Genomic DNA, 61647 nt, shown 5'->3' with positions numbered 1-61647 from the left:
GCCCCCATGCAGCGGCGCGGGCCCCGGGCAGCCCCCGGCCCTGGCCCCGGCGCCCAGCTCAGGCCGCTCCCGCCGCCGCCGCCGCCGCTTCCATTCATGGAGCCCCCCCAACCCCCCTCCTTTCGGAGACCAGCTGGTACCTCCGTACTCGCTTCCGCTTCCGCTGTCGCGAAGCTCCACGGAACTCGTAGTCCATAGGAAACAGAAAAATCAGTCACTTCCGTGGCTCAGTAGCTCGACCAGGAAGTAATTGTGACGGGGTCGTATGAAAACCAATCAGCAGTCGGATTTCCGGTACTTCCCCCACACCCCACCAAGACTTTTTAAGTCTGGCGCCCTTACCTCGAGCCCAACTGCCCAAGTTCCCCTTGGCCAAAGAAGGTGGGTAGCAAGACTCCTACTGTCCCTCCCCATTCCCGAGCGCGGGGGTGGCTCTCCTCCCTTCTCTGCGAGTCCCACGTTCTGATCCGGTCCGCAGCAGAACCCGATACCCTCGTGCCCGGATCTCCGCACGGCCCACCGTTTCTTTCCTCGAGCCTTCGGAGCCTGGTCCTATGGCCCCTACCCCCGCCCTCCGTAGGCCTCGTAGTGACCCACCCACAGATCGCTTGAGCCTTCAGCTCCTTATACTCCTGGGCAGGCCCACATACCTGCAGACGGAGGAAGGACAGGACCCTTAGAGCCAGGCTGCTGCACACTGGCCATGTGTTGGGGTTTTGGGACTCTTTATGAAATTAATGCCAATGGTGCATTTAACTCCCCAACCCAGCCAACTCCACCCTTTCCCAGTGTAATGTCCTTTTCCTTTGTGCCTCCACGCATTTGAACACCCATCAACCGTGCCAGCAACGCTTCCCCCAACATCAGCCTCAAAGTCTTCTCCAAAGTAGAGCTCTGGTAGTCCTGGCACCACTAGAACGCTCTCCTCATTGCTCCTACCTCCAGTGACCCCTCCCTCCCTCCCTCCAGCTCTTCACCAGGATTACCACTGGGGACGCACCTTGTCTGTAAGGGAGGTGGACAATCAATTTTGGCCGAATTGGGCTGTAGAGAAGTGTACTTGGAAGTGGTTACAGTAAAGAAGGACACCACAGGGCACAGTTGGGTTTTGGCCTTTAGTCTGAAAAAGTGTTGATTGAAAGTGTACAACAGAGTGGGTGGAAGCGGCTAGGGACCAGGGAGCCGCCGATAAAAAAAAGTTCTTAAATAAAGTGTTCACAGAGTAAAAACCAGAACCACCAGTCCTTCCCTCCAACACATCAGCACAGGCACATTAATGGTGACTTGCACAGGGTCAAGGCCTCCAGCTGGTGCCGTGCTCCACCTCTCCCACTGCCCGGTGAGGGGACCAGTTGGGGGAGAAAGAAGGGGCTCCCGCAGTGTGTTGTGTGGAGGGAGAGCCCTCTTTGGAATGGGCTAAGCAAAGCCACCCCGGATCCCCCTGCACACCACATTTCCACTGCTAAGGCTAAAGGAAAAAGACAAAACTCAGTCTTAAGTCCGGTGGGCTCAGAAAACAGTCTGGGTGGGCAGGAGAGGATATAGTTGCTATTCCTGTTTGGCTTTCTTGCTGTTGTCACTGCTGCCATTCTCCCCAGCGGTTTCAGGGGTCATAACCTCCTCTAGTCTCCTCTTGCCACTCTCAGGTTGGGGTGTTGCTGTGCTTCGGGGTTTGAAGCAGATGATTATGCAGGTCATGTTGTCACACCCAGTGCCATCCCCAGAAGTGTCAGGTGCCAGGCACTGATCCAACAGCTGCAGGGAGAACAGGTTACCTGAGTCACAGGGTGGGGACAGAGGCTGAACCTAATAGTTTATAATAGAGCTGGCCCTGCTCAGTAAGTTTGAAAGGAGTGGAGGAAGAGTGCCCCAAACATCAGGAAAAGGCTGTCACCTGCTGGTCAACTAATAACTACCAGCAGTAAAGAAAAACTTCCATTGGGCTGGTTTTAAGTTTTGCATTACTGATTTGCATTACATGATTTAGACTGTAATAGAGGTCCAATTTGTATTACATTTAGAGGACCCTCCCACTTCTTCCCAGGGTGCTCAGCTCACCTCTTCCACAATGGAGGAGAGCAGTCGAAGCTCCCCATTTTCATCCCTTTGGCTGATCTTGGCCTGGATAAAGTCCACCACTTCCTGGCTGCTCATCACATTCCTGTGGTCAAACACAATGGTCAGAGCACTAGCCAGGCCCCTCCAAGCAGAGTAAAGGTTATTAATAGTATGTAGGAGGTCCAGTTATGTTAACGCCCAAGCCAGTGAAAAAACCCTCAGCCGTTGACCTTACACTTGGAGTTTTGACTCACAAAGGCCTAAGTCTTCTAAAGCAGCTAAGGGAATACAAAACTGCTTAATGCAGGTATTAAATGAAAATGGCACAGAAGCATTAAGCACCAAGTAGAGAGTTAGAGGAAGGTCTACAGCAAAAGGAGTTCCCACCCCTTACTTACTAGATGCCTGTGACAAAAGGAATTCCCATCCCTTACTTACCAGATGCCATCACAAGCGATGACCATGAAGTCATGGTCTTCATTGAGGGTTAGCACCTTAATGTCAGGCAGTGCAGAGATCATTTGCTCCTCGGGTGGCAGATTCTTATTTCTTTTGTAGAAGTGGTCACCTGGTATGAAAATGGATTGCCATAAGTATTGCTATCTGGACAGGGAATTGTATTTGAGGCACTTGTACCTGCTACTCTCAGGTTTTGGGGAAGTCATATAGAACAGCAGGAAGAGACCAGGAGTGAAGTGGGTAAAGAACCAGGAGACCAAGGCCTAGTTCTAGCTGCCATTTAATTTTAATTTGACCTTTCATTCCATTTAGTCATCTAAAAAATTAGAGTAATAACTTATCCTTTAGTCATAATGAGAGAAAATGATATGCATATTTTTACATACAAAGTGTTTTCAAATATTAAAAGCACTATACAGATGTTACCATAGATTGTCTTGGAAGGGTGGAGGTCCTGGCATCCCCTCCCAAGAGTCTCTTACCAATGGCTCTAGAAAGGTTGAGGCCTCCGTTGACTCGACCATCCATGGTAACCTTGCCACCAGCGTTTTTGATTCGTGCTAGCTCCAGTTCATCTTCAGGTTTATGGTCATAGGACATATCTAGGGCTTTGCCAGCTTCAGACACCACACATCGAGAGTCCCCTGCATTTGCCACAATCAGCTGCTTCCCCCGAATCAGAGCCACCACTGCTGTTGTGCCACTATCTGAGCCAGGCTTTATGGGAGGAAAAAATGGAAAATATCATGAGGACCACCATCATGTCCCTGGGTTCACCGATTCACCCAAACAGTTCCTCCCCAGGCCTGATCCTCTTATCCCCAGCCAAGGGGAATAGTGGAGGCTCCTAGTTTAGGAACTGTATCCACACTTTTTTTTTTGTTTGTTTTTTTAAACCCTTAACTTCTGTGTATTGTCTCATAGGTGGAAGAGTGGTAAGGGTAGGCAATGGGGGTCAAGTGACTTGTCCAGGGTCACACAGCTGGGAAGTGTCTGAGGCCGGATTTGAACCTAGGACCTCCTGTCTCTAGGCCTGACTCTCACTCCACTGAGCTACCCAGCTGCCCCCTGTATCCACACTTTTAATAAATGAAGGCTAGGTGAAAAAATCTTTCCAGGGAAAAAAACCTACAACTTTGCTCTATTAAGGTAAAAGATTCTTCAGATCCCCCCATTTGGCAAACAATAGAGATCTTGTAGCCAAGGCTTTCATGCTAAGACACAGATGTAATCCTTATTCCCAAAATCAAAACTATACACATGCCTCTGCTTTCACACATACCTCCTCTTTGCCCTCCATCCCAGGCAACATCATCTCCTCCTCCTCCTCTTCTTCCTCTTCCTCCTCTTCTGCTTCCTCTGTGTCATCTTCATCGTCCTCATTTGCTTCCTCACTGCTGTAGCCATCTTCATCTTCACTGCACTCCTGCCACAGAGATGATGCCACACTGCTGAAATGAGGCTGAACCTTCCCTACCCTGAAGCCCACCCATCTACCACCATCAAATCCTACCTAGTCACACTCTCTCCAACCCCTAAACACTGCAACTTAGAAGATGGGGGTGGGAAAATTTCAGGGTGGGATGGGCATCAGATACCTGAACCTGGGTTTGGCTGTCATTATCGAGGAAATCCCAGGGAAGACCAGAGATGTCAGCAAAAGGTCCTATAGTCACCCCCCCAAAACACAGTTAAAACCCTCTCCAAGGAGAAGGAAATGCCCTGATACCCCAATTATCATCTACCTTCTCGTTTCTTCTTTGGGAGATGGTTGGGCTTCTGAGGGCCAAGACTGGGTCTATCTCTTACTGCCTCCACCCAGGAAGAGAGTTGAAGTTAATTCTGATGGTGGCGATATTAGGCTCAAGGAAGCTAAATCTTTAGGGGAGTGGGGAGGATGGGAGGGAAAGTTTGAAAAAAATGGGGTGGGGACAAGACAGTCCCTCTGTGCAAGTAGAGCACCTGTTGGCCCTCACAGGCCCTTACCTCACTGTCTTCCTCTTCCTCCTCTGCCTCATCTGACTCATCCTCACTGTCCTCAAAGAACTTGGACTTAGCAGCTCGAGGTGGCTTGGCGGGGGTGGAAGAGCAGGAGGGGCCAGCCTCTCCAGTGGGGGTGATAGGCTCATCGCCCTGGACTGCCTCAGTCCCACGTTCCAAGGTGGAGGAAAGGTCTGTGTGGGCCTCAGCTATGGGGCCATTCTCCTCCACAGAGGATTCCCCTGATGGCTCCTCAGGCCCTGCCTCCCCATTGAGGCCCTGGGACCCTGGTTCCTCACCCAACCCAGCCCCAGCCTTGATGTGGGGAGGGCCCTTGTGACAGTTCTGCCCGTAGCGTGTTAGAAGTTCCTCAATGGTCATGGTGGCCTCTTCATGAAGCAGGGCTGCTTCCTCATTGTCCACTGTAGGAAACAGACTAAATCAGAGCCTTGTTATGCCTTTTTCCCTATGAAATCATTCCCTACTTTCATTCAACATTCCTACAGCTTAAGATTCAATTTCTATCTCAACAGGGTGCTTAAGGCCCCTCTCATTATTCAGGAACAAAGAGATCCTCTTTTCCTATATACTACTTGAGAAAGGCTTTTTACACTCTTATCTGTCAATCTATTGTACCCTCAATCTTCCTTTCAATTTTATTACAAAACCTAATCTGACAGAAAAATCATGGAGAGCTCAGAAAACTAAGATACTGCTTCATCCTTGGAAAACATTCTTAACATGCTGGGCTGACTTGATTCTTAACTATTACAGCTTAGTAAGAAACTCCTATCATGAGCCCAGAAGAGTTCAAGGGCCACAAAAGAGTGCTATCCTAGCCCATCATAAGCATAACCCACAGATGGCACACCATAGTGAATAGTAAAGACTCTCAGTCCTAAGGAAGCCAACCTCTCAATGATCTTTTACTAGTGCACCAAACCAGCCCGTTTGATGCTGCCGTTTGAAATAAATGGCACCATCAAATTGTACTCACCATCATCCTCATCAGCCACCTTTTCCTTTTCATCCTCATCCTCAGGAGGCCTGCCTGCAATCTGGGCCAGCTCTTTAATGACCTCTTCTGTGGTCAGTTTGGCATCAATAGCCAAGAAGGCATCTTCCAAAGCCTGAATTTAAGCAGAATAATATGAAAAAGACAGGAGGATTAAATAGGTTCTCAAACTTTTTGGTCTCAGGATGTCTTTACACTTTTAACAACTGAGGATTCGAAAAAACTTTTTTAAAATGTGGGTTATAGGGGGCAGCTGGGTAGCTCAGTGGATTGAGAGCCAGGCCTAGAGACGGGAGGTCCTAGGTTTAAATCCGGCCTCAGTCACTTCCCAGCTGTGTGACCCTGGGCAAGTCACTTGACCCCCATTGCCTACCCTTACCACTCTTCCACCTATAAGTCAATACACAGAAGTTATGAGTTTAAAAAAAAAAATGTGGGTTATATCATCTATCAATATCACTTACATTCAAATTAAAATTGATATTAAAAAATAAACCCATTATATGTTACTATATGTAATATTTTTATGGAAATTTTCCCCCCCAAAAAAATCAGTAAGAAAAATGTCATTGTTTTACATATTTTGGTAGATCTCTTTAATGTCTGGCTTAGTAAAAGATAGCTGGATTCTCATATCTACTTCTGTTTTCAATTGTTGCAATATGTTGTTTTGATTGAAATATATGAAGAAAATCTAACCTCACATAGGTAGTTGGAAAAGGAAGGAAATGTTTTAATAAGCAAGTAGCACCTTAATGTTATTATGAAAAAAGTTTTTTTTTACCCTGTGGACCCAGTGAAAGGGTATTAGGAACACCTAGGGGTTCTGAGATCACAATTTTAGAACTGCTGACCTAAAGGAGATGTCTGCCTACTATGCTATATATATAGTACAAATAGAAGTATGACACTATATTCTCTAGTACCTGGATTAAGGCCCTACAATTAAATTTAGAACTTTGCAAAAGATCTTAAACAAAGGGGAAATAAAGAGGCTAGCTAGATTCTAAAAATCTGGAAGAGAAAATAAAAAGAACTAGTCATAAGGAATGAAGAGAAAGGAACAACCTTTATTAAGGACTTATTCTGTGCAAGGTATTGTGCTAATTTATAATATCTTTATAAATATCTCATCTGATCCTCACAACAATTGAGGGAGATGTAAGTATTATCATCTCCATTTTTACTGATGAATAAACTGAGGGAGATAAAGGTTAAGTGACTTGCACAGAGTCCAAACCCCAGTTTCTTACCTAGCTCAATATTCCTGGATATAAAGGCAAAAATAAAAATGATATTTAGTATTGATTTAGTGCCTATTAGGAGCCTCAATTTGATCCTCACAAAAATCCTTGGAGGTAGGTACTATTTATAGCATTTATCAAAGGTACTATTTTATACAGATGAGGAAACTGAAGCAAACAAAGGTTAAATGTCCAGGGTCAAATAGCTAGGAAATGTTTGAGGCTGAGTTGGAACTCAGGTCTTCCTGACTCCAGGTCCAATATTCTATCTACTTTGCCACTTAAAGATACAACTGGGGCTCTTACCTTCTGTAGTTTTCCTTCTTTGTATGCTTTCTGATCTTTGATGATATCAGGGAGATATTTGGCACAGTACAGTGCAACTTCTTCCCCTAGAAGAAAGATAAAATCATTCAAAGAGCCTGTTTCATCATCTCTCTTGGAGGTATATCCACATACAGATAGTTCTTGCTTTGTGTAAGTGGACCATTCCACAGAGATTATATAAAGTAATTTTTACATAATATGAATTTGCCTGCAGATGTGGAGAAAGGTGGGAGGAAGGAGACTGGCACATGGTTTAAAGGCACATTGGGACCAGGTATAACAATAAAGAAGCCTGGCCAGAACTGAGAGGAAGAGGCAAGTGGGGAAAAACATACATGGCAGCCAGGTACAGACAAACAGGAGAAGATGGGCAATGTGCAAGGGCCAGGGACAGACACGTGGTACCCGAGTGGACAGACAGAAGACAAACATGCAGGGGCTTGGACACATGTAGGCAAACTGAGACAAAGGTCTCTTCTGGCATTGTTCTTTTTAACTTGCAGGGTTTTTCTTTAAGGGTTATTTCTGGAGTGGGGGAGGCACTGGCTACTGAAGAACAAGGGCAGGAGCAGAATACTGTAAAATAATGTTAACGGTTTTTAGAATGCAGATTTCTTTCAGAATTCTTTATAGAAAGTCCAATTTGCATAATGAGAATTGATATAAAATAAGAACTGTCTTTTCTTCTTGTGGTATACCCAAGTCTCAGCCCACAGAATGAAGAAAACTAGGGAAGAGGCCCCTTGAATAAAAAAAAGTCCAGTCAATTTATGGCATACATACTGAATCATTAAAGCATTGTTAGGAAGAGGAAAGCAACAACTACAGCCTAAGTTCCACATGAAAGAAAAGTACATTTAAAAACAGCTGAAGAGACCATTAAACTTAGGCAGTCCATGGGAGGCATGCATACAAACACACCTGCTGCCAAAGCAAATAGGTCTGGATGTTTAAGTGGATGGAAGCTTTTGGCAAAGAGTTTGGGGCTCTAGTACCACAAAAGCAAATAGATCTAGTCTGGTGATGGCAAACCTATGATATGCGTGACATGCATAGCCATTTTTGCTGACACGCAGAGAAAAGTATGGGGCCGCATGCCGAGGATGAAATGTTTGCTGTAGTGTAGTGTAGACACTGTGTACTATAGATGAAAATTCTACCTTTATTAATTTACCTATTTTGGTTTATTAAATACAGTTATATATTACAATTATACATTTTTTTATTTAAACTATAAATATCGCGAAATTGTGTTGTTGTTTTTTCTCGGAAGTGACACACCACCTGAGTTATGCTCAGTTTTTTGGTGAATTTTGACACACCAAGCTCAAAAGGTTGCCCATCACTAATCTAGTCAATTTGAAGGTTCAGAAGCTTAAGAGTCCCATGGGCTATTCTTAACATAAAAAGATGTCCCAGAACCCTAAATGTGACAATCTGTCCAACTGTACTTACCTCCATGTCCATCGTAGACTGAAAACATGGCTGTCTCACTGTCCAATTCAGGAATACAGTTGTGAGCATCCTGGGAGAAGAACGAAATCAGAGTAGTGCTCCCAGGCAAAAGTTACTTTCCCTCAACTTCTCTATGTCACTTCAAGTCTTGAAGATTTCACTCAGGACAATCTCATGAACCATTCCTTCCCTGCCTAGTACAGGAAGACTAAGTAGGGTAAGTTGGTTTTTTGGGTTTTTAATGGTGGAAAAGAATAAAGTTTAGAAAATTAGGTGGCTCCCCAACCATGTTGGCAGTCTGAGCCTAGTTACTTTACTCTTGGGCATTCCAGTCTTGTACACAGTTAGAACCACCTCTTGTTGCTAGGCTTCTAAACTAATCCTTCTGAATTTGGATTCAAAGAAAAAAGTTCTATCAAGAAGTGACAACTCCCGTGAGATCCCCTTAGCCCTACAGTAGCTTTCCTAAGCCAAAAAAGGGACTTGAGAGACTATTCAATCCAAAACCTCACTTTACAAATAAGGAAACTAAGGATCAGGAAAGCTAAACAATTTGTTTAACATCTTGCAAGGGGAAGTAAGTCCAGAGTTATATTATATTTCTCTCTTTCAACTCTTACCTTCCATCTTAGAATCAATACTGTATATTGGTTCCAAGGCAGAAGAGTGGTGAATAGGCAATGGGGGTTATGTGACTTGCCCAGGGTCACAGAGCTAGGAATGTCTGAGGCCAGATTTGAACCTAGGACCTCCCAGCTCTAGGCCTGGCTCTCAATCCACTGAGCCACCTAGTTGCCCCTGTTCTATTATGTTTCTTAGCTTTACTTATAGCAATGTCCCTAAAAGTCTGATTTCCCACAAGGTTTCCTATTCCCATTGTCTTTCTTGACTCTTTGCGTAAGCAAGAGACTAGACTTTATATGAACAGGAATTCGGACAAGGACCAGAAAGTTTAACATGAAATTGACCGAAGCTCTCCTCTTGAATTGATTCAATTTTCAGATTTCTAAAAACTATATTCTTCTTAGAAGTATACTGCTGAGGTTCTGGCCATCCCTGTTTTCTCAAGAGATGGATCCAAATATGCTCACTGATAATTTAACCCTGCTTATCAAGATGTAATCTTCTCTTTCTTTTTCATGCCAAACTTATTCAAAGAAGTTTCTACATTTGTTATGTTTCTCCATTTGTTTCATTCCCTGCAACTGCAACTGTATAATTTGGCTCCTTCTCCCACCATTCTCCTGAAAGCCTTTCCAAAGTCTTTCCAAGAAGTGGGGGGATACTCATCAATTGGGGAATGGCTGAGTAAGTTATAGTATATGATTGTAATGAAATAATATTGTGCTGTAAGAAATGATGAGGAAAAGGAGCTCAGAAAACCCTGGAAAGACTTACATGAATTGAAGCAGAGTGAAATAAGCAGAACAACACTATACAGTGGCAGTAATACTTTAAAATGAAAATTTAAAATGAAAAACTAAATAACAGGTATTCTCAGCAACACAATGACCCAAAACTATCCTAGAGGACTCATAATAAAAAATGCCATCTATGTCCAGAGAAAAAGAACTGAGTCTAATCTGGACTTTTTTTCACTTTCTTATTCTTTTTCTCTATTTGAGTTTCCTTCTACAAAAGGATTACTATGGAAAAATGTCTTACATGATTGCACATGTAAAATCTATATGAGATTGGGGTGGTAGGGTAGGGGAGTGAGGAAGGAAAAGAATTTGACACTCAATATTCTTTGAAAAATGTTGGAAACTGTTCTTTATATGTAATTGGGAGGAGGAAATTTAATCTTAAAATATTAAGTCTTTTCAAGGTTACCAAGTGATCTCTTATTTAAAAATCCTGCCCTTTGGGCTATTGATCTAATTAGCTTCCCCCAACACCAACTCCTTTTAAGGACTAAGTCAGGGAACTTTTATATGAGATAGCTTAAGTGATGAGATGAAAAACTAAGTCAAGATCCTCAATCAAATTGTTATTGAAAGTGGCAATCCCATTACTGGAGAACTCCAATGAGGGATAGGAGAATGACCCTGGAAACTACATGGATAAGCCTAATCCTCTTGACCAATATAGATTTTGGCAGAGAAAGGACAGTGCAGGGTAACAAAATGTACTTAATACTAATAGTTAATTGGTGTTAGGAGCTCCATAACTGTACTTCAAGGAATATAGGGGGTATTAGGTCAAACAGTCTCAACTCAAGGATGCTTGTAGCAAGAAAATTATTAGAAAGAGATTAGGGGGGCAGCTGGGTAGCTCAGTGGAGTGAGAGTCAGGCCTAGAGACAGGAGGTCCTAGGTTCAAACCCGGCCTCAGCCACTTCCCAGCTGTGTGACCCTGGGCAAGTCACTTGACCCCCATTGCCCACCCTTACCACTCTTCCACCTATGAGACAATACACCGAAGTACAAGGGTTAAAAAAAAATAAAGAAACTTAAAAAAAAAAAAAAAAAAGAAAGAAAAAGATTAGGGAGCAGCTAAGTGGTTCAGTAGATAAAAAGCCAAGTCCAGAGATGGGAGGTCCTGGGTTCAAATCTGTCTTCAGACACTTCCTAGCTGTGTGACCCTGGGCAAGTCATTTAACCCCAGCTGCCTTTGCCCTTAGTGCCTTGGAACTGATATCAATTCTAAGATGGAAGGTAAGAGTTAACAGAAAGAGATTAGGTCCAATTCAGATCTAAGAATAAAAGAGAATGGAGAAACTTAAAGTTTCAGAACTGGAAATCCTAGAACAGTGAGAAGAAAAGAGAATTTAGAATGGAAAGTGTCTTGGATAGTGTTAAAGAAGAAAAAGGGAAGCCAAAGAAGGGAATCTTTTTCAAAGACATTTTTAGGGAGACTTCCCAGTATTAAATATTATTCCCTTAGAAAGAAGCCAAGAGCCCCAAGGGGGAAAATGGATAGGTTCCAAGCCAAGAAATAGGAAAGAGAGCCTGGGTGTTCCCTTGATGTAGCATACTCAACACAGGCAGCTGAAAGTTGAGAGGGAGCTGAGCCAAAAATCTTGGACTAGGAAACTGTTAAGATCAAAATTTTCTTGAGCTTCTGTTTATAGAGCCAGTCTATAAAGAGCTTTTTGATCAGGGTAGGCTTCTCTACTAAAGCAACTTTCAAGGAAAATGACTCCCAAAAGGAACACCCAAGGACAACATTATAGTACTTGCACTACAGTCTGAAATAACATCTCTGATGATTTATATGATGTTCTGCTAAATGGCTAGGAGATCAGCTAAAGGAGAGAATCTGGGTGTGACAAGTGGTGGCTACAACTATTAGCAAACTAAAAGCAAAATTGAATGCTTTAGACCCAGAGCATTTACAACTTATTTCTCTCTTTCTACAAGACAAGATAAATGAACTACTGTGATCACAACCACAGCAAGCCCTGCTCTATAGCTAGAATACAATAACTTCTATATTAGGGGCCAGAAGGATATGAAGAATACTGCAAGTGCAGAAGAGACACTTAGAAGAAAAAGGAAGAAAAAAAAATACAACACAGACTTTGAGTTCTGGGATAGGAGAATTTGAGTTAATTTCTCTTTAGACTTACTCTCTAGAGCAGGGGTCGGCAAGGTATGGCTCTTTCTGCAGGAGCCATAAAGTCCTTTTTTTTTTTTTTCAGGCTCTGTTACAGGAGCGTTACAAAAAAGCTCATACTTTGGTGGTGAGAGTAGTGACAAATGATTGTTTTCTCCACAGGATTTTCACTCTTAAAAGCTGAGAGTTAATGTGACAGTAGAAAAGTCTAGATTTCTGGAGAGGTTAGGAGGTCCAAGAGACAGTCACACCCTGCTTTATAAGACCAAGAAGAAATTCTATTAAGCTCTCAAATGAACCCTAATCCTTCAGTCAAGGAGACTAATTTTGAAACAGTAGCAGACCTTTCCCATCATTAGGGATATTATGGCAGGCAGGAAAAGTGTAGGGGTACCCCTAGAACAAGCAGATATGGCAATTATCCCAAATTTGAATAGGAATATGAAGGTAACCCTGCCCATTCTAAAGATGAAATGAAGATATCTCAATCTTTCTCTGAAAATTCCCACCAAATAGAAGGGACAAATAGAGTTCTATTATGACGGGCCTTCTTCCAGGTAAGGATATAACATCCATGTCCAGAGATGGTATTAATTAAACCTAGCCCCCAAAAGAACATGATCCAGTCACAGGGTGAAAATATTTTTCTTATACCTCACACCAACTGTTCACTTAAGGGGAAGTAAGAACTGAGAAGGTTTTCTCTAGCATCCTAGCAGGACCCAAAATTAAAACAGGCCACTTCTAGGAATAGGATTTGTTCAATATGAGGAAGCTGACTCAGATTTAGCCATGTACTTAACGAATTATACATGAACTCCCAAAGGGAGTTAGGCCAAGACAAGGAGCTCATGTAATCCTTTGTTAGGATGTCTCTCTATGTGTACAGGAACAGAAAGGGACTGACTTGTGAACAACAGATAATAGAGAACAGGAAGAAAGATAAGACTGCCACACACTATCAACATAATTAAAGAGTCATCTGTTCCCCTAAAACTCTTAAGAATATTAACTCTATCAATCAATGAGTATTTATTAGACATCTGTCCCCAAGGAATTTACATTCTACTTGAAAGACAACATGCATCTATATGAAAATAAAAGGAATATACACAACACCTCAGTACAAGGTAATTCAGGAAGGAAGGTCACAGGAAAAGAATTCTTGGAGAATGTGGCACTTGAGTTCTGAGGGAAATTAGAAATTCAAAGAGGTGGGGGCAAAGAAGAATATTCTGGGCATTGAGAACAATTAGCACAAAGACACAGAGATGAAAGACTTAAGTATTGTGTGAGAAAACAGCAATTAAGCCAGGTTAGTTGGACAGTGAAGTATACATGGTGAGCAATGTTAAAGAAGTCTGGAAAGCCAGGAATAGGTTGTAAAGGGCATTAAATGCCATACAAAGTAGTTAATAGTTTATCCTAGAGGTCATGGGAAGCCATTGGAGTTTAATGAGAAGGAAGGGTGACCTGGCTAGAAAGGCACTTTTAAGAAAATCACTTTGGCAGCTGTAAAGAGTATTCATCAGTGGAAGAGACTGAAGTAGGGAAAACAAATGGGAGGCTATTGAGTCCAGATGAGAGCAAAGTTCAATGTATCTACAGTTGTAAAATTAAGCTATTCTTGTCTGGAAGTTTGTTTGTTTTTTAATAAAATAAAATGTCCTTTCTAATATGCAAAGGGACATTCCTAGAATTATTCTAACAATCTCTGCCCTGATCAGGATCAAATGTGGCAGAGCAATAGGAAGAACCAAGTTCAATGCTGCCTTTAACACTTATTAGTGATGTGGCTTTAGACAAGCCAAAAGCTCCTTAAATTTCAGTTTTCTTATCTATAAAATTGGGGGAGAGGTGAAATTAGATGATCTCTGAGGGTCCTTCCAGCAAGTCATTAATTTCCCTGCCCATACTTTACATCAGAGAGGGAAAATGCTTGAAAAACTTCCTGCTAACTTTTAGAATGGGGGGAAAATGGGAGAAGAGACACCTGGAGAAAGAGCTTCAACTTATAAAGTAACAGTAGCCAAAAGGATGATCAGTTAGTCAATAAGTGTTTATTAAGTGTATACTATATATGCCAGGCAATGTGCTATGCACTGGGGATATAAAGAAAAGCAAAAGACAATCCCTGCCCTCAAAGTGTTTCCAGTATAATGGAGGAGATGAGCAAATAACTATGTACAAAGAAGCTGCTATGTACAAGATAAACAGAAGACAGTTAAAACAGAGGGAAGGTACTAGAACTAAGAAAGACTGGGAAAGAAAGGCTTCCTGGTAAAAGGTGGGATTTCAGCTGAAACTTGAAGGAAGCCAGGCTAGTCAGGAGGCAAAAAAAAAAAAAAAAAAAAAAAAAAGACAAGACAGCCAGAGAAAATGCCTGGAGCCCAAGAACGGAGTGTCTTGTTCCTGGAGTAGCCAGGAAGCCAATGTCACTCTTTAGAAGGCTACATGGCAATGTAGAAGGTTGAAGAAGCATGAAAGGAAGGTAGGAATATTATGAAGGACTTTGAATGCCAAAATGAGAATTTTATAGTTGATCCTGAAGGTGAAAGAGAGCCATATGAGTTTACTGAGTAGGCAGGTGACTTGGTTGGACCAGGGCTTTAAGAAATTATTTTGGTGATTGAAAAGGTGGATTACAGCAGGAAGAGACTTGAGGCAGGCTGAGCTACCAACAGTAATAAAGTATGAGGTGATGAGTGTCTACACAAAAGCAGTGGCAGTGTCATAGAAAGAAAAGGGGATATCAGAAAACAATTGTCAACACTGTTTCTACATGTAATTAAAAAAAAATTCAATTCAATTAAAAGGGGGGCTCATTCAAGAGATGTTGTAAAGCTGAATTCAATAGACCATGGCAACATACTGGATATAGGGTGTGAGAGTTAGTGAGTAATCAAGGATGATTCCTAGGTTGCAAGCCTGGGGGACAAGGAGGGTGGTGGTACCCTCAAAAGTAAAAGGTTAAGTTTGTAAGACAGCAAAGATGTAGGGGGAATTTTGGACATGATGAATTCAAGATATCTGAAAGGTACTTGGAGATGTAATATTAAAGGTCAGCAGAAAAGTTAGGGCTAAATACTGTAGAGGGGATTATTATTTAGATACTAGATGAATTCTGATATCCTTTCTATCTCTGATCTGTGAATTCTACGGTATAGGTGGGGGAGGAGGGAAACCCATTATATTTAAAAGCAATCCTTTCAGGGTTCCCAAACTATTGTAAAAATCCACCAACAACATCAATATTTTCTTGGTGATACAATGTGGCTTTGAAATCACAAATACCATGACTTTAAAAGAATAAAAATTGTAGGTGACTCAAAAGGTCAATTGAAAAACACACACCAGATCTAAGTGGGTTTTGCAGCACATGAATAATGGCTTGCACATGAAGTTTTAGGATTAAAAAACCTCAAAGACATGATTAGAAAAAAATAAGAGGTCATTTAGTGAAAGTGAAAGAAAACACAACTCCCAGAGTACTACACTGGTATCCATGAAACATTAAAAGAATCAGAGGAAGCATTTCTCAAGTACACTTTTAAGGGATTACATGGAAGGACAAAGATAAGCCTAAAAAATTATGAATATGAAGAATACAAATAACTATATGAAATGATGTGGAACCACAAAGCAAGACCACAAGAACAACATATTTACTGACTTCAACCCTGTAACTGGAAAATGACATAAAGGAGCAGCAAAACCAAAAGACAATGGATAGCAATCCTTTTTAAAATAACATTTTTATTGATAACTTTTGTTTTTATATCGCCTAATTTCTCTCTGTATCCCTTCCCATTCTCCTCCTGAAGAGCCATCCCATATAACAAAAGAGAAAAGAGAAAAAACCTAGCACAACCAATCAATACAATTTTAAAAAAAAAGTATATATAATTTTCACATCCACAGAACCCTTTTGTTAAGGTTAGAGTACATCAGGCCTCATTTCTTTTTTTTCATCTAGTCCATAACTGAAGGGTATGGCTTACAAACTGGATGACTGAACTGGGATTCAAAAAATATCTATACAGGGTAGAACATTGGACCAAATCTAGTTAGCTGAAATTTAACAGGGATAAATGTACAGTCTTGAACTTGATTTAAAAAAAAAAAAAATCACAAGTACAAAATGGAGGACATATGGCTAGATAGTTCATTTGAAAAATATCTGGGGGGCAGCTAAGAGGCTTGAGAGTCAGGCCCAGAGACAGAAAGTCCTGGGTTCAAATCCAACCTCAGACCCATCTTAATTGTGTAACCCTGGGCAAGTCACTTATCCCCTTACCACTGATGGAAGAAAGAAAGGAGTAAAGAAGGAGGAGAGCAAAGGGGGGGATGAAAAGGAAGGACGGAAGGAAGGGAGGGAGGGAAGAAAAAGAAGAAAGAAAAAGAATTATCTGGTGGTATCAATAAACTATAAGCTAAAATAAGTCAGGTGCAATATGATGTCCTAGAAGAATAATGCAGGTTACATTAAAAAAGCATATTGTTTAGGATTAGGTTACATTTAAAAGACATGATGCCTCAGACTAGAGAGGCAAAGTCCCACTGTATTCTGAACCATAATAACATATTTAGAATATTGTGCTATTGTGTCTCCAATTTGCTACCATATTTTAGGAATGACAATTGATAAAAGCATCCTCTAGATAGGATTTCATTAGGACAGTGACACCTGCAATTCATGCAGTATGGAGTTTGGGTGAAAGAAATGGGGATGTTTTGGTGAATAACATCAAGTATTTTGAAGGACTATCAGGTGGAAAAGGAATTATACATATCTCTTCACAGAGATTTCTTCAGAGTGATTTTCCTACTCTACTCCTCTCCTTACTATCTAAAATTCCAATTCCTGTTCTTGGCTAAACTAACACTAAAACCCCCTTTGCTGATTTTAAGGAAAGGGTCTGTGTAAGCCTGATAGGGCCCAAATAAAGTCCAAGATCCAAAAGGATCTAGGCCTGATCTCACAATCAGATGCCAGATGGTTCAGGATCACCAGGAACTCAGCAGATATCAACCAGCAGGGAAGCCAGTAGATGGGAAAGACATGGTAGAAAACAGCCACAGTGAAATAGCCAGTCCCTCCAGGTCAAAACCAGAGAAAGGACACAGCTCAAGCCCCAACCGTCTCTTAATAACACCTTAGCTTTCCCCTGCAGAATTCCAGAATCTTTTACTCTGCTGCCCATGCCTCTGCCCTATGCAAACTTACACACTTTCCTCCTTAACTTAACTTTTCCTTATAACACCCCAAAGGAAGAACTGGAAATATAGGTAAGAGTTGCAAAGAGGCAAATTTAAGCTAACATATTATAAGGAAAAACTTCCCATAAAGGGCTAGCCAAAAGTTGAATGGGCTCCTTACTTAAGATCTTGAAGCAAAGGCTCTATAAGACCTTTGCTGGTATTTTGTACAAAGAGGGCTCTTGTTCAACCAAAAGATCCATCTTGGACTAGCTTTTAGTTCTTTTAGTACTAGTCTTTTAGTTCTCTTCAACTTGGATTCTGGGGTAGGATTGTAGGTTTACACATAACTTTTAAATATTTTAATTGTTTGCTTGGTTCAGGATTTTTGTTGGCTTCTTTGTTTATGCTGTGATTTTTTTCTGGTGGTGGCGGTAGGGACATAAAGTTTTTTAAAAGGAAAGAAGGGGACAAGAATCACATAAGATGAGAAGACATGAACAGGTTGCAGTTTTTACCTATGGTGGTAGCACATCCACAGTGATGAGTAAAATCAGATGATTGGGTAAGAAGGTCTCTAAGGTCCTTTCCAGCTCCTAATCCTACAAGATCATGGGATCTGTTCAAATATTATAAGTACAAAAAAAGAGTCAATAGAAGTTTGCAAAGTCTAAACAATTCACTCAACTTTGTTAACTCTGGTGTTTTATGTCTAGTATTGTGAATGTAAAAATAAACTTAATTCTGCTACTCTTTTAAGCAGTACTCATGTTTTTTAGAAGAGGCTTTGGTCTAACCAATTACAGGCCTGAGCTGAGGACCAAAATTTTGCTCTTGCATGTTTCCTAAAAATGCTTAAGTCATGATTCTGTGTGAACTTAGTTTGGAATTTAGCTGATTGGTAATGGATTGTTTAGAAATCTACTTCTTCTGCTAATAATTTGTGCTGGCCTTGGAAGACTGAATGTGAAAGGGAGTTTTAAGACCTGTTATTTTTAGCTACCAAGTTATCCTTCAAGGATGCCTAGTTTGCTGTCCAAAAGTGTGGGCCATTATCTTGTACCTGAACTCCAACAATGAACTTTTCTTGAAGTCCTGTGAGAAAAAGGAGGCTCATTGCCAGCTCCAATTATCAAACTTCTAACCAATCCTGTTGGTCCCTGTGCATCAACTCTGTAACCAATTAGTTTGTACTTAATCCCATGTCATTCACCCTGCTCTGTGCTTGTATGCCCCTTTCTTCTTTTGTGATTTTTGCTTTAAAAAACCCTCTGTGCTATAATGTAATTCACAGCTTCTAACTCCTCAGGTTTATTTCTTCTGTCAGAAATCTACCTGAATTGGACCCTGTCCCCTCTGGTCTGGGTCAGGAATCCTGATGTCTCTGGTTTATTTATTCTGAGTTGAGGGGGGGGAGGTGTCCTGGTTCCTCTGTTCTGGGTCAGGGATAGATATGATCAATAAATCTGTTGGTGAAGAAACTTAACTATCACCTTTTAGGTGGCCAAATAATAAGGGCCTTGACTAGGGAGCCATCTTGAAGAATTTCTGTTGAAGATAGAAAGGAAAACTAGGTAAGAACTTTTCTTCTATTTCAGAAATATATATGTATGTATGTGTATCTAAACGTAGATATGAGAGAAAGGAGGAAAAAAGGTGAGAGCCACTAACAGCCCTAAAAGGCAAACTTTTTAAGTACTAAAGTTCTAAAAGAGAGGCAGCAGTGCAGAACAGTGATGGCCAACTTTAGAGGCAGGAAGACCTGGGTTTAAATCCTGCCTGACACACTATACAACTATATAGTCGTATAGACCATGGTCAAGTCCCTTAACCTCTGAGATAACTCCCAGTTACAAATGAGTTACCATGTTATTGATCTTCATGGGAGGAGGCAAAGGCCGAGGAAGGGATTTCTATACCATAAGCCACAAGGGAAATCTCAGACCCCACCCCCCCAAAAAAAGGTTTTAGAAGTGATTATAGACACTTGTAATTTTGGAGGGAATGAACTAATTAAAGGAACTTTCTTTTGTGGTGATGAACTAAGTGTCAGATAAAATTATCCCTCCCACCCCCCCACCCCCGTAAAGAGTAACAAAGTATATCTTTTATGAAGGCTTTTCCTCTTTCCCCTCCTTGGAGGTCACAGTGACAGTAAGAAATGTGGATCAATCATCTAAAGTCTGCCAGTAATCAGGAAACTTCTCAATTGACTAACTAAGTGAAACCAAAACTAAGAAATAGATGACTGAATTTAGTCCAGAGCAGGAGAGGTGGGCAGAATTCTAAATTGGCAGATGGTGCTTTTAGGTAAGGGTTATAATTCTTTTTATGGACCTTATAGGAGTGGGAGTAAGTAGCAGCAGGTTGAGGCTTGGGGCTTCTGGCCTGGAGAACTTACTCATTCTCTCAAACCCTTACATTCAGTCTTAGAATTGATATTAATTATTGATTCCAAGACAGAAGAATGGTAGGGACCAGGCAATTGGAGTTAAGTGACTAAGAAGTGACAGGGTCATGCAGCTAAGAAGTATCTTTGGCCAAATTTGACCCTAGGACCTCCCAACACTAGGCCTGGATATCAATCTACTGAGTCACCTATCTGCTTCTTACTAACAGTCTTCTAATTGACCTACGTGCCTTCAGATTCTCCTATCTATTCAATCTTTACAAAGCTGCCAAAATAACCTTCCTAAAGAACAGGTTATTCAATGTTTGAAAATCTCCTTATCACTAATTAGTAGATAAAATATAAACTCCCATAATCATAAAATCTCAGGGCTGAGAGGGACAACTCAGAGGCCATCTACTTTAGCCCATATTTTTTCTGAAACCATCTATCCAATCATAGGAATGGATAGGTGTTTCATTCTGGATTTGTCTTTCATTTGTCCTTGAACAAACTTCCAAGCCACAAAATATTAAAGCTATAAAGGACATCTAGTCTACTCACTTTACAGGTAAAGAAGCCTAGCTCAGACAAATGAAGCAGTATAATGTGGCAGACAGAGCAATCAGGAAGACTAGGATTTCAATCTTGCCTCAGACACTAATTCCTCTACAATTTAGCTTCAACCTACCTTGCATATTACTCCTTCATATACTCAACATTACAGTCACACTAGACTACTATCTGTTCTTTAGATTGAACTGGTCTCCCACCTCACACTTTAGAATCCTTTTCTTCTTTCAAAGCTCAGGTTGGATGCCACTTCCAATCTGGAGCATTACCTGATCCCTTCAACTGAAAGTATCTTGTCCCTCAAATTTTTCTAGAATACCTTGAAATCAGGGCAGCGGAAGTAGCACAGTGGAGAGAGCTCCAGGCCTGGAGTCAGAACTTGGGTTCAAATCTGGCCTCAGATGCTTTATAGCTGTGTGAGCCTGGGCAAGTCACTTAACCCGACTGCCTACTCCTCCTTGCAGTTCTTCTAAGACAGAAGGTAAGGGTTTAAAGGGGGGAAAAAAAAAACAAAACAAACTACAACTTAGAATTCTTTGAAATCCCGCTTTGCCCCATCACACTCTACTTTTTTTTTTTATCATATATTTTCTGTATACATGTCATTTCCCACCCACCTCATCCAGTTATCTTATACTACTTGAGAACAGGGATCACATCATTTAAATATTTGAATTTAATTCTTCCTTTGTAACCTCTTACACACTTCCTCCTTTCCATTCCTAATCACCACCTTTGTTTAGACATTTATTAGCTCACACTAATTTTGTTGCAACAGTTTAATAGCTAGGCTCCCAATTTCTAGTCTCTATAATCCATCCTACATATAATCAACAGATTAACTTTCCTAAATACTGATTTGCAACACTTTCCCACTCCCTTACTCATGGTTCCCTATTCACACAAATATCATTCAAGGTCCTCCACAATCTAACAGTACCCACCTTAACTCGCCTTAATTTCCTGCTCAAACTTTCCACTCATCATTTCCTGAATATAAAACGAGCATTTCTGTGTTCTCTCCCTTCATTCCTACCCTGAATGCAACCCCCCCCCTTATTATTCACGTCATATTTCTGCCTTCAAGGATCAATGAAGTTCTTGCCACTTACCAGGCAAGTGCCTTAACCTCAGTATCCCTCAGTTTCCTCAACTGTCAAATGATGACAGAACAGAACGCACCTAACTCCTAGTGTTGTGGGAAGGATCAAATGAGATAGTATTTGTAAAGTGTCTGGTAAAGTGCCTGAAACATGGTAGATGTTTAATAAAATGCTTATTTGTTTTCTATAGTTTTCTCTATATTCTTTCTTTAAAGCTCCTTTAATACTCATCCTTTATATAAATAATTAGGTTCTTACTGGAGGTTGTTTTTACTATTTAAAAGGGAAAATGTTACATAAGAAGGTAGACAATAAATGCAAATCACTCTATTTCTTTCTATATTTCCAGTCCTAGACCTGGAGATACTTTCATTATCCCACAACACCTCCAAGACTATTTGCCCTTGCAATAAGCATGGGGAAAAACCAAACAATAACAAGGAAAATAGCATAAAAAGTAAAGGTTTCTCAGAAATATCAAAATATATTAGTTCAGATCTATATGGCTACAATATTCAGTGAAGGAGAAAACAGTTATGCTCCCTCATTCAAAACTTAAAAAGTTACGGAGCGTTTTTCCCAAACATCTCATTTCTTCCATGTCATGATAGATTTACCATTCTTATTTTTATCAAAACTTTTTTTCATTTTTTATTTACCTTTCTGATAATAAGTTTTATAAGCTTACTATTGATTTCTGAAACATAAAGTAGGACTATTTGTACTAAGACTGTCCTTTTTTTCAACCTCAAAGACTATTTTCTTTATATCAAAATTTTGTAAGCAGTGAGTATTCATCCTAGCCATAATGAAACATATTAACTAAAGTTGTTTGGGAGGGCAGAAAAATTCTAGGGAAAAATATTTCTCTTTTATTTTCCTAGGGACTTTTTGCTTTCAACAAATATACCCAAAATAAAGCCCTAATTAGACCCCACTCTAAATCATTTCTAAGGGAAATGCACAGTTATAGTTACCTTCATCTTTATCTGTACATTGATCAAACTTTTTAAATTAAATGAACCTAAAAATTTCTTATTTATACAAGGGCAGAGATAAAATTAAACACTTCATTAAGAAATTATAAGAATATTGTCAGTCAATTTGTATTAGTATAAATCTTAATTCTAAAATGTTTGGACTCGAGACTCAGAGGCAAAAGTGTAAATGATACTCTGCTTCTGAAGAAGAATACAAAGGCAAATTGAAATTACAAAGGTCTTTTCAAACATGTTAAGATAACAGAGAACATAAAATCACAGAGTTGGAAAGGCCCTGATATACCATCAAGTCCAGGCTAGACCTCAACAAGAATCTCCTCTACAACATAACAAAGAAATGGTCACATAGCCATAAAAGACCTCTACTAAGGAGGAGCATACTATTTTCCAAGGCAGGCTATTCCAAGATAGTTATAATGGTTAGGAAGTTCTTCACAAATCTCTACCTACACTGAACATCTTTGAAACCTTTCTATCACTTCAAAATTAGTTTCTTAGTCATGAAAACAGAGCATAAAATATCTTGAGTATATATTTCACATGCTCCTAGTTCTGCCCACAATTTAAGAAAGAGCTCAACTCAGATATCTCATTTCTCACTTGGCTACACTCCTATGGGAGTTGGCTGACTTTTCTATCATGTCCTAGAAAGCTAATTATTGGGATAACCGAATCATCTTGCAAGATCTCCAGTCCTGGGACTCCACCTCATCACTATTCTCTGCCTTTCTGATTGGAGGGGGGAAACAGGAAGATGAACTCCAAACCTCCATTTAAGAACTCAGTTCATACATCTCATTTCACATTTGACTACACCATTTTGAGGCTTCTCTACCTGACTTCTCCACCATGCCTCCAAGTTGAGTACTTTCTCCAACTTTGGTGTTTATATAACAATAATGACTCATGTTGAGTTTGCAATCCACTAAAACCTCCAGATCTTTTTCTAACAAATTATGGCCTAACAATCTTTCCCAGCTTATGTGTAAAGTATTTTGTTTTTCACTCAAGTGTATTTATCTAGTTAGAGTTAGTTCTAGTCTACTGGACTCCACTTCTGACTCTTGTCAGAATGTTCTAGCTATCCCTACTAGCTCAGTAACATTTGCAAATCTGATAAGCATCACATATGCTCTTATCCAAGTCATTGAAAACAATGTTTAAAAAAAGTCCAAGACCAAGGACACCATCCTGGGGGGTATTCCACTAAAGAACTTCTTCAAAGTTGACAATTATTATTCCATTATTTTTGGGTTTAGACATTCAGTAAGTCTTAAAAATCTATTTTATTACTATCATCTAGCCCTTATCTAAATTGTCCACAAACAGAACTTTTGTTATTTAGTCCTTTTTCAGTCATGTCTGACTCTTTGTGATTCCCTTTGGGGTTTTCTTGGCAAAGATACTGAAGAGGTTTGCCATTTCGTTCTCTAGCTCATTTTACAGATGAGGAAACTGAGGCCAATAGGGTCTTGTACTATTTTAGGGGTTACCCAGGGTCATACAGCTACTAAGTGTCTGAGGTCAGATTTGAACTCAGGTCTGGCACTCTATCCACTGTACCACCTACTTGATGTAATCAAATGCTTTGCTAAATCTAGGTAAGCTCTTTTCTATTAGCATTTCCCTGATCTGCCTGCCTTATTATAAACCTACCCCACCAAAAAAATAAGTATCTAATATGACTTTTTTTAAGCCCCCCTACCTTCCTTGTAATACTCTGTATTGGCTCCAGGGCAGAAGAGTGGTAAGGGCTAGGCAATGGGGATTAAGTGACTTGCCCAGGTTCATACAGCTAGGAAGTGTCTGAGGTCAGATTTTAACCTAGGACCTCCCAGTTCTAGGCCTGGCTCTCAATCCACTGAGCCACCTAGCTTCCCTCATGACTTGTTCTTGATAAACCCATCATGAACTTTGTGATGACTGCTTATTTTTCTAGACATTCACTAATTTATCCCTTCAATAATACATAAAGCTGTAATTTTGTCAAGAATCAATCAAGTTTACTGGACTGTAGTTTTCTGACTCCCATCTTATTTCTCTCCCTTACTAGTTTTGGTTTGTTTTTTAATTGGAAAGAAGTAAAAATTCCCCCTTCTCCAGTATCCTTTAAAAAAAAGGATTTACCTTCTATCTTAGTATTAATTATAAGGCAGAAGAATGATAAGGGCTAGGCAACGGAGGTTCTATAACTAGCCTTAGGGTCATTCATCTAGGAAATGTCCGAGTTTATAAGTGAATCCAGGTCCTCCAAGACTCCAGAACTAGTATTCTATTCACTGTTTCACCCTACCTACCCCTTCTCTAGTATCTTTCAAAGATTATGGACAAAGTTTCGACAATCATATTCACCAGTTCTCTTAGTGCCCTAACACTAATGTTATCTGTTCAGGAAACTTGAATTCTTCAAAGGCAAAAGCAAATGTTTTCTTATCTTCTCTCCATTTGTTTATTTACTCTGTTCTTTCCCATCCCAAGTTTGCTTTGCACAAAGTTAACACCTAGTGTTTGCTGAACTGAATTATTAAAGTAATTCATCACAGTAGTATCTAGTTCAGGATACTAGCAAGTATATAACTCCTTTTATACTATGGCAGGGCCTCTGCATGATACTTTCAGATTTCTCCATCATAGGCAACAAATGAAATAAAGTGATCTATTTTTGGAAAAATATCAAATCAAGAAATAAGCTTATGAAAGACCCAAGCACTATGTCACAATTTGGAAAAGCCTTCAAAATAAGTAGTTAGTGATAATGATGATAAATTTAAGGTATCAGAAGAGGGTCAGAAAAAGAAACCGATTAGACAAAGATGCATGAGGTAAATTAAGCTTCCCATTCCTCATGCTATTTTTCTTTTAAAAAGTTATGGTCTGGGGCAGCTGGGTAGCTCAGTGGATTGAGAGCCAGGCCTAGAGACGGAAGGTCCTAGGTTCAAATCTGGCCTCAGACACTTCCCAGCTGTGTGACCCTGGGCAAGTCACTTGACCCCCATTGCCCACCCTTACCAATCTTTCACCTATGAACCAACAGACAGAAGTTAAGGGTAAAAAAAAAAAAAAAAAAAGTTATGGTCTATGCCAGCATCACTAAATACAGAAAACATAATTTTGTTTCACTATGATGTTAATGGTTTATTCTATTCAAGTTTTTGCTTGCCTATAGTTTCCCCCAGACCTGTGAAGCTCCAGGTGTAGAAATGCTTTCTAACTGCAAGTTAGCAACTTACCTGTAAATTATAGTTTTAGAGAGTTGCTTGAGGGCCCTGTGAGGCTACAAAATTTGCCCACTGCCATATAAATTGATATATGTCAGAGAAATGACTCCAAAGCTAGACCAGTCACTGTGCCATACTGCCTCTCTGATTTTCACAAACTGACAAAAATGAAGATATGCTAGATTTCACCGGAATCCTACATGGGGATGACTTTGGATTTCTGAAGGTTATGGTAGCAGAATACAAGGTTTGACAGATCCTGGAAACCTTAGATAGAGGTTCAATCACAGTCTATGTCTAAAGATATTAGCCTACACACTTAAATGCAGAGACTCATCATCAAATGGTTGGTTGCTCTTTCAGATTGCAAATAATATTTGATTGATGTGTTGTTTATTTCGCTGAAATACTTCCCCCTACTCCTCCCACACCACCTTTATTATAGGGGATAGCTGTATGAGGGAAAGGAGGGAAAGGAAGCAGGGAGGATCCAAAATTAAAGGTGATTAAAAAAAAGATATCGATAAAATTGTTTAAAGTAAATCACATTATAAGTTTTGTAACAAATATTTGAATAATGATATTTTTATGTTTAATATACAAAACACATTTTTATAGGCAAACCAAGTTACATGCAATAGTTTTACTATTCCTAAAGAAACAAAATTGCATAGAGAAGAAAAGCGAGGAGAGCAAAGAAAGTTTAGAAAGGACACAAACAGAAAGGACAATTTCTGCTATACTCTTATTCAATTTAATATCTAACTTTTAAAAGCAATTTGTGCATAAAAAAGTAATAGCTTCATATATAATGTTTTACATATTGAATTATGTGGGTGATTGCTAAATTCGTAATTTTAATTTTGCCTTTCTAGCCATATCCTTCATAACATCCTTAGACTTCATCTTTTCACTCTGAACAGTCCTTATCTTTTTTAGCTTGTTCTCAGTTCTAAGAGGACAGTCCTCCATCCCCTTAAACATTTCAATTTAAACATCCTTCTCTAGATCTTCATCAGTTTCATTACAATTTCCTGGGCTATGGTGACCAGAAGCTCCCATGGTACTGTATGTAGTATAGTTCCTTTAACTATGGTTCTACATAATAGCGTAAGTGCTATTTTTTTTTAAATACATAGTACATCTTGCTGAACTTTTTGTCCAAAGTGGCACATTAGACTGATATGGTTTTGAAGACTGGTTTACAAATGGTTCCTGGGTTTTTTTCTTAGTTTTCCACTGATAATCCACAACTTTTTTCATAGCATGGTGTGGAGTAGTTTTATTTATTGCAATTTCTTACACTTGCCCACAATGGAATTCACCTAGTTTTTTGTCCACTCAACAGATCTTCAAGTAAAGCCAGAGGGAACTTTAGATATCATCTAATCCAGAGGTCCTTACTAAGGTTCCATGAACTTAAAAAAAATTTTTTCGATAACAATTTAAACACAACGGATTCCTTATCTAAGACTATGTATTTCATTTTAAGCATTTAAAAAACATTATCAGGAGTCCAGAGGCTTCACCAGACTGCCAAAGAGGTCCATGACACACAAAAAGGTTAAGAACCCCTGATCTAGTCCAAATCCTTCATTTTACAGATGAGAAAATTGAGGCCCAGGAAGGTTAAGTAGATTGTTCATGGTCACACAACTGGTAAATGACAGAAGAAGACACATTCAAGTCTTCCTGAATGAAAATCTATCTACTGTATCATTCTGCTTTCCCATATTCCAATCAATGTCATTTTGCAATATGAAAAGATGAAGACACAGATGATGATGAGCATTTATATGCAAAGCATGGCATATGTTATATAATTGATATTCATAACTCTGAGAGGCAGGTGCTATAGTTGTTCCAATTTTATAAAGGAGGAACCTGAGGAAGACAGAGGTTAAGTGATTTGCCCAGAGACATAAAACTAAGTGTCTGAGGCAAGATTTGAAATCAAGTCTTCCTGATCCAAATATAACATTCACCACCCACCTAGCTGCCTGATCTGTGTTGATTGAGGTTTTATCCACAATAATCAAATCACAGGTTTTTAAAGCATTACAATATAAGGAGATAAATCTTGATATATATAAATATATTTTCCCCTCCTCTCCAAGGAGCTTTAAAGGTGAATTCAGAACCATCAGACCACCAGAACATTTTTGTAGGATAATGATGCCTGCTTCTTAGACCAGTGATTCCCAAAGTGGGCGCCACCGCCCCCTGGTGGGTGCTGCAGCGATTGGGGGAGGTGGGGGCCATAGGTGCATTTATCTTTCCTTTTAATTGCTATTAAAATTTTTTAAAAATTAATTTCCAGGGGACTCAGTAATATTTTTTCTGGAAAGGGGGCGGTAGGCCAAAAAAGTTTGGGAACCACTGGTATATATATATATATCTTATAGCCATCACTAAGGGGAGTTATCACTATGGAGAAGGGCTCACTTGCCTCACTCTACAATTTCAATTTCTAACTACCAAAGGATATGGAAAACAAGAGCCCTAGGAGTGGCAGCACCTACCAGATCAGTGATCCTTCTTCTAGCCATCAGATTCTCAGACATCACCCCTGAAGCAACCCCTGTGGAGATGTGACCTGACAACTGCTTCTATGGGCAGTGAAGCTTTCTTAGGGGTCACAATCTACTAAAGACCTGGAAAATAAAGTTCTTGGTACAAAAGTCCTTGGCACTGTCAAAATAGTCAACATCAGAAACAGATATAATTTTACCAATTTGACCTTAAAAACGTCAATATTATTTGTTTGTTCACTGCACCCTCAAGACCATGAAACTTTTAAATCTGAATTGCACCTGAAATTTCTTGTATGTGTTGTTTCCATTAGAAAGTGAGCTCCAGGGCAGCTGGGTAGTTCAGTGGATTGAGAGCCAGGCCTAGAGACAGAAGGTCCTAGGTTCAAATTTGACCTCAGACACTTCCCAGCTGTGTGAGCCTGGGCAAGTCACTTAACCCCCATTGCCTAAGCCCTTACCTTTTTTCTGCCTTGGAGCCAATACAAAGTATTGACTCCAAGATGGAAGGCAAGAGTTTAAAAAAAAAAAAAAGTGAACTCCTTGAGAAGAATTATCTTACTTTTTCTATTTGCACCACCCCCTACTACTTAGTACATAATGCTTTGCTCCTAAGTTCTTAATACTTTTCATTCATTCACTCAGTAACAACTCTTTGCACAGTGTTTAATAAATGACTATCCATTAATTTATTAAGTAACTACTGTGTACAAATCACTATATTAAGAATTTGCAAATATAAGTGACATGGTTCACTGCTTTCAAATAGTTATCACTACTAAATAAAATGTTGAGAAGATAGACAGGGTATTTTTGTGCTCTAAGAAATAACGAAAGGGATGGTTGCAGAAAATCTGGGGAAAATGTAAACTGATGCAAAATGAAGTGAGCAACAATTTACACAGTAACAGCAATATCATAAAGATAATCAACAAAGTGAAAGACTTAGTAACTCTGATTAATATAATGATCCAATACACCTCCAAAAGACTCATAAAACAAAACATTGTCCACCTGCACAAAAAGAACTGATGGACTCAAAAGTGCAGACTGAAGCATTTTTTAAACTTTACTTTTCTTGTTTTTCTCTCCTCCCCACGGCTAATGCAAAAAACGTTTTGCATATGTTGTCAGGAAGATCAACTGTGTATGGCTTAGCTATTCTGATCAATAAAATGATCCAAGACATTTCTGATAGACTTATGATGAAAAATGTTATCTACCTAAAGAAAAAAGAATGGAGTTAGAGTACAGATTGAAGTAAAATTTTTTTAAACTTTCTTTTTCTTTACTTCCTTTTGGGGGGGGGGGGAGGAATATGGCTAACATGGAAATGTTTTGAATGATTTCAAATGTAAAAAAGTTTTTATGACTTCATATATAGTATATTATATATATCTTGCCTTCCCAATTGGTGGGGAAAGGGATAGAGGTGGGGAGAGAATTTGGAACTAAAAATAAAAATAAAATTTTAAAAATCTGTTTTTTTGGGGCAGCTGGGTAGCTCAGTGGAGTGAGAGTCAGGCCTAGAGACAGGAGGTCCTAGGTTCAAACCCGGCCTCAGCCACTTCCCAGCTGTGTGACCCTGGGCAGGTCACTTGACCCCCATTGCCCACCCTTACCAATCTTCCACCTATGAGACAATACACCGAAGTACAAGGGTTTAAAAAAAAAATCTGTTTTTTTATTGCATTTCAACATAAAAAAAGAATGAATAAATAGAATGTGGAGAATCATTGTTCTTAGGACAATAGGAAGAATGGAAATGTTAAGGCCACATCTGAAAGCCTTGCAGGGCCAGCACCTGATGTAAACAATTCACTAGGCCCTGTAAAGAGATGTTTTCAGTCCAGCCTAATTATTGTCTTCCCTAATGCCTCTTCATCTCAACCAACCATTCTCAAAAGTGACCATTATACAAGCCATTCCCCAAATGACAAATGGTCAAGGGGTTATGAATAAGCAATTTTCAGATGAAGAAATCAAAATTATCAATAATCATGAACAAAGTGGGCAGCTGGGTAGCTCAGTGGATTGAGAGCCAGGCCTAGAGATGGGAGGTCCTAGGTTCAAATCTGGCCTCAGACACTTCCCAGCTTTGTGACCCTGGGCAAGTCACTTGACCCCATTGCCTATCCTTACCACTCTTCTGCCTTGGAGCCAATACACAGTACTGGCTCCAAGACAGAAAGTAAGGGTTTATAATAACAATAATAATAATAACAATAATAATAATAATAAACAAATTTCTAAATCACTCTTTATTAAAGAAATGCAAAATAAAACAATTACGAGGTACCATTTCACACCTATCAGATTGGCCAATATGACAATAAAGGAAAGTGATAAATGTTGGAGGGGATGTGGCAAAACTGTGACACTAATGCATTGCTGATGGAGTTGTGAACTAATCCAACCATTCTAGTGGGTAATTTGAAACTATACCCAAATGGTCATAAATTTGGGCATACCTTTGATCCTATAATACTACTCCTGGGTCTGTATCTCAAAGAAACCATACAAAAAAGGGAAAGGACCTACTTGTACAAAAATATTTCTAGCAACTGCTTTTGTGGTGGCTAAGAATTGGAAATTGAGGGAATGCCCATCAATTGGGGAATGGCTGAACAAATTGTCGTATATGTCGGTGATGGAATATTGTCGTGCTATAGAAATGATAAGTGAAATACCTACAGAAAAGGTTGGAAAGATCTGCATGAACTAATGCGAATAGAAATAAGCAAAACCAGGAGAACATTGTACAAAGTAACAGCAATATTGTACAATGATGAGCTGTGAAAACAAGGCTACTCTCAGCAAGGCAATGATCCAGGACAATTCTTTAGGACTTATAATGGGGAATGCTATCCACCTCCAAAGAAAGAACTATTGGAGTCAGAAGGATGTGAATCAAAGCATACTAGCTTTCACAACAGTATATTTACAGTTTTGTTTTTGGAGTTTTGGTTTTGTACGAAGGTGCTCTTATAACAACCACCAACATGGAAGTGTATTTTGCATGATAAAACATTTAAGATCAAATTGCTTACCATCTCTGAGTTGGAGGAGGGAAGGAAGGGAAGTTTGGATCTTATGATTTTGAAAACATATGTTGAATATATTCGTTGCATACATAACAAAATTATGTATGCAACGAATATATATAATATAATAAAATTATAAGTAATTGGGAAAATAAAATATCTTTGAATTTTTTTAAAAAGTGACCATTATAAGCTCTTTGAAGAAATTTCCTATTTTGAGAGTCCTCTTCACACTTACCTTTCCCTAGAAATTGAAGCTATCCTTGAACACACCCCAAAACTACTTTCTCTAAACTGTTTTACTAACTGTATTGTCCTTGTATTATCTGTGGTTCTAGCCCCATTTCTCTTCTAGTTCCTACCTGTGCCTCTCTCCTTTACCAAGCAACACTTTGATTCCTCAATTAAAAATGCTCATATTTAAAGATAAACATGACAATTTCCAATGAAATAGAATATGCAGTTCTTTAACATTTTCAAATATTAAAATAGGCCACAAAAAGTCATAGATTATGAGGCAAAATTTATAGAACCAGATGAATGAGCCAAAGGATAGAGTACTAGATTTAGGGCCAGAAAGACTTTAGTTCAAATTCAGGCTGAGGCAACTTACTAGCTATGTGACCCTGGGTAAATCAATCACTATCTGCCTCAGTTTCCTCAAGCATAAAATAGGGATAAATAATAGCTCCATTCTACCAAGGTTGTTATGAGGATCAAGCAAGATATTTGTAAAGCTCTTGGCACATAGTAGCACCAAGTTGCTTACTAAATGCTTATTTCTTTCCTCCCTTCCAGAGGATCTTTTATAGATTAAATTATAGGTTTTATATGTCTAGCAAAAGCAAATAAAATCACTGATTAAATAGTGTTCAATGTTGAGTTGGAAGGTTCCACTTAGCAATGATGTTTAAGTTTGGTTCTATGGATTTGTGCCTCTACAGACAACATGCTTGTTAAAAATAGCATATGGAGGGGCAGCTAGGTGGTTCAGTGGATAGAGTCAGGACTGGAGATATGAGGTCCAAAACTGGCTTCAGAAACATCCTAGCTGTGTGATCCTGGGCAAGTCATTTAATGCCCAGTTCATATCATTCTTCTGCTGTAGAACTGATACTTAGTATCAACTCTAAGACAGAAGGTCAGGGTTTTTTAAAGTAGCATAAGGAAATGGGAATAATTGACCTGTAGCCTCTGTCTCTTTCAAATTTGTGCACGCAAATCTAAGTCCTTCAGGACTTCTAAAAGTACAAAGTCTTAAGAAGATAACTGAATAAAGTGGACTGTGAAAGGAAAGAGAAAGATCAAAAGTCTGGAAATAAATTTGTTCAGAATATCTTAGAAGTATGAGGTATAAGAGTCTGAGTACAGCCTTTTGTAGTCTGAAAAACAATAAGGAAATAGCATAGTAAAAAGAAAACCTCTCTAAAACATTCTAAAATTGAAATATTCATCTGCCTCTGAATTATGAAAAATAGAATATATCTATTAAAGGTTATAATAAACAAAATGCACTGTTATATTTTAAAAGTTGATTTGTTTCTTCCCGATTAAAATTAAATGCACTCTAGTTAAGGGGTAGGTTCTAGTTTGGTTCAGCAAAAGTAGGCATTGCTCTTTCTTAACTACTAAGGGATTAGATTCCAAAATCTAAAAACTTCAGCTTCTAATGTCCCAAGGGGCTCTTTTTAGTTATCACATCCCTTTTGCCAAAACACATGAATGTCACAGCACTAGAAATGGCTGTTGTTTTTCAGTCCAATTTGATCCATCATGACTCTATGGCCCATAATCACACCAATACTGTCCATGATGTTTTTTTGACAAAGTTACTGGGTTGGGTTTGCCATTTCCTTCTTCAGTGTACTAAGACAAAGGTTAAATGACTTGCCCAGGGCCACACATCTGGTAAATGTCTGAAGCTATATTTGAATTTGGATCTTCTTGACTCTAGGCCCAATGCTCTATCCACTGAGCCACCTAGCTGCCTATTAGGTACCTAAAAAATTTCCACCATTGGGACTCATACATTTTCATATTAAATCCTAGAATCATATCTTATATATGGCATATATCCACTGCATGTCTGAAATTAACCATTACACCAAAGGTGAACCAACTTTCCATTCTAAGTACTAAGTGTTCTCAATGTAGAGAGGTCACATTAAAACCCTGTCTGATACAGAATATCAATGCATTTTGAACATCATTTCTAGGGAATCCTAAAGAAAGCAGGTCTACAATTACTAGATAGCAATGCCCTCTAATCATGACCACACCAACTTCAGCATTTTTATAGAAAAATTTGAAAATTGTCTTTCGATGTTTTCTATTAAGATGAACATTTTAGGTCAGTGATTCCCAAAGTGGGCCCCACCGCCCCCTGGTGGGTGCTGCAGCAATGGGGGGAGGGGGGTGATGGCCACAGGTGCATTTATCTTTCCTATTAATTGCTACTAAAATTTTAAAAAAAATTAATTTCCAGGGGGCTAAGTAATATTTTTTTCTGGGAAGGGGGCAGTAGGCCAAAAAAGTTTGGGAACCACTGATTTAGGCCATTTCTTTAAAAAACTCATACAAAATAACTAGCTTAGTTTGGGAGGGAGTCTGAAACTTGCAAAGAAAATATTACAACTGATATATCTATATTGCATCTTCTAAAATAAATGGTCCCAGGCCACTCTATCTCCTACCAGCCATTTATTACCACTGTCTCTTATAAAATATCTAAGAAGTATTCTAAGATTCCTTTTATTCTTTTTTTGGTCATTGAAATTAGTCAATTCAACAAACATTTAATAAGTGCCTACTCTATATGCACTGCATCACTGTAAGCTGGAGATACAAAGATGAAAAACCAGTTTTTGCCTTGAAGATTTCAATTATAGATGAGAAACTGAGGTATGAAGTACATAAAAGGCAGAACTAATTATCAAGTCAAGAACCATTATTCTCCAACTCTAAAAAATTTCTTCCTTTATTCATTTTGTTCAAATCTTCATTTTACAGATGATGAATTTAATGGAAAGTGAAATACCTTGGACTAGCCTTTGCACCAGAATGCAGGAACCTCCTAACTCCCAGAGTAATGCTGTTTCCCATATCAAAACTAAATTCAATGCTTTCTGGCTGGTCATGTTTTTTAAGGCCTCTGCCAAGTCATTTTCCATTGACAAACATTTGTTAACTCTTTCTATTCATTTGCCAGTAGGTTCTGATACATTTCCCAAGTCAGGTTAAACTAAGACATCCACTCTACCCAACAGTTCTAGAACTTCATCTTACAACTGTCTTCTCCAACCCCATTACATCTCCACCAAAAAATATAAAAGTCTTTAAAGATCTTATCAATTAAAAAACAGATATGGAGTTTCATAGATGTTTCTTCTCTTGGTTTCGCAGACCTTAAAGGCAGTGAAAAAAATACAGAGTGGGGAAAAAAAATGTTAAATTACATAGCCCACACCTATCCAAAGCCCTGCAGAGTTCCTTCTCCAGAAGTCTTTTGGAAAACCTCAGCTTTTGTTTTGGAAACCTGTTTGTTTTTTTTTAAGCACTACACATTTCACAAATGTCAAACATCTGCAGAGATATCAGAAAGATAAGGATCCCTAGGCCAAGAATCACGGGACTAAAGAATGTAAAAGAACCTAAGAGACACAGATTCACCATTAAAACTAGCTTTTAACACTAAGGTCAAGACATACTGAGATATCTTTGAAAGCAGCATCTATAATGATCTTTAGTCCATCAGGCTGCAAAATCTAGCCTACCCATCCATCCACTCCTATGCCTCCCAACTCACCATTCCTTTCCCCAACCACCACCACTAACAAATTCACTTTCTGCTTCCACACACCTCAACCAGCTTGTTCTCAGGCTCCCTCCAAAGCATGATGAGACAAAGGTAGGGAAACTCCCTGTTTGTTGTGTCTGGATTACACCTCCTCTGTCAAGGCACCTTGGTACCACAGTCAAAGAGGCTAGAGAAAGGCAGGGAGAATAAAATGTGAAGATAAAGTGTGACAGCTGCCACCTGACTCAAGAGAAAAATGTATAGTAGCACATCCTGTTATGATGGACCTATGCAATAATGCTTTATCAAATCTTGTAAAGTTTATTAGGATGATTTTTTTTTTTTATCCTGGGACTCCATTCTAGGAGCATAGGGCCACAACCAGTAGGCAATGGGACACACAGTCGCTCAGGGCCACCCAGCTGGGAAGTGTCTGAGCCCGGACTTGAACCTAGGACCTTTCGTCTCTAGGCCTGGCTCTCAATCCACTGAGCTAGCCCAGCTGCCCCTACTTTAGGTTGCAGTTTCTTTAGCAGATGTAGTTTTTACAGGGTGGGGTTGCTAGCCCCACGCCCAACCCTCCTCCTTTTTTCATCCAGGCTAGGGACCATCCTTGGCCCAGGAGTGGTAAGGGTATTAGGATGATAAACCTTCCAAATTTAAACCAACAGGATCAAGCAAATTAAGTAGGGACCTTTTATTAATTGGATGAGTTAAGCCATAGAGATATAAATCTTAAAGTACAACAAAGGTAAAATTATTTTTAGCAATAATGTACTAAGGTCTTACTGAATATATATCCAATACATTAGACAATTTAGGAAGAGCTTCATTAGGGATATCTAAGCACATGAACAAGGAGGGGAGGGGAGGAGACTTTTTTAATAAACCTACATTAGAAAATTCAAATATCTTTAGCAGTCAGTCTCTCAGAGGGAAAATTTAAATCAAGGGCTAAAAATCATTTAATTGAATTGCAACACAGATCTTTGTTAATCAGCCTCTGGCTATACTCTAAAATATGGGCAAAAATAAAAAGATCTAGTGGAATACTGAACATTGACTTAATGGGACAAATAGATGGAGAAGGTGGATCCATATCCAGACAATTAAATTAAAATAAGAAACTAAAAATATTAATGCCAAAGAATGGCAGCAACTAAAATAGAGAGAAAAGCTGAAGAAAAAGGCCCCTTCACATATTTACCAGAGGAAAAACATATGGAATGAAGAACTCAGAGGAAAAGTCTTGCCATACAGTATACGCATCCCAAACAAATAATTATGACCATAACAGACTCTCAATGGAAAATTTGTAGAACTGAAAGGAACCTCCCCACCCACACTTCCTTTAAGTCAGGACTGACCTTTAAACTATTTCAAACAAAGTTCCAACTTGAGCATCCACCATACTCAGTACACTGTGCATTGTGGGAAATAAAATAAAAATGGAGACATTGTCCCTGAGCTTAGGAGACTTGCTATTGGAGAACAGTTCAAAGCCCATAGTCCCCTTCACCAACCTAGTCATATAATTTATCAAGAATGATGGCTATAACAGCCAAAAGAGTTATTTCAGCTACAGAATTACAGAATTTGAACCTAAGAACAAAACCCTCTTATTCCAAGCTGCCATTGTAAAGTTCAATCAAGGAATGAAGTGGCGGTAATCCCCAAGAGTAATACCTAGAGCATGCCTTGACAGATAAAACATCAGTTTTAGCCCCTGTTGCCTTAATCCATGGCTCACACCAGTTTTTCTTCTGGACATACTCCCTTGGCACATCCACCCACTCATATCTCTTTTTGACATGGAAGATAAGTCATTAAAGAAGGCAGAAGTACTAACAAGCATCTTTTTTCTCTTCCTTTACTTAGTACCAATATCTGATACCTTTCTCTATTTTCAAACATAACTCTTAACTAAACAAACTTTTTCTTTGCTATGTCCATTCCCTTAAGAGTAAAAAAAAGTTCCTTACAGAAATTCAGGAGAAGAAAATAATCAAGTAAAAGTTACAGAAAAGAAAGTTAACGAAAGCAATTAAAGTCTGTTTAAGAAAGGCACATGACAGCAAGTAAAAGCACTATAAGCAGTTGACCACTTCAAAGTTATCAGCTGACCACGACAAAACTAATTTTTAAGGTTCTTAAAAAAGAGAAGAAACACAGCCATTATGAAAGATAATCAGGATAGTTAACTGGAGCATGTAAAAAGACTGAGAAAAGCACTGAAAATGATCTCACAAGGTTCAAATGATCTCACAAGGTTCACTCTTAATGACAGATTCTGAAAGACAAGCATGGGGCCTTGGAATTAACACCATACAGTACCAAGCAACAGCAACTTGAGGGTTTGAAAAATCCAAAACAGAATGCTTGCTCAGCATTCCATTTAGTCGACCTCCCCACCCAAACTAGGCCTTACCATTTTGTATGTATGTACGTATAAACACACATGTATTTTAAGTATATTATAGGTCAAAACCATCTCTTGGCGGGGAGTCACCTTTTTCTCCCCCTTCCTCCTCCAGAGAAGCCAAGTGAGAGAAGGGTTGATAACGCCGAGCTCATGCGGATCACGCCCAAAGCGCGGCCGTCTGGCCGGCCCTGAAAAGCCCAGGAGAGACGGAGACCCAGGGAGGGAGGGGGGGAGAGGAGAGGCTTGAGGCACGCCTCCGTGGGGCTCCAAGGCCTGCCCGCCGCGAACTCTGGGGACCCAGTGTGTACCGCTTCTACTCCACGTGAGATCAGTACCCACACTCCGCCTCCCGATCCCACTGCGGTTGCCCGGCTGGTGGGGACTGCCTCCTTCCCGCAATTACCTCCATAGAGACGCGCCAGCCTTGCATAGCCGAGAAGCCGTAGGGCAGCGGCAGACGCTGGGCGCCGCGTCCCCCCGGGCCCGCGGTGCCCTCCCCATCCCCAGAGCTCTTCACCGTGTTGGGCTGGGAAAGGTACGCGCCCATCGCGACGACTGAAGGCCCGTCAGATGGGCAGGGCTGGCGAGAGAAGCCGTGACCCGTCCCGACGCGAAAGCTCTGGAGGCACAGGCCGCAAGGAGCAGACAGAAAAGAAGGCGCGGCCAAGGCGACGTGCCGGCGAGAGGCGCGAAGCCAGTGGGTGAGGACGACGACCCAGGACTGGAGGAGGCGGCAGCCGCGGTAACGGGACCAAGGGAACTGAGGGGGAGCGGAACCGGAAATAGCGCCGGGAGGAGACCCCGCCCGGCCAGACGGGGCGGTGCTTAAGAGTCATTTCCTTAGCAACTGTCCCCGCTCCTGGGCCAGAGACAACTGCCCCGCCAACGGAATTTCCCGCGAGACTCAGCCTGCTGACCACGCCCTCTAACGGCAGCTAGTTCCCTAGAGGCGGGGCCTAGGCGGGCTAAGGACCCAGGGCTCGGTTTACTAGGCCCTGCTGGGCGGGGCCGTGGGTTGCAGTCGTTTCCGCTCCTGGACCGCCCCAGAGTCCGCCTGCGCGGCTCTCCTGCGTTCTTTTTCCCTCCCTTCCAAGTCTTCCCTCCCTTCCGTCCTTTTCCTCCGCTCCCCGAAGGGACAATAGCTTTCCCGGTCTCAAGACTCACTTCCACTTCACTAGATTAAGGTTTAGACAAATAGAATGTAATCTCCTTGAGGGCAGTTTGTTTTTTTGTCTTTGTGTCTCCTTCCCACCTTCTAGCCTAGTCCCAGGCATGTAGCTTACCAGCACAGGTGTAGAGTTGAATTTTGAGGGAGCTTTCACTCCCAGAAATCAGACACTGAATCTCATCCCACACACAGGAAGTCATGTAATCGACAATCTTTTATTACGCGGCTTATATTCACCTAAAGGATGTATGGAGTGATCAAGACCCTCCAAATTTTCACTCCACAGAAGGAGAAGCATGGAAAATCTGAGTTCAAGTTCTATTCTTCATATACATTGGTTTTGTGATCCTGGAGAAGTAACTTAATTTCTTAAGACTCCAGGGAACACGCTAAGACTGGGAACCTTAACCTGAGCTCCACAGATCAAAAGGTCCATGGATAGATTTCAGGGGGTCCTTAAAATTTGCATGGAGAAAAAAGCATTTTCACTAACTTTTGATTTCCTTTGAAATCCTATGTATTTTATTTTTGTTACTTAAAAAGCATCCTGAGAAGGAATACATAAGCTTCACCAGACTGTCAAAAGGGTCCATGATATGCAAAAGTTAAAGAATACCCCCTTTAGGATGATAGATTGCAGAACAGTTGCAGATCTGCTTTGAGGGGGGAGGGGGGAGTGTACCTCTTCTGAAATTCCCTGCATCTTATGAAATCTCAAGCCCAGACCACACTATGCCCGCATAAAAATTCAGACACTGTATAGATGTAGAAAATCCCCAGAGTAACTCAGAAGATAAAAAGAAATACAGAAAAGCTAAAACCAAAAAGACAAGGGAGAGGAAATAGAAAGTAATTCAAGGGAAACCGAAAGAAAGTAGTTTCACAGGTAAGGAAAATGGAGACAATGAAGAAAGATTATAGAAAGAAAGATGATAATGAATTGTAATATGCTTGAGTTACTGGAAGATCTTTGAAAGTTAGGAATATAGTAAATCAACTTTATGTTAGGAGGCAGCTAGGTAGTGCTTTGGTTCCAGGGCTGGATCTGAAATCAAGAAGACCCGCGTCCAATTTTGACTCAAACATATTTAGTATCTGGGGAAAATGGATAAGATTCAGAGCATCTGAATATGGCACCAAGACACTAGTTGTATGACCCTGGGCAAGTCATTTAACCTGATTGTTTCAGTTCCATCTGTAAAATGAGTTGAAGGAGATGGCAAACCAATACGGTATCTTTGCCAAGAAGACCTCAAATGGGGACACAAACGATCAGACACAACAAAACATGGACCCTGGATGAATCATTTGATCTATCTACCTCAGTTTCCTCCTTTGAAAAAGGAGGACAATAAAAATTTGCAATGTGAGTTATTATGTAACTTGTGGCCAGAACTTCAAACTCTGGGCTGACAAGTTAAGCATCCTTCCTATGACAAGTGGAAGGGAGAGATGGAACCCCAAGAACATGAAATTCCAAGTGAGCTCCTTGGTGTAGAAGGGCAGATTGTCTTTGTGCCTCAGTCAATATCACAACAATCAGCACATGAAAAAGTGTTCTAAATCCCTCCTAATTAGAAAAATGAAAATAAAAACAACTCTGAGGTACTACCTCACATCTAGCAGATTGACCAATATAATAGTAAAGGAAAATAATAAATGTTGAAGGGGTTGTGGCAAAATTGGAACACTAATGCATTGTTGGTGAAGTTGTGAATTAATCCAACCATTCTGGAAGGCAATTTGGAATTATGTGCAAAGGGCTTTAAAGGAATGCAGACCCTTTGATCCAGCAATACCACTACTGGGTTTGTACCCCAAAGAGATAAAGAAAAATTTTTGTACAAAAATGTTTAAAGCTGTGCTTTTTGTGGTGGCGAAAATTTGGAAAATGAGGGGATGTCTTTCAATTGGGGAATGGTGGTGGTGGTATGGTGGTGGTGATGGAATACTATTGTGCTATGAGGAGTAAAGAACTGGAGAATTTCTATGTGAACTGGAAAGACCTTGAGAACTGATGCAGAATGAAATGAACAGAAGCAAGAAATACTGAAAGTAAAACAATCCCATGTAATTGACTTTAATACTAGTAGCAGTACAATAATTCAGGACATTCCTGAAGGACGAATGAGAAAGAATGCTATCTACATTGGGAGAAAAAACTATGGAAGTAGAAACACAAAAGAAAAACTTATAATTTATCACTTATCACTTGTTATATGGATATATGATTTGGGGTTTTGGCTCTATGGTAAAAATGAATAATGTGGAAATAGTTATCAAGTGATAACATTTGTACAACCCAGTAGAATTGCTTGCTGGCTCTGGGAGGAGAGAGAGAAGAGAAGAGGGAAAGAAAATGAATCATGTAAACAAGGAGGAAAAAAAAAAAGAGTGGTACCTCCTTAGCCCTATCTCTCTTACCAGTCTGAAGAAGTAGGTACAGCTTCCTAGAAGGTTCTACTAAGTCCTAGGCAATAGCTTATGGTTTAGCAGAGATCTCAAACTTTCAGGGCACCAAAACTCCCAAATCCTGCCAGAACTACATTAAAATGTAATTGGGAAATGCTCTTTTAAAAAATCTTTTAAAAATACAACATATGGCTACAGGAGGAGAGGGAAAGAACATGAATCTTGTACCCATGGGAAAATATTCTAAATTAATTAAATAAAATTAAAAATGAATAAAAATAAAAATAGATAATATTAATTTGTGGTTTTCTAAGTCAATATGATGCCCTCAGGGATCCTTTTCTGTTTGTGTTTGACACTAAGGTAGCTGTTCTCAAAATATAGACCCATAGGGTGTCTGATTATCTTTCAGGGGGTCTTCAAGGTCAAAACTATTTACATAATACTTTGTCCATTAAAATACTCCTCCCTTTTCCAACTACATTTCTGTGTGAGGCTGGATTTCCTTCATATACTTCAACCACAACATATTACAATAGACTGAATGCTGAAGCAGATATGAGAATCCAGCTGTCTTCTATTAAACCAGACATTAGATTTGCAAAAATATGTAAAATAATGCTACCTTTCACAATTTTTTGTTTTGAAAAATAGTTATCATAAAATTATATGTAAACATGTAATAGGTTTGTTATTTTTAAATGATAAATATTTTAATATTTTATCCATTTTAAGACATTACCCACATAATAGCTATTTGGGGCCCTCAATAATTTTTAAGTGTTGAAAATGGTCCTAAAACCAAAAGGTTTAGATTTGTATACCAGTAGAAGCTGGAGAGAAAGACACATGGAAAGGGGAATAGTATAATTTTTATTAGCAATGCTTACAGTTTGGGAAGTCATAGGGCTTTCCATATAATGTGTTTTTGGAGCTGGGCTCAGGCCGACTTAAAAGAACTTTGCTATTTATTTTGTTTTGTCCAGTCAAAAAACATCTTGAATTTCCCTGGGAGAGATAGATAATGACTCAAAGAACTATAGGTAGTATTTGATTGCTTTCCTTGGGACTTTTCAGTATACTCAAGATGACTAGTATTCTGAGACTGGGAAGTGTCTAAGGGCATGTAAAACCAAGGTCCTGGAATATGGGTACTTAGTATTCTGGGGCCTATGATTCCAGAACCAAACTAGCTACTCCCCCCCCCTCAAGGTTCTAGGACTTGGAGAATCTCTTTACCTTCCCCTGCCCTACTTCTCTGCCAGTCTAAGGAAGGAGGTAAAATTGCTTAAAAATCTGAATTCCCATTCAAGTATGTTCCTATCACTGTTGGCCTCCCAGTCATTAAGTACTCATTTAGTTAACATAAATTTGCTTTTACAAAAGGATATTTATTTCATTGTTGTCCTCATTCAGTAGAATCTGATTCTTTGGTGATTTTTCTTGGCAAAATACTGAAGTGGTTTGCCATTTCCTTCTCCAACTCATTTTACATATGAGGAAACTGAAGTAAACAGGCTCAAGTGATTTGCCCAAGGTTACAAAATTAATAAGTGTCTGAAGATTTGAACTCAGGTCTTCCTGACTCTAGGTCTTGGCTCTTTACACCACCTAGCTACCCCATGTTATTTGGAAACATATTAAGAACAGAAATAGATATACGTCCTTCCCAAACATGGAGGCTGAGGAGGATATATTCTCCTTTATACCTACTTGGTCTCTGGGGAAAATGAATTCAGATTTAGAGCAGTTTCTACATAGCAGTGGTCATGCCAAATGTGGCATTGATGCCAAATGTTGTCTTATTTCAACTGAGGGGAGTGTACGTGGTATGGAGTAGTGATCCCAAAGGTCACATTTCAATCCATCACAGCTGGCTGCCAAACTCAGAATGAACTTAACTCCCAGCTTAATCCCTTGGATGGCTCACTCTCCTGCCTTTTGAAATTCAGAGGGTTGGAACTGCTAAATCTCCTTTACCTAAAATGATATGGCACCTCAGAGGGAGAGGGCCTTGTTTCTCTTCTCCCAGTGGAACACCAATAGCCAGGAAGAAGTCAAGAAGAGAAGAGGTCACAAACAAAGACCAAGAAAGGACTAGGCTGACTAGTACCTTTTGAATGATACTTTCCTCCTTCCCTCATCCCAGTTTTGGCTTTGTAGTCAGTAAAACAAGAGGGTTTTTCTCTCAATATGTTTAGCAGATCAAATTTAGTTATAAAACATCTATACATGCTACAGTCTCTCCAAGTCACTTCCATTATACATCATCAAAACCCTCTAAGAAATGAGTACCCAGCCTTTTCCATGTAGGGAACTGAATCAACCATGTTATGCTTATGCCTAGTTTCCCCTTACACATACACTAGCACTAGGCCCAATCTCAGGGCTACCCTCAAAATATGAACAACTTTTTGGCTCATGGAATGCTGGCTGAACTATTTAAAATGCTAAAAGATGATGCCATTAAAGTGTTACACTCAATGTGTCAGCACATTTGGAAAACTCATCAGTAGGCTCTGGACTGGAAAAGGTCAGTTTACAACCCAGTCTTAAAGAAAGGCAATGTCTACAAATGTTCAAACTACCAAATGGTTGTGCTTATTATACATACTAGCAGGTTATGCTTAAGATTCTGCAAGTCCCCAGTTCAAGGGATCTCTACACACACACACACACACACACACACACACACACACACACACAGAGAGAGAGAGAGAGAGAGAGAGAGAGAGAGAGAGAGAGAGAATAAATTGCCTCAAAACAAAAGAAAGCTGGAGAGACACATTTCAGTGAGGTAAGAAGAGAGAACAGATCAGGCAGCACAGCAACTTTGAGAACTGGCAGATCTTGGAGCTACCCATGACTCTGCCAGAGGCAATGAAGCTGCAGAAAGGAAACAAACCCAGCTGGAGTCATCCACACAGATAGAGAAAACAGGAAACCTATAAACTCTCATGTGACATCAGAGCCCTGGGCTACAAGGGAGGAGAGAGTGGGAATTGGAACCACAGTGATCTACTCACTTTCACATTGGAGCAGAGCCATGGGCTATAGGAGAGCAGAGAGGGGGAACTGGGACTACAGTGAAGTAACCTGCTCATTCCCACATGGAGGTGAATTGCCTAAGGTAGCAAAGTCCAAAGCAGCGAGGCTGCTCAGTCCAGGCTACTTGGCAGAGCCAGGGAAGCATCAGGGAGGGGCCTAACCCAGTCCACAAAATAATGGGGGAACTGGTAGCTGAATATAGCTGAACAAAAGAGCTACCACCCTTTCCAGAAGAAGTGAACAAGGTCACCTCTGTGACAGAGACATGGTGAGAAACAAGGGCAGCCAGTCCTACCCCAAGTACCAAAGAAGAGTACCTCTGCAAGCTTGGAGCAATGTGTTCTCTACCATAGGAATAGAGAAGAACCTCAAGAGATAGATAAGGTAATGGGTAGGGGAGGGAGGACAATTAGAAAAATGAGCAGAAGACAACCCCCCCCAAAAAAAAAAACTCTGACCCTTGAAAGTTACTTTAGTGACAGGGAAGGCCAAAATGTGAGGAAAACAAAGCCAAAAAGGAAACATGTGAAGCCTCAAAGTAAAGTGTGAAAGGATGTCAGACCTCAAGAAGAACTCGAAAAGAAGTTAAACTAAATAACAGTTGACAGAAGAATTCAACAGCAGGGAGAAAAAATTAACTGAAGAAAACAGTTGCCCAAGCAAGAGAATTGACCAAATGGAAATGGAGGCAAAAAAACCAAAACAAAACCTGAAGAAAACAACTTCAAAGACTAGGATTAGCCAAGTGGAAAAGGACCTACAAAAACTCAAATAAGAAAATAACTTCCTAAAAAATAGAATTGGACAAATAGAAGCTAATGAAACTATAAGACAGTAGGAAACAATAAAACAAAATCAAAAAAGTGAAAAAAATAGAAGAAAACCTAAAATAATTCACTGCAAAAATGACTGACCTGGACAATAGATTCAGATGAAATAATCTAAAATCATCAGGATACCTGAAAGCTATGATTTAAAAAAAAAAAAAAAAAAAAAAGGGAGCCTGGACACCATATTGTAAGAAATCATCACAGAAAACTGCCCTGATATCTTCAAACAAGGGGAAAAAATAGAAATAGAATCTACTTATCACCTACTGAAAGAAAAAGAAACACCAAAAGAAACTTCCCTAGGACTATTGTAGCCAAATTCCAGAACTCCCAGGCCAAAGAAAAAGTGCTAAAAGCTGACAAAAAAAAAAAATTAAAATACTGAGGAGCCACGTTGAGAATTACACGGGATCTAACCACTTCTACATTAAGATTCTGTAACCTAGGCTTCAGCAATATGTGAACCAGGAATTACCAGAAATGCAGTCTGATTTTTGAAGTCAGAGGAACTAAAGACTAAACTGTGAGCATTGATTAGAATATGGAGAAACCGGGGGCAGCTGGGTAGCTCAGTGGAGTGAGAGTCAGGCCTAGAGACAGGAGGTCCTAGGTTCAAACCCGGCCTCAGCCATTTCCCAGCTGTGTGACCCTGGCAAGTCACTTGACCCCCATTGCCCACCCTTACCAATCTTCCACCTATGAGACAATACACTGAAGTACAAGGGTTTAAAAAAAAAAAAGAATATGGAGAAACCAAAGGAGTTCCAGAAAATATCTATCTTTGCTTCACTGACTACACTAATGCCTTTGACTGAGTGGACCACAACAAATTGTGACAAAGCCTCAAAGAGATGGGATTACCATTTCATTTTATTTGTCTTCTGAGGAACTTGTATACAGGTCAAGAAGCAATAGAACTGGGTAGGCAGAACCAAGATGGAAGAGAAGGTACAGGTTTCTACCAAATTATCCTCCAAAAAACAATGATATAATGCTTCAAAGCCAATTCTAGAGCAGCATAACCCACAAAAAACCAAGGTGAAATAATTTTTCAGTACAAAACAATTTAAAAGGCCAGCGCAAGAGATCTAATGCACTTGTATGGAGGTGGAGCACAGCTCCAGGGCAGGCCCCACTGAGGCAACATGCCTTAGGCACAACTGAAGTTGTAGCCAAGGCTTTCAGAACTCTCAGTCACAGATGGTAAGGGAGGTTGGACGTCTGCTTAGAAGGAGTTTATAGGATTCCTTTTGCTAATGATGAGTTTAAGACTCTTGTATTGTACATATGCAGAACCAGGTCTCAGTCCTGGGTGTATTCACAGGGTGAGAAGGAGCACCAGCAAACACCAGCACTAGCAGACACAGGGAAAGAAGGGACTATGGTCACAATTCCAAGGGACAAAAGAGCACTTGGGGTTACTCATAGACCAGAGAAGAGGCCAGGAAAGTATTAAACACATCTCTCCTTACATCTACTACCTTGGAAGAAGTGAAAGCAGATAAATCTGAATTTGCTGTGACAGCAGCTGCTGGAAATAGTTCTCCCTTCACCACAGTCACAGAGCCCAACTTGAAAAGTTTTTTAAATGAAAAGAAAGGAAAAAGGTAGTAAAATGAACAAACAATAAAAAAGAAACAACGTAGAAAGTTATTTTGGTAACATGATAGATTCAAACTCAGAAGACAAAGTCAATACTGTTGCATCCAAAGCTTCTAAGAAAAATATGAATTGTTCTCAAGGCCAAAAAGAATTAATGGAAGAGCTCAAAAAGGATTTTAAAAACCAAATGAGAAAAGTAGAAGAAAAATTGGGCAAAGAAATTAAAGTGATATGAGAAAATAATGAAAAAAGAATCAACAGCTTAGTAAAGGAGGCACTGATGAAATTAATAATTTAAAAAACAGAATAGTCCAATTGATAAAAGAGGCATGAAAATCAATGAAGAAAACTTCTTAAGAGGCAGAATTAGCCAATGGAAAAAGATATACAAAAATTTGCTGAAGAGAAAAATGTCTTGAAAGACAGAACTGGCCCTTTGGAAACAGATATATAAAATTTCACTGAGGAAAGGGACTCTTTACAAAGTACAATTGACCAAATGGAAAAGAATATACAAAAGCTCAGCCAAGAATATCATACCTTAAAAATTAGAACTGGACAAGTGGAAGTTAATGACTCCATGAGACATCAAGAAACAAAGTCAAAATAATGAAAAAATAGAAGAAAATGTGAAATATCTAATGGGAAAAACAAATGACCTGGAAAATAAATCCAGGAGAGATAATCTAAGAATTACTAGAGTACAGTGGTACCTTGATACACAAGCACTTTAAGTCATGAACAAATTGAGATACAGACAGTCATGATTGGGATTTTTTGCTTTAAATCATGAGCAGATATTTGAATCACAAGCTTCCCCCACCCTCTACTAGATAGCTTGCCTATCATTTGGTTTTACAATTGGCATGAGGCTATCTCGTTTAGTTCACTGTTTATCTGGCCACATGAGCATCTGTATTGAATTGCTTTTGCTTTCTTCTTTATTTTTGTCTCTATTATCTATTATTTGTCTCTATTGTCTCTATTACTTTTTTTTGGCAAATTTCTTAACTTTTAACCATGGGTCCTATTGTGAGGAAGATTATGTAGGATTAGTTACATATAGTTTATATGGACCTAGCAGGAAGGGCTGGAGAATTCCAAGATGGAATGAAGGAGCAGGAAGTTGCTTGTACTCTGAGAGAGACTCCATTAGTGGTTGGCACAAACTGTTGCTAGCCCTGGGAGATCTCAGAGTTAAGGACACCCTGCATCCTGATTCAGGTGGTGAAAGCCACCTGAGTGGTGGTGGCTTTCAGCAAATGGACAAGACCTACAGAGCAGCACCAAGTGGAGGAGGGCTTTGGGATCTGGTGGACAGCATCTCAAGCACACTCTCTCTACTTGGGTACTTTGGACCACCTTGGCTTTTGGCATCCTGTGATTATCTTTGGATTACCGTGAGAACCCTCAAAGCTACCCTCAGCCCCTTTAACTGTGCTGGTCAAACCTGGCTGGAACCAGGTTTGAAGCAGCCTTTCCAGTGATTCCAGAACTGCTTCTTTGAGCCCTGCCTGGCCTAGGTCAATTAGAGTTAGAGTAGACAAGTCCTCCCCTTGTCCCTGTGATTTGCCCTTTAGGGTTTTAAGTGTAGAGTCCCCTATCCCACCTTTATTAGTTAATCATAAATAAACTGTCAAAAACCTTTACCTTGCCTGCTGGTTCCATAGTCTCTGGCCTAGTGGTGAGCTGGGTGACAGTTGGCCAACTGCCATTCTTGATTCTTGGTCTCCCTATCCTGGTTAGTCCTGTCTCTCCTTCAACCCAGTGTGTGTACCCACAACCATTTAGGTTATATTTTAACATCCCTGGTGCCCCATCTTTTTTAAAGTCCTGATAATGGAGGAATTGAAGGAGTTACAACAGCATCAGCAAATGGAGGCTTTGCAGGAAATTAGTGGGGAGGAGCCTGAGGTGGATGAGGTAATCAGTACAAGCAAGATTAAGGAAATGTTGAGGTTTGGGGGAAAAAATTAAACAGTTTATTGAAAACATACACCCAGAAAAAGTTGCAACAGGTTGTGCATGGGAGCTGTGTAATGACACATTTCACACCTTATCGAAACATTCTTAAAGGGAGGAAGAAACAAACTTCCATGGAAAGATTTTTGCTGAAACTGTTTCTAAGTTAAATTGAGGAAAGTGTGGCAAAACAGTCAAAATTCAATGAAGAAAATGATGATAATTAAGTAAAGTAAAAAATAGCAATTAAATTTAGCAATAAAGTTACATATCATAAGTAATATGTAAGGTCAATTTTGCATTTAAATGTAGCATTACATGTGTAGAGAGCAAGTTATGTTAAGTGATAGCACAAGAAATGAAAACCTTCTCTGCCAGCATCTTTGCCTGATCTTGAAGGTAAATAACATTTCATAAGCAATTTATTTCTTTACATTCTTATTACCTATAAATATATTTATTTATTTATTTATAAAATACATTTTCATATTTAAAAGCATATAAAACAAAAAAATGTGTGTGTGTTTTTGGGGGGCCAGAATGGATTTATTGCATTTCCATTAATTTAAATAGAAAGATTCAATTTGACATATGAACAAATTGAGTTATGAGCTTAGCCATGGAACAAATTAAACTCTGTGTCAAGGTACCACTGTACCTCTAAAGAGCTTAGACATCATATTTAAAGAAGTCATCAAACTGGGGGAAATATTTTTATAACAAAACTCTATGACAAAGGTTTAATTTCCCAAATATATAAGGAACTAAGTCAAATTTATAAAAAATCAAGCCATTCTCCAATCAACAAACAGTCAAGGGATATGAATAGGCAGTTTTGACATTAAGAAATCAAAATTATCAATAAGCACATGAAAAAAGTGTTCTAAATCCCTCCTGATTAGAGAAATGAAAATAAAAACAACTCTGAAATGCCACCTTATGCCTAGCAGACTGGACAATATGGCAGCAAAGGGAAGTAATAAATGATGGAGGGGACATGGCAAAACCGGCACATTAATACACTGCTGGTGGAGTTGTGAATTGGCCCAACCATTCTGGAGAGCAATTTGGAATTTTGTGCAAAGGGCTTTAAAAGAAGATTGCCCCTTGATCCAGTCATACCACTGCTGAGTTTGTACCACAAATTGATAATGGGGGAAATATTTGTACAAAAATATTTATAGCTGTGCACTTTGTTGTGGCAAAACATTGGAAAATGAGGGGGTGTCCATCAACTGGAGAATGGCTGAACAAACTAGTATCTGATGGTGATGGAATACCATTATGCTGAAAGGAATGATGAACTGGAGGATTTCTATGTGAAAAGGAAAGACCTCCAGGAATTGATGCAGAGTGAAAAGGAATAGAACCGGGAGAACATTGTACACAGAGACTGATCCATTGTGGCACAATCCAATGTATAGGCTTTTCTACTAGCAGCAACACAATGACCCAGGACAATCCAGAGGAACTTATGAGAAAGAATACTATCCACATCCAGAGAAATAACTGTGGGAACAGAAATACAGAAGAAAAACACACAATCAGTCATGTAATTCGATGGGCATATGCTTAGGGTTTTTATGTTAAAACGTCACTCTATTACAAATATGAATAATATGGAAATAGATTTTGAATATGTATAACCCAGTGGAATTGCTTGTCAGTTCTGGGAGGGGGGAGGGAAGAGAGGTAGGAAAAATCATGAATCATGTATCCATGGAAAATATTCTAAATAAAAAAAAATTTAATGAAGAGAAAGGAAGGAAGGAAGGAAGGAAGGAAGGAAGGAAGGAAGGAAGGAAGGAAGGAAGGAAGGAAGGAAGGAAGGAAGAGAGAAAGAGAGAAAGAGAGAGAGTCAGAGAGAGACAGAGACAGAGACAGAGAGACAGAGAGAGACAGAGAGACAGAGGGAGGGAGGAGGGAGGAAGGAAGGAAGTCTGAGGATTGATTCATTCTCTCTGTGTTGGTCAGCTGGACTGGAGGAGGAGACTCTTTCCCTGGATCCTGAGTTGGCTTGAGGTGGTGAGTGGAGTGATTCCTTCCTTGGTTCTTTGGTGAGGAGACCTTTTCTGGTTGTTGTTACTTTGGTGGGACACTTCCTTCAGCATGAGTTCTGGTGATATTTTTGGTGGTCTTAGCCTCATGTACACTGAAGGTTCTGGCATATTCTTCAGCATCTCTTCACTCTTCAGATTTCGGCTTCCTAATTAGAACTTTGGATTCTGTTGAGATTCACTTTCGGATTTGCATTTGTGGTCTGGAGACATTAGGATTAAACTTAGGGTATTTGTAGTTAGGCAGTACTTTCTGTTTCTTTATCTACATTTTTCTACTTTCACTCTTTCCACCTCTTTGTAAATGAAGCTGCTAAAAGTCATTTTGACTTAAGCTGTAATATTTTTAAATCTGTGGCCACAATATTACTTTGGAACTTTCATATTAACATAAAAACCTAAATTTAAATTCTTACAGGAAGATGATTCTTGAAATGCCAAAGAACTTTGTCATTATTAGGACAATTAGAAGGAATATGTATAGACAGAGGGTGAGTCTCTGAGTTGAATATGATGGGATAATATAAAAAATAAAATTTAATTAAGGCATTAGAAAGGAATGCATCAGGATGAGGAGGAAAGGAAAAATAGAATGGGGTAGATTATTGCACACAGAAGAGGCACAAAAAAGGATTCAAAGTGGAAGAGAAGATGGAGGAGATGGGAAGGAGAGCTTACTCTCATCAGAATTGACTTGATAAAGGAATAACATAGACAATCAATTAGGTAAAGAAAGCTATGTTACCTTATAGGAAATTAGGCAGGGAAGGGGATGGGAGAAGAGTGGGGCTGATAGAAAAGAGAGCAAATTGGGGGAGGTGAAGGTCAGAAACTAAAGAAGGGTAAATAGGATGGAAAGTAATACATGGTAATCATAATGGTGCAAAAAAAATTGTACAAATTTCTCTAATAAAGGTCTCATTTCTCAAATACATACAACTCAAAAGAGTTGAATGTACAGGAATATATGTCATTCCCCAATTGATAAATGGTCAAAGGATATGAACAAGCAGTTCTCAAACAAAGTAATTAAAGCTCTCTATGGTCATACAAAAAATGCTCTAAATCACTATTAATTAGAGAATGTAAATTAAAGCAACTCTGAGGTACCACTCTACACCTATCATATTGGCTATTATGACAGAAAAGGAAAATGACAAAACTTGGAGGGGATATGGGAAAGCTGGGACACAAACACATTCTTGGGGAGTTGTGAACTAATTCAATCATTGAGGAGAGCAATTTGGACCTATGTCCAAAGAGTTATAAAACAGTATATATCCTTTGACCCAGTGATTATATTACTAGGTTTGTATTCCAAAGGTATTTTTTAAAAGGGGTGTGGGGGTGTGTAATTAAAATCTGTTACCCTAAAAACTACAATCCCCAGCAAACTACATTTCCCAGAACCCCTCTCACTTCCTGTCCTTATGTGCTGATGTAGACAGGATATAAATTGGGTGGAGGTCTGTCTCTTGGTCTCTTTTTCCTTCCTGTCGGCAGCTTTGGCAGAGGGGGCATTTTGGGCAGGTAGAAAAACTTAGTCACATGGTTCTATTTTTTCAGATAATAATCTTTATAAAAATATTGAAGTATTGCACATTAATTTAAATCCTACTAGAAGTGGAGTTCAGAACTCTTAATTCTCTCTGAATAGATTAGTTTGAAAAGAAATTACATTTTTCCTGCCATGGATTTTTGCGCCCCCACACCCCACCCCAAACTTTCTTTGGAGCTATTGCCTATTGCTGCTGATCCTGCCTTTCTGCCTGAATGGTCTTTGCCATTGCTTCTGCCACTGCTGCTGCTGCTACCGCCTCCACCACTGCTGATTGGAGCACCTCTCTGGAGGCTTGGAAAGTATAAACCTTTCCCTTACATTGCCAACAGCTGAGTGCTTGCTTGCTGCTTGCCTTAGAAGCCTGGGTGTGTTTCCCTTGGGCAATAATTAGCCTCCTAAAGGGCTTTCACCCTTTTCACATGGATGGGGAAGCAAGCTGCTCCCTGGCATTTTTTACCCTGGTGGGGAGGGGAAGAAAGGCTACTCTTCCAAACAGGAAGTAGAATTGCAAGCATGGCTCACTCTGTGAAAGAGTAGTGCATTACCTATCTCAAACAGCTCCCAGTTTTAGGATGTCTTTTCTTCCTACTGTTCCAAATACACTGGTCCTTGTGAGGAAAGATTCATCTCCCTACATCCCCTTGCCATTCTGGCCTGTCCAGTCTCTACAATACATCCAATATGGGATCCCTCCACACTATGTTCAGCAAGGATAAATTGTTTATGTTTACAAGATCCATTGGGAAGACTAGTTTTCCAAAGGATCTCAGGGGGCATTGTGTAATTAAAATCTGTTACCCTAAAAATTACGATCCCCAACAAAACTATGATTCCCAGAACTCCACTCAACTCCTGTTATGTGCTGATGTAGACAGGATATAAATTGTGTCTTGGTTTCTTTTTTTCCTTCCTGTTGCAGCTTTGGTGGAGTAGGCATTTTGCAGATATAAAACTTAGTCATATGGTTCTATTTTGTCAGATAATAAACTTTGTAAAAAAATACTTGAAGTATTACACATTAATTTAAATCATACAGAGGGAACCTACATATACAAAGATATTTAAAGCAACTCTTTGTAGGGGGCAAAAGATTTAGAAAGTGAGGGGATACCCATAAATTAGGGAATGGCTGAGTAAGTTATAGTATATGATTTTAATGGAATATTATTGTACTATAAGAAATGACAAGTAGAAGGAGCTCAAAAATCCTAGAAAGATTTACATGAACTGAAGCAGAATGAAATAAGCAGAACCAGGAGAACATTGTATAGTGACAGGAATACTTTACCATGAATAATTGTGAATAACAGGTATTCTCAGCAACACAATAATCCAAAATAATTCCAAAGGACTAATGATTAAAAATGCTATTTACTTCCAGATAAAAAGAACTGAGTCTGAATCCAGAACAAAGCAAACTTTTTTCACTTTCTTAACATTTTTTCTATTTGAGTTTCCTTCCACAAAAGGATTAATATGGGAAAATGTTTTACATGATTGTACATGTAAAATCTATGAGATTGCTTACCATCTCAAGGGGCTGGGGGGTTGGAGGTAAGGAAGGGAGGGAGAGAATTTGAGACTCAATAATCTTTGAAAAATGTTAGAAACTGTTTTTACATGTAATTGGAGAAAATGAAATTTAAATTAAAAAAAGAAGCAATAGAACTGAATATGAAACAACTGATTGGTTCAAGATTGGGAAAGAAATAAAACAAGGCTAAGTATTATCCCTTTCTTACTTAACTTAATGAAGAATATATCATATGAAATGCCAGGCTACACAAATCAAAAGTCAGAATTAGTATTACAGAGAGAAATATCAACAATCTCAGATTTGCTGATGATACTACTCTGACAGCAGAAAGTTAAGAATTCAGAAATCTCTTGATGAAGATAAAAGAGGAAAGTGTGAAAACTGGCTTGAAGGTTTAACATTAAAAAAAAATCTAAGATTATGACATCTGGTCCCATTACTTCCTGACAAACAGAGGGAGAAGAAATGGAAGCTGTGTCAAATTTTATATTCTTGAGCTCCAAGATCACTGTAGACAGTGACTGAAACTGTGAAATTAAAAGATGCTTGCTCCTTGGAAGGAAAGCTATAACAAATCTGGACAGCATAACTAAAAAGCAGAGATATTGGGGCAGCTGGGTAGCTCAGTGGATTGAGAATCAGGCCTAGAGATGGGAGGTCCTAGGTTCAAATCTGACCTCAGACACTTCCCAGCTGTGTGACCCTGGGCAAGTCACTTGACCCCCATTGCCCACCCTTACCACTCTTCCACCTAGGAGCCAATACACAGAAGTTAAGGGTTTAAAAAAAAAAAAAAAAAGCAGAGCTATCACCTTGCCAACTAAGATATGTATAGTCAAAGGTATGGTTTTTCCAGTAGTAACGTATGACTATAAGGGTTTAAATATAAGGAAAGCTTAGTGCTACAAAATTGATGCTTTCCATTGTGATGCTGGATAAGACTTTTGAGAATTCCTTGGACATCAAGGAGAACAAATCAATCAAATCTTAAAGAAATTAACTCTGACTATTCATTGGAAGAACAAATACTGAACCTGACATTTAAATTCTTTGGTCACATTAATGAGAAGAAAGAAAAAATCATTGGAAAAGACTCTGATGCTGGAAAAGATTGAAAGCAAAAGAAAAGGGTGGTATGGATATAGTGTCATAGAATGAATATGAGCTTGGACAGACTTTGGGAGATAGTGGAGAACAGGAACACCTACTGTCCATGGAGTTACAAAAAAGGTAAGACAAGAAAATAATAATAATAATGCTTCCATCTAGAGTTTACTTGGGAGAACTCTCAGAATATAATTCAAATCTAGGTCTCTGAAAACATAGGCAAAGGATTCACAGAACCACAGAATTTGAGAGATGAAAGAATCTCAGAATCAATATAGTTCAATCCAAACTAGAAATTCTCACTATAATATTCTTAAGTGATCATATAATCTCTGCTTATAGATCTAAAAGGAGAGAGAACCCACTATTTTTTTTTAACCTTCTGTCTTAGAATTAATACTAAGTATTAGTTTCAAGGCAGAATAGTAGTAAGGGCATTTGAGATTAAGTAACTTGCTCAGGGTCAAATAGCTAGAAAGTATATGAGGCCAGGTTTGTACCTAGGACTTCCCTTCTCTAGGCCTGGCTTTCTATCCACTGAGTCACCTAGCTGTCCTAAACCCATTACTTCTTGAAGCAGGTCATTCCATTTCAGGACAGCTCTACTTTTTAGGAAGTTTCTCCTGATATCAAGGCTAAATTTGCCTCTTTGCTCCTGGGTTGGAGCTCTAGAGCCAAATCTAATTTCTATTCCACATAAGAGTCCTTCAAATAATTAAAGACAACTATTATGTTCCTCCTTAGTCTTTTAACATTCTCTGTTCTTTTAACCAATCCTTATGTTGTGGATTCAAAGCATTTTCTCATTCTGCTTGCCTTCCTTTAGACTCGGATTCAGAAAGATCTGAATTCAAATCCTGCCTCAGACATTTGCTAGCTATGTGACCCTGGGTAAGTCATTTACTTTGTAGCTGTTTTAATAGTACCTATTTCTCAGTTGTTGTGAAGATTAAATTAGGTAATACATGTAAAGTTTTACAAACTTTATTTAAAATTTTTTATTTTATTTTTTAAAACCTTAATCTTCCATCTTAGAATCAATACTATGTATTGGTTCCAAGGCAGAAGAATGGTTAGGGCTAGGCAATGAGGATTAAGTGACTTTCCCAGGGTCACACAGCTGGGAAGTGTCTGAGGTCAGATTTGAATCCAGGACCTTAAAGCATTGCATAAATTCTGTGAGGTTTTGTAAACAATGCATTGTATAAATGCTAGCTATAATACTACTAATAATAATTATTATGCTCTAATTTATTGATGCCTTTAAAGTATGTATCTCCAAAATAAATATGAGACTCTAGACGAGATCTGAGGAGAATAAAGAATAAAATGGGACTATCACCTCCCTCTTCTTGGAAACTATGCCTCTCTTAACACAACTGAAAATTGCATTTGCTTTTTAGGCTGCTGCATCACATTGACTGATTCAGCCTACAATTCAGAACTTTTTCAGAAAAACTGGTGTCCAACCATGTCTATCCTATTTGTTCTTATGAAGTTGATTATAAGTAGATCCTAATTAGTGCAAATAATGAAGCTTGTGAAGTGGTTCTGTATTCAAATTTGTGCTCCTCAAAGCTATAATTAGGTAAAATATGCTAATTGCTTCCAGATCAAAGGAAATATGATGTACACATTTGAATAATGTTAATATTTGTTGATTATTATTACTAAATATGATTTAGCTGTTTTGTATGCAAGTGTAAGAATTTACATTTATACCTACTAAATTTCATCTTATTAACATCAGTTCAGTCCTTTAATCTATCAAGATATTTTTTGGATCCTGACTTTTTTATCCATTGTATTAATGATCCTTCTCAGTCTTATCTCACCTATAAATTTAGTAAATGTACTTTCTACACCTTTATCTATATCTTTAACATTTTTGACTTAAAAATTTTGAACAGTAAAAGCACAGATCCTTACAGTCATCCACTGTGTTTTTCTTTTCACATTTGTGTTGAATCCCTGATAACTATTCAAGTGAATCTGTCCATTCAACAGTTCTGAATACATATGACACTATTATTGTCTAATCCATATCTCTAGTTTCTCTACAAGAATAGTATGAAATACTTTCTCAAAAGCCTCAGTAAAATACTATCTACAGCATTCCTTCATCTCTAACGGTAGAAATCCTGTTTAAAAAAAGTTAATGGAGTTAATTTGGCAAGGTTTATTCTGAATGAAGCCATGCTAGCACTTGACCGATTTTTTAAAAAATTCTTTTTTTTTAATTCAAAATTCTTTCCCTTATCTCTTCTCTTTCCCTTACCCATTGAGAAGGCAAAAAAAAGCCTTTACAAATATATTTAGCCAACAAATTTTGTTGTTCTGTTATGTCCATAATGTGCCAATGCTGTCGATAGGGTTTTCTTGGCAGAGGTACTATAATGATTTATTTCCTTCTCCAGAGGATTAAGGTAGACACAGATTAAATGACTTGACCAGGGTCACACAGTTAGTAAATGTCTAGGATCAGATTTGAACTTTGGTCTGTCTGATTCCCAGGCCCAGTACTTTATTCACTGAGCCACCTACCTTTTACAATTTCCACATTAGATATGTTGGGTTTTTTTAAAGAAAGAGAAAAAAAAATGCTTTAATCTGTGCTCTGAGTCCCTTAGTTTTTTTTTTTGTTGTTTTTTTTTTTAATCTGGAGGTGGATAGTATGTTTCATCACTAGTCTTTTAGAGTTAGAGTGGGTCAACGTGCAGATTAAAGTTGCTAAGTCTTTTAAAATTGCTTATCTTTACATTGTTGCTATTACTGCATAGATTGATCTCCTGGTTCTGCTTATGTCACTTTGCATCAGTCTTCCCAGGCTTTTCTGAAACCAGCCCCTTCTTCATTTTGAATAGCACAATAGTATTCTGTCACAATGATTCTTATTAATTATTAAATTATCTCTCCTCAGACAGTTTTCCTGATCAATTGATTTTTCACATTCTATTTTTCTTTAGTGTTTTGACTTTGTTTTATTGTTTCTTGATGACTCAATCATTAGCTTCCACCTAGCTAATGCAATTTTTAAGGTGTTTTCTTCAGTAATGTTAATTCTCTTTTCATAATTTTCTTCTGTCTCCCTCGGTCCCCCTCAACCCCCATTTTTCTTCTAACACTCTTATTTGTTTGCTTGTTTTTAAATCAATACTGTGTGTTGGTTCCAAGGCAGAAGAGTGGTAAGGGTTAGGCAATGGGGATTAAGTGACTTGCAGAGGGTCACACAACTAGGAAGTGTATGAAGTCAAATTTGAACCCAGGACCTCCTAGGAGTCTCTGGGCCTGACTTTCAATCCACTGAGCCACCTAGTTGCCCCCTCTTATATGTTTTTTTTTTTTTAATTTTTTTTTAAAACCCTTACCTTCTGTCTTGGAGTCAGTACTGGGTATTGGCTCCAAGGCAGAAGATTGGTAAGGGCTAGGCAATGGGGGTCAAGTGACTTGCCCAGGGTCACACAGCTGGGAAGTGTCTGAGGTCAGATTTGAATCTGGGACCTCCCGTCTCTAGATCCGGCTCTCAGCTGCCCCCCCTTATATGGTTTTTGAAATTTGTTTGTTTGTTGCCATTTTTAGCTTCTCCTTTATCTTTTTAAAGAATTCTTGGGGACATCTAGATGGCTTAATGAATTGAAAGATGAGTCTAGAGATGAGAGGTTCTGGGTTTAAATCTGGCCTCAAATACTTCCTAGCTGTGTGACCCTAGGCTAGTCACTTAACCCCATTGCCTAGCCCTTACCATTCTTCTGCCTTGGAACCAATATAAAGTATTGATTCTAAGACAGAACTTAAGAGTTAAAAAAAAAAAAAAGAATTGTTATTGAGATTACTCCCAATCTGCATTTTTCTTTGAGGCTTTGCTTGTAGATATTTTCAAGTCATTGCCTTCTTCTGTGTCAGTGTCTTGAGCTTCCCTCTCAGCATAGTCACTTTTTATGGTCAGGTTCTTTTTTTGTTTGTTTGTTTGCTCATTCTTCCTTCTTCTTTTTTGATGTTTGACTTTGTGGAGCTCTGCTCAGTTCTGGGGAGGATGTCTTGCCTGAGCTTTTATCTTTTTATGCTATTTGCTTTTTTCACAGACTTACTTACTGTTTTCATGGATCTTTCAGTTACATAAAATAGAATATTTCCATCAAGCTGTTATGGCATCTGGGACATATCCCAACTCAAATGTGGGTGCCCTGGACAAACTTATCCCAGTTAAGCATGTTCTGTGGGTCATTATCTGCTCAAAACCATTGATCATCCATTTCTACTTATGGTTTACATTTCTTTAGCCAGTTAACTAGATTAACACAATTTAGCACCAAGTTTAGAATCAGGAAGACTCATCTTCAGGGGTTTACATCTGGCCTCAGACACTTGTTGTGTGACTCTAGGCAAGTGACTGCCTCAATTCCTCATCTGTAAAACAAGCTAGAGAAGGAAATGGCAAACTATTACAATATCCTTGCCAAGAAAACCCCATAATGGGATCATGGAGAGTCAGGCAGGATTGAAAACTGCTAAACAAAAAATTGTTTGATGACATTACAGTGTAAGGAAAGGAGCAGTCTTTATGCCAGTCACAAGACCAGCAACTGCCATCCCAAAGGAAAAAATAAACAAACAAAAAACTTCCTGACTTTTTCTTTGATGTCTAATAAGTGGGTCTGATAAGAGTCCATACCCACTTATTATCAGGATAGAGAAAACAAGGACTAGTCACCAATAAGGGAAGGATTAGGAGGGGCAGGGAAGGTATATGCTCTATAATCCTTATAGATATTAGGACTAAGAAAAATGTGCAGTAGTATTGGTAACTTTCTAACATTAAGGAAAACTAGTTATCTTGTATGTCCTGAAGCTAATTCAATCAAGGAGTGGGAGGAATTTTGAGAGGAAGAGCAGTTCACCACTCCTACTGAAGGCTAATCTTATCTACTTTGTATTGAATCTTTTAGTATCAATTTGAGTGGCCACATGTTCAGATGTCCCTTATTCTGATGGATATATTCTGTTTGGGCTGGTATCACTGATTCCAAGGGTTAGTGAAGTGAGTAGGCCCAATTCCCCAGCATTTGGTAGCTAATGCTTTCTAAATGATTAGTTATAGGGTACATATTACCCCTGTGACACAGAAAGGTGAGAGCAAAACCAGATGAGTGCATATACTAATGGGATTTGGGGAGAATATGAATTTTTACTTATTTTATGAAAAAGGTTCTCTTTCTGACTTTGGTCCTTATCAGTGAAATCATTAATCTTCAAATGTTCTTGAAGGCTGAAAAGAGCTCATTGGACAGGTAGCTAGTGTCTGAGTTGATATATAGTTTTTTCCTGAGTCCCAATTGGCCAAATAATTGAAGTTTTGCAATAACTCTTAGATAAATTTTTTCATAATCATTACCTTTTTTAACCTTTGTTTTCTGTCTTAGATTCAATACTATATGTTGTGTTCCAAGGTAGAAGAACAGTAAGGGCTAGGCAATGGGAGCTAAGTGACTTACTCAGGGTCACACAGTTAGGAAATGTCTGAGGTCAGGTTTGAACCCAGGATCTCTCATCTCTAGACTTGATTCTCAATCCACTGAGCCACCTAGCTGCCACCCATGATTGTTTTTTTAAATTAATTTTAATAAGTGTTTATTATTCCTCCTTTCCACTACTGCCTCTGAATTGATAATAAATACACATAGTTCAGCTAAACAAATTACCAAGTTAACCATGTCCAAAATATATATATATCTCACAATATCTATATTTTAAATCCATTACTTCTCTGGCAGCAAGTATGTAGAGGGCTTCATTTTCAGTGTTCTGAGATTTTGTTGGTCATTCTACTGATCAGATTTCTAAAGTCTTTCAAAGTTGTTTGTTTTTATTTAAAAATTTTATTTTATTATTATTGTTATTGTATAAATTGTTACAATTCTGCTTACTTCACTCTCCATCATTTTATAGAAGTTTTCCCAGGATCTTCTGAAACTGTTAATCTCATTATTCCTTATGGTCCAGTAATATGTCATTACATTCATATACCATAATTTGTTTAGACAGTTTCCAACAGATCATTGAGGACACTGAGAAAGAACAAACACTGAACTTGTAATCAGAAGTTTTGGGTTTAGGAACTTGTTAGTTATTTATATTAGTACAGGCAAGTAACCTTTTAAAATGTTAGTTTTTCATCTGTGTAATGGGGATAATATTTGCACTGTATAGTACCACAGGGTTGTGAGGAAAGCACTTTTAAAATAAGAAACTCTAGACAAATATGAGTTATAATATGGTTTTTATCCTGTAAAGTTTATGGGCAAGTATAGAAATTGATGACATGTGAGCAGATTAAACATTAATTAATCCAGTAGTTTATCTCATGACCCTCCTTACCCATTTTGCTTCCCAAATTTCAGTTATTAGGATAGCAGTCTCTTGCTTCACTTCTTCTGCTTCCACTTTTAAAGTTGTGTTGTTGTTTTTTTTGGGGGGGGGGGTGGAGTTGCAGCTGAGGGGCAGAATCAGGAAGAGAGAGCACACATATACGGGGTCAGCAAGTGTTCTCTTATATCAGAGGTTTCAGCCATCTATAGTAAATCTTGGAACATATTCCCTGAGGATACCAGGCCTCACTATGCCCATTCTCAGAATGATCATTTAGCTCCCAAAAGCTAGTTTGTTACCTTTTTGTTGGTTGATGACTCCAGAACAGGTTTGGGAGACTGATGAAGGACAGAAGGGGTAATGAACAGCTCAGTTGCTTCCCTTGCCTCACCTGAGCTGGGTTGGAAGCACAAGTGTTCTAATTTGTAGGTCAAAGCCTGGTGCAGGGACCTAACAGGGGAGGGGAGGAGGAGTCTTGTGTATATATTGCCTGTTTGCTGCCTAGTCAATTGGCACTTCTTAGCCTATCATTGGAGTGTTCTCTTTCATGAGGGGGAACTAAACTGCCTCTATTTACTCCAAAAAAAAAAACAAACCATTTTTTTTCCAAGGTAGCTAGGTGGTA

General features: G+C 39.1%; 1 protein-coding gene across 2 annotated transcripts; it reads right to left on the bottom strand.

Annotated features, from left to right (window-relative positions):
• Positions 1 to 1101: 1101 nt before the first annotated feature.
• On the bottom strand, positions 1102 to 38139 carry PPM1G (protein phosphatase, Mg2+/Mn2+ dependent 1G). 2 transcript variants are annotated; one of them, XM_044663717.1, is made up of 11 exons: positions 37776 to 38139; positions 8539 to 8608; positions 7063 to 7148; positions 5495 to 5627; positions 4797 to 4919; positions 4116 to 4183; positions 3800 to 3943; positions 3000 to 3234; positions 2497 to 2626; positions 2059 to 2161; positions 1102 to 1755 (listed from the first exon to the last, which is right to left on the bottom strand). In XM_044663717.1, the coding sequence occupies exons 1-11, from the start codon at positions 37917 to 37919 to the stop codon at positions 1549 to 1551; spliced, it is 1443 nt and encodes a 480-aa protein (XP_044519652.1). In that variant the 5' UTR covers positions 37920 to 38139; the 3' UTR covers positions 1102 to 1548. The 2 variants fall into 2 exon arrangements, with proteins under 2 accessions (XP_044519652.1, XP_044519651.1); XM_044663716.1 differs by lacking the exon at positions 4116 to 4183 and having other exon boundaries at positions 4504 to 4919.
• Between the last annotated feature and the right edge of the window lie 23508 nt (positions 38140 to 61647).

This window comes from Gracilinanus agilis, chromosome 2, assembly GCF_016433145.1.
Source record: "Gracilinanus agilis isolate LMUSP501 chromosome 2, AgileGrace, whole genome shotgun sequence".
NCBI classification, from domain to species: domain Eukaryota; kingdom Metazoa; phylum Chordata; class Mammalia; order Didelphimorphia; family Didelphidae; genus Gracilinanus; species Gracilinanus agilis.
This window is presented reverse-complemented; position numbering and strand designations above follow the sequence as displayed.

Excerpts from the sequence above, each read along its gene's own strand:
- PPM1G (XM_044663716.1), bottom strand. The coding sequence starts at position 37,919 with ATGGGCGCGTACCTTTCCCAGCCCAACACGGTGAAGAGCTCTGGGGAT. Across the intron at positions 4,920-5,494 it reads GGTGGCTGATGAGGATGATG|TGGACAATGAGGAAGCAGCC; the intron begins GTGAGTACAATT and ends TGTTTCCTACAG. Across the intron at positions 1,756-2,058 it reads TCTCCTCCATTGTGGAAGAG|CTGTTGGATCAGTGCCTGGC; the intron begins GTGAGCTGAGCA and ends TTCTCCCTGCAG.